The sequence below is a fragment of the Sprattus sprattus genome (genome assembly GCF_963457725.1).
Source record: "Sprattus sprattus genome assembly, chromosome: 4".
Classification (NCBI taxonomy): Eukaryota; Metazoa; Chordata; class Actinopteri; order Clupeiformes; family Clupeidae; genus Sprattus; species Sprattus sprattus.
Window position 1 is genome coordinate 35,796,872 of NC_137923.1, and position 71,206 is coordinate 35,868,077.

At 41.6% G+C, this 71,206-nt stretch overlaps 4 protein-coding genes across 5 annotated transcripts in view; 3 read left to right on the plus strand and 1 right to left on the minus strand.

Annotated features, from left to right (window-relative positions):
• Positions 1 to 25,569: 25,569 nt before the first annotated feature.
• Positions 25,570 to 33,859, minus strand: LOC308363976 (V-type proton ATPase subunit C 1-A-like). 2 transcript variants are annotated; one of them, XM_080836904.1, is made up of 13 exons: positions 33,724 to 33,859; positions 33,117 to 33,276; positions 32,730 to 32,797; positions 31,928 to 32,013; positions 31,485 to 31,579; positions 31,244 to 31,335; positions 30,673 to 30,771; positions 30,419 to 30,487; positions 28,995 to 29,087; positions 28,708 to 28,801; positions 28,394 to 28,491; positions 28,168 to 28,291; positions 25,570 to 26,131 (listed from the first exon to the last, which is right to left on the minus strand). In XM_080836904.1, exons 2-13 carry the CDS (start codon positions 33,246 to 33,248, stop codon positions 26,036 to 26,038), a joined length of 1,146 nt encoding a protein of 381 aa, XP_080693030.1. In that variant the 5' UTR covers positions 33,249 to 33,276; positions 33,724 to 33,859; the 3' UTR covers positions 25,570 to 26,035. The 2 variants fall into 2 exon arrangements, with proteins under 2 accessions (XP_080693030.1, XP_080693031.1); XM_080836905.1 differs by having other exon boundaries at positions 33,117 to 33,271; positions 33,724 to 33,781.
• Positions 33,860 to 39,480: 5,621 nt separating this feature from the next.
• azin1b (antizyme inhibitor 1b) lies at positions 39,481 to 51,032 on the plus strand. Its single transcript, XM_080837473.1, has 12 exons — positions 39,481 to 39,636; positions 41,519 to 41,656; positions 42,204 to 42,373; positions 42,689 to 42,862; positions 43,032 to 43,204; positions 43,462 to 43,590; positions 44,607 to 44,688; positions 46,239 to 46,313; positions 46,442 to 46,607; positions 46,878 to 46,993; positions 49,426 to 49,643; positions 49,798 to 51,032. The coding sequence occupies exons 3-12, from the start codon at positions 42,272 to 42,274 to the stop codon at positions 49,871 to 49,873; spliced, it is 1,311 nt and encodes a 436-aa protein (XP_080693599.1). The 5' UTR covers positions 39,481 to 39,636; positions 41,519 to 41,656; positions 42,204 to 42,271; the 3' UTR covers positions 49,874 to 51,032.
• A 381-nt stretch (positions 51,033 to 51,413) lies between these two features.
• rrm2b (ribonucleotide reductase M2 b) lies at positions 51,414 to 56,058 on the plus strand. The gene is made up of 9 exons (XM_080836565.1): positions 51,414 to 51,537; positions 52,044 to 52,211; positions 52,363 to 52,479; positions 53,132 to 53,265; positions 53,551 to 53,645; positions 54,306 to 54,439; positions 54,541 to 54,645; positions 54,775 to 54,888; positions 55,256 to 56,058. Exons 1-9 carry the CDS (start codon positions 51,487 to 51,489, stop codon positions 55,406 to 55,408), a joined length of 1,071 nt encoding a protein of 356 aa, XP_080692691.1. The 5' UTR covers positions 51,414 to 51,486; the 3' UTR covers positions 55,409 to 56,058.
• Positions 56,059 to 57,727: 1,669 nt separating this feature from the next.
• The window catches only part of mtdha (metadherin a), a gene marked incomplete at its 5' end in the record, with an annotated part of 14,568 nt that continues 1,089 nt past the window's right edge, over positions 57,728 to 71,206 (plus strand). Inside the window, 12 exons of the mRNA XM_080837176.1 lie at positions 57,728 to 58,102; positions 58,885 to 58,983; positions 59,606 to 59,693; positions 60,324 to 60,485; positions 64,780 to 64,827; positions 64,977 to 65,147; positions 65,535 to 65,591; positions 65,679 to 65,756; positions 66,233 to 66,351; positions 68,535 to 68,642; positions 69,152 to 69,239; positions 70,618 to 71,206. The exon at positions 70,618 to 71,206 is cut by the window's right edge and continues 1,089 nt beyond it. Coding sequence (XP_080693302.1) covers positions 57,728 to 58,102; positions 58,885 to 58,983; positions 59,606 to 59,693; positions 60,324 to 60,485; positions 64,780 to 64,827; positions 64,977 to 65,147; positions 65,535 to 65,591; positions 65,679 to 65,756; positions 66,233 to 66,351; positions 68,535 to 68,642; positions 69,152 to 69,239; positions 70,618 to 70,685 — 1,461 coding nt within the window. The 3' untranslated portion in view covers positions 70,686 to 71,206. The remainder of the gene's footprint in view (positions 58,103 to 58,884; positions 58,984 to 59,605; positions 59,694 to 60,323; positions 60,486 to 64,779; positions 64,828 to 64,976; positions 65,148 to 65,534; positions 65,592 to 65,678; positions 65,757 to 66,232; positions 66,352 to 68,534; positions 68,643 to 69,151; positions 69,240 to 70,617) is intronic.

Below are 71,206 nucleotides of genomic sequence, written 5' to 3' on the forward strand. Positions count from 1 at the left end.
GAAGAAAATAAAATAATAATAGATCTCGGAGCCGTCATTTTGCTTACAGGGCACACACACACAAGTTCAAGTATATTACACATTTCATATGATATGCATAGACACACACACAGACACACACGATTACAAACTTGATTGCGGGCATGGGAATTGAACCGTAAACCTTCCTATTACTAAACCAGATCGCTACCTATTGTACTAACACTGTCTGATTACTATTGTGTCACTTTAACACGTTTATCACAGTGTGAGACAGCCAACAAACTTAGTCTTTTTTTCCGAGGGTTTGAGGAAAAGCATATTGTAGCGATCTCAGTCACTACGCATTGAGGGTTTTCCTTAATGATTCCTTTTTTAATTAACATCCATGGCACGTCACGGACGTGCGGGCAGGGAGGCAGAATAACTAGCCAAACTAAGAATGATGAAATAAAATAAATATGAATGCTTCTCTACTGATCTGTGCTATAAATGTAATGTCTGCATGATTCCAATACAACGCATACATAAGAAAGGTCTATCAAGTGTCTATAGCGTTAACATTGAGCTTTCCACAGGCCTTCAAAGATGCTGCAACAGAACGTGAGCTCACTGGTCAAATTGTCTGATTGGAATTTCTTTCAAAATCCCGTCTCGCAAACACAATCTGGATTTGACAACAATACTAATATTTAGGCCTATAAAGCAAACGTGCACTGCCCTTATTATGTTTTAAAGGAACAGGCTAATCTGTCGTTAGAAAGTTATTTAACAACACGCATATGCTGCATTTTAAATAAAGCGCAAACCCTCGGTATACTGTCTATGCCTGTGCGTTAGCGCCGAAGTTGCGTATCCGAGAGCGGTATTGCAGACAGAGATTTGGAAAAATTAGGCTATAGCTCGCACTCGCAGCATATTGAAAATTGGAGCTGTGAACTTAGTTGATGAACAATGAACTGAGCTACTTCATGTAGAAAGCGAACTTTCCAAACACTGAATACCTGAAGCCCTAGATGTTCGAACAGCATCACCAGAGAAAAAGCTGAAATGTCGGGCGTTTATGTCGTTATGGAGTGACAAGTTCTCTTGGCTCAGGTGCGAGGTAATTGATAGCCACAGTACAATTTTCTGTTAGCAATGCGAAAAGGCGACGCAAAGGATTCACAAGAGGGTCGAATAATTTAAGAATCTCTGCTCTCATTAAACAGAGCAATGACCATGTTGCGGCGCTCATTTTAACGCCACAGCAGGTTGCGACTAAAGGCCACTTATTGACGCGCATCAGACATTAATGTTTTTGTTTCCCATTGTAGCCCAAACTTAGGAAAATAAACATGTTGCATTCTAAACTACCTGATTATGTTATTTTTTAAGCTATGCAGGCCGTCAGTTTTCTTCAATAGGCTAATTTAGAAGCAGAAATAGATATTTGGCCGGCTTATCATTAAAATGTCTCGCAAATGAAAAACATTTTTCTCTAGCGGAACCTCTGGTTCAGAGAGGACCATCAGAGGACGTCAAGGGGACGTTTTGGAAGGACCGAATGCGAACGTCACGCAGAGGACCACAGGTAAAGGTTACGGGGACGTTTTTAAAGGATGTCCTGGGGACGTATGCTGAGAGACCAAATAAGAACGTTCCCTAATAGTCCGTTTTAAGGCTCATGCGAACATCACGCAGAGGACCTGCATGTAATGGTAACGGGGACGTTTTTAAAGGATGTCCTGGGGACGTATGCTGAGAGACCAAATAAGAACATTCCCTAATAGTCCGTTTTAAGGCTCATCCGAACGTCACGCAGAGGACCTGCAGGATAAGGTAACAGGGACGTTTTTAAAGGATGTCCTGGGGACGTATGCTGATAGACCAAATAAGAACGTTCCCTAATAGTCCGTTTTAAGGCTCATGCGAACGTCACGCAGATGACCTGCAGGTAAAGGTAACGGGGACATTTTTAAAGGACGTCCTGGGGACGTGTGCTGACCAAATTATAAGGTTCCCTAATAGTCCGTTTTAAGGCTCATGCGAACGTCACGCAGAGGACCTGCAGGTAAAGGTAACGGGGACGTTTTTAAAGGATGTCCTGGGGCTGTATGCTGAGAGACCAAATAAGAACGTTCCCTAATAGTCCGTTTTAAGGCTCATGCGAACGTCACGCAGAGGACCTGCAGGATAAGGTAACAGGGACGTTTTTAAAGGATGTCCTGGGGACGTATGCTGAGAGACCAAATAAGAATGTTCCCTAATAGTCCATTTTAAGGCTCATCCGAACGTCACGCAGAGGACCTGCAGGATAAGGTAACAGGGACGTTTTTAAAGGATGTCCTGGGGACGTATGCTGAGAGACCAAATAAGAATGTTCCCTAATAGTCCATTTTAAGGCTCATCCGAACGTCACGCAGAGGACCTGCAGGATAAGGTAACAGGGACGTTTTTGAAGGACGTCCTGGGGATGTGTGCTGAGAGACCAAATTATAATGTTCCCTAAAAGTCCGATTTAAGACTCATGCGAACGTCACAGAAGGACCAAACGTAGACTTGCTACGAACGTCAAAAACGTTCTGGTAACGTCCTCTAGCGAACGTTGTGCCGGGGACCAATTGGGGACCATTGGGGACCTTGCGAATGTCCTGTTAACGTCCTGGGGACGTTCCCTGTTTGCGGGGAAGTTTCTCTTTCCCGTCACCAGAGGTGTGGACTGCTGGTTGCTGAGGGTGAACTGAGACACAGCTTCCTGTGGTGACAAGAACTTCAGCATCTCTAACGATGCCCTTTGGGTCAGAGGATACAGTGACGACTCGGCCAAGTCTAAATTGCCCCCGCAAGGCGTTCTGATCGCAGAGCCAAACAATGTCACCAACAGAGACATTTCTTTCTGCAGTGTGCCACTTGGACCTGACGAAGCACTTGCCACTGCACTTGTTGATGACTTGTTGAGCCAGTCTCCTGCCTTGCACAACCCAAGCCTTTTGCCGCATTCTGAGTAGAGTGCCAGCAACTCCTTCATGGCCTTCTTGGTGACTTTGGCGTGCCAGCAGAGTCCCCAACCAGGTGTTGAAGGGGATCAATGGAACAGCACGGCCAAGTGTTGGACCCTGCCACCGCACAGCAACAGCCTGCTGGCTTCGTCCCTGTACGCGACCAGCCGGTTTGTTGTGGTGTCAGGGAAGGTAGCTCCTTCTTGTGCCACGAGGCAGAGGTCTCGGAAGGAGTCTTCTCTCTCGGCCACAGTGACTGTACCGGTCACCCTTGTGGTCTAGAGGAGTCAACCTGGCTTTGGCTTCGACCAGTCGTAGGGTCACAGTGTGTGGCATTTCCCACCGTAGGTACAGTACAGCACCATAGGAACGCTCGCTGTCATCGGAGAAGGTGATACCGCAGGGTTTTGCACAAGAGTCAGGTGGTGTCAAGGCTCTGGTGAACTTCAGCTGACTGAGCTCAGCGTAGTCTTCAAGGAGGCAGATGGCGTCTTCCCGAAGGCCCTCGGACAAAGGTGCGTCCCATGTATCCTCAGCTGGACTGTACTTAACTCTTGCCTCCTGGAATGCTCTTCTTACCAGGATGGCTCCCTTCTGCTTGACCGGTGTTGCAAGGCCGAGGGGATCGTACAGCCCAGAGACTTGACTGAGGAGCTCTCGCCGGGTAAGTGGATTTGGTGCCTGGGCCCTGACTTCCTCTTTTGACAGGTTTACTCCCAGCCGCATTTTCTTCTTCTTTTTGGAGAAGTTCACAGCCACCATTAGGTGAAGCTTGTCGTGCTCTGGATCGTACCCAAGACCCAGGGCTTTGTTGTTCTCCTCTGAGAGTTGGTTTGGGAGGACCATCACTGAGGGTTCTTTCTTCTGGGGGTCACCTGGTTCTGACCTCCCACTTTGGCCTGAGTAGACCCATGGCTTCATATAGAATCCACCAGCTTCCAGGATGTGCTCAACGTTTGCCGTGATTTGCTTGAGCTTGTTCAGGTTGTCATTCGAGGCCAAGATGTCATCGACATACGCGTCTTGCTCCAGCACTCAACGCTCTTCTGCGAGATGGTGGAACATGGGCAGATTTGCAGTTTCCCGCATGGCGACTTGTGCGATACAGCCTGCTGGTTTGTCGCCAATGTTGACCCTCGTGATGGCATATTCCTGGATGTCCTCCTCCTCAGAGTCTCTCCACAGGAAGCGGTGGAGGTGCACTTCTTGGTCCTCAAGCCATACAGAATTGTACATTTTTTTTATGTCCCCAAGTGCGGCGAAGACACCTTGCCGGAATCGGATGAGGACAGCACGAATGTCGTTGAGGATGTCTGGACCTTTGAGGAGTAGGTCATTCAGGCTCTGGCCCTTGAATTTCTGACTACTATTCCAGACGAGACGGACTGGTGTAGTCACAGAGTGCGGATTTGGAGCAATCAAGTGGCTGATGTACCACACAGGCCCAGTCCAGCTTGCCGAATCTTCTTTGGACAGTTTGACTGCAGCTCTCCGGTCGACCATCTCATGGACTTGAGCTTTGTAGGCCGCCTTCCATTTTGGCTCCTTTGCCAACTGTTTTTCTGTCCTCAGGAATGTTGCTTCGACAGCTCTCCTGTTGTTCGGCAGTGTTGCTGGGTCTTCCACCCAGGGATATTTGGCATGCCAGTGTGGTTTCTCGCTGTGGCGATCTCCGGTGGTGTATGTCAGTCCACTCTTTATTTGCTCCAGTTCTCGCTCCTCTGAGATTGACATCTCCTTCCCTCCAGGCTGGCAATTTCCACACCTGCAGCCGCCGCACCTGGGCTCGCACGCGGCCCCGATGCTGTCCCACTTCCACCAGTTCATGAAGTCTCGACTGGCAGAAGATGTAGTGGCTTGGGCAAGTTGAGGTGGCTGCACTGGGCCATGGGTGATCTCTCTGTACCCTACAGCCGCTGTGCGCATGGAGCGAGCAAAGTGGGTTCTGGACCCGTGGGCAGTGATTTTGACTTCCTCCAAGAGGTCTGGATGAGAGCCGCCCACTGTTTTCCCTAGGGGGCCATCCCACAGGACAAGGTCACCGATGGAGCGCACCTTTTGAGGGACGAGTTGCCCTTCTTTGTGGCTGATGAGCAGGTCGATCTTGGTGGGATGGACCAGTTCATGGAGAGGGACATCAGGGAATAGTTTCTGCAGAGTCTTGGGTGGCACATGACGATTGACCTTTGCGATGCTGTCCAGCCCGTAGCACACGAGCTGGTGGGATCTCAGGGTTCCTTTTGAAGTTGAGACCCGGATCTTCAGGAGGTAGCGCTTGGTCTCCACTGTCACCTGCATCGCACCGACTCCATGGACTATGAGCATCACATCCTCACTCCTCAAATTCAGCTCACCAGCAGCTTCATGAGTTATGTAATTTGTGTCGGACGCCAAGTCTATTAACGTCCCAATCTTTTGGCCAGCGTTAGCGGTGACTTCCAGGATCATCATGATGACAGGGAACTCCTCAAGGCCATTTTCTGCCAGCAGACTCCTCCCTGGCACTGCAGAACTGAGCGTCTTGGCGACAGAGTTGCAGAACGCGTTCCGACATCGCTGAGTAAGGTCGGGGGCCAGGCTCTTCAGGAACTCTTCTTGGGCCTCTGTGCCCTTTTTCCCTCCACCTTGTGCTGGACTGGGCTTTGGCCGCCGTGGCCCATCGCCTTGGCTTCCAGCTTTGGGACAGAGGTAGAAGTGATGGCCCAGGCCTGGAACACCCTTACACCCCTCGTTCTTGCACAGGAAGGTGGTCTTGCACTCTGCGTAAATGTCGTGGACCTCGAGACACCTCCCACATGCGCCGATCCGCTCAACTGCTTCCTTCTTCTCAGGTACTTTGAGAGTTTTGAATTTTTTGCAGTAGTACAGCTTTTTTCTGTGGCCCCTCTCTCCACAGACAAAGCAGGGTGCTTGGGTGCTTTGGGAGTTGGTGGTCTTTGTGTGCGCATGCCTTTGTGGGACTCGAATGTCTCTCCTGCTGGGTTCATCGTCCTTCAGTTGGTCTAGCTGCTCATAAATCTTCTCCTGACTTCTCAGGAACTTGAGGAGCATGTCAAACCTGTCTTCCGGGGAGGCGTCCTCAGAGTCTTCCTCTTCTGCCACATGGAGCAGCCATTCTTTCTTTAGTCCCTCTGGCAGCTTACTTTCCAGGGATTTCGTGACGAGTGGGTTCTTTAGAGCGCCAGTGTTTCCCAGTGCACTGAGGTCGTACAGGGCCCTTTCCACGATTTGGATTAAGTCCACAATCTTCCTAGGTTGGTGACCTTTTACTGGTGGCAGCGCCTGTAGTTCCTCAATGATTTCCAGTGCAATAGAAGTTTTGTTGCCGAACCGGTTTCCGAGGACCCGGAAGATCTCCTCTGCCGTCCCGTAAGTTGACAGGCGCAGATCTCTTGCCACTTTGTCCTCCAGGCTGCCCAACAGCTGGATCTTCTTCACCTCTTTGGACCCGGTTGGTTCTCCTTGCCTTTGGAGTGCCTCCCATTCCCTCCAGAGGTAGAAGTTGCGCTTGTTGCCAACAAACTGTGGAAGCGCTGTTGGCTTCAGCTTGATGGTGGGTGACTGGTGTGATGTTTTCTCTGAGGACTTGCTGTCCAGCTTTGTCTGCAGCAGGCCAGCCTTATAAGAGGTTAACTCCAACAGTGAGCCCTCCACACTCCGGATGCGCTGCTGGAAGTCAGGTCGCTCATCATCTGGGACCCACCGAGTCCATTTCCGCATGGTGTCTTTTGTCGTCTTCACCAGTCGCTCAAGGTTGCTGAGCATCAGCTCATACACCTCCAGCCTCAGGTCGGACTTTCTTCCTGTCAGCCGCTTGCAGTCTTTTTCAGCTGCCTCCAGTGTGAGAGCGAGTTCAGAGCAGCCAAAACTTTGCCACAGCACCTTTTGGACAAAATCCTCCACCTCTTCCATTTTCTGTTCGCAGTCCTCTGTCGTTCTCTTCACCTCAGCATTGATGTCTGCTTTCGCAGTGGCTTCGAGCTCCGACTCGTCGGTGAAGATTTCCACCTCCTCATTTGCCTCCAACACCTTTTCAGCCTCAAGCTTGACCTTGCTGAAGGCTTCCATCAGTTCTTCCGCCGACATTTTATTGCAGGACTTCAAAAGTGAGTTTGCTTGGCGGGTGAACCTCTGTTTGGCAGTCGTTCTCTCTCTTTTCAGCTGTTGTAGAGACCTTGAATCGGCCATTTTGGGCTTTGGGATGATCGATGGGCCCGGATTTTCAGCGGCAGGCGGGCTGTGCGTGGACTCAGCGGCAGGCGGGCTGGGCGTGGACTCAGCGGCAGGCGGGCTGGGCGTGGACTCAGCGGCAGGCGAGCTGGGCGTGGACTCAGCGGCAGGCGGGCTGGGCGTGGACTCAGCGGCAGGCGAGCTGGGCGTGGACTCAGCGGCAGGCGGGCTGGGCGTGGACTCAGCGGCAGGCGGGCTGGGTGTGGACTCAGCGGCAGGCGGCTGGGTTTGGCGCGGCGCTTAAGCTGGGCTGGGCTGGCTTTGTTGTGGCGCATCAGCTTGGCTGGGCTGGCTTTGTTGTGGTGCTTCAGTCTGGCTGGATCCTCAACCAGCTGGACGTCGGTTTTTTACTGTCAAGTTGTACAGTTTTGTTCTGGTTTTTTACTGAGTTTTGTTTGGTTGGTTTTAAGCACTGTGTTTTTTCCCCAACTCGAAAAGGATGTGACACTGAAGGAGTTCTGAAGGCACTGGGTTTCACTCAAGGATTTGACAGACAACAGTTGTTTCCGTTTTTGGTCTCTTTTTTTTCTTTTTATTTAGAATACAGAGCACAAGTCCATAGGGTTGCAATGGTTAACAGTTAGCACCAGGAACCACTTTCTTTTGTCCTCTTAGTCCTATTAGTTTCTAGGCCCTTAGTCCTTAGGTAAAAAACCTAGATAAACAGACATGAAGATGCAGAGCAGTAGTTAGTTGCCACTTACATAAATGTGCAAAATGCAATAAATGTGCAAAATGCAAATACATGGATGAAATGTGCAAATATGCCTCCAATAAATATTTACCAAATTTGCCATGTTACAACACTAGGAAAAATAAATATTAGCAATATTGCATTTAGGATTTGTAGAAAAATAGCAATCTGTACAAAGTGAGTATACATTAAATTTACCAGAAACTACCAAACTTCAATGAACATGAGCAACTCCACTATAAAATATGAAGCGCCCGTGCCCAACTGGAGATGCGTGGTTAAAAGAGTTACAGCCATTTCGCTAAAACCACAATCAATAGACTGCAAAGCCTCAGATGCAATGCCCAGGCCATTTAGCGTTTAGTTCCGTTTTTAACCAACATTAAACACTACAATGGTGACAATCAGTGCAAACGCCAAGCTCCAAACATGCCGACCGTATGCCACAAATCAAATCAGATCAAACAAGACAAGCGCTTAACGGCAGCCTCTCCAATTTCCAGTGTTACGTATTCACACAGCACTTCTACCAAACTGAGAGCAAGCACAGTTGAATCTTCGTGTTACTCTCACCAGTGTGTCTTACCAACTAAACGCCAACCAGATAATTAAGCACCTGTGAGCTGAATTTGCAGCACAACCAAATCAGAAGAACAGCGGACAGCTGACACTCATTAGTTGACTCGCGCTTCTCTTAATCAACTCGCATTACCGCGGCTAATACACCACCCATTTTTCTTACTTTTTTTATTTTTCTCCCGTGCATTTTTCTGTGAATTTAAAACAAACCGCTCCAGACCTAGTCTGACGCGACACTTAGAGTCTCTCCTGCGTTGGCGTTCCACAGGGGTAACCCGTGCTCTGTCAACCTGCATGGGCTCAGGAGGAGGAGCAGTTGGCAATGGAGGAGGGAGCAGACTCACTCTAGGAAAGGCCTTGGTCTTCCCCCGCCCCCTCAACCTGAGACGGGCATCAATACGGCCTGCCAGGTCCATGAGACTAGTCAGGTCTGGGTGCAGCTCCCTTGAGGCTAACTCATCCTTGATGGGATCAGACAAACCCTTCAAAAATGCATCAAACAGGGCCTCATCATTCCAATTACACAAGGTTGACAATGTACGGAATTCTATGCCGTAATCATGAACTGACCCGTGATCCTTGGCGAAGTTCCATGATCTCTCTTGCTGCCTCTCTGCCAGCAAATGAGCGATCAAAAACAAAATCTGATTCACCTGGCCAATCTCCTGTTGATGAGATCATAGCATTGCTCCCTGCCTCTCCACAGCAGCCTGCAGTCGCTCCACGTCCGCTGAGTTCTCCATGGTCAGATTGTACTGTCAGGGCCGGTGAGGCCAGGTAAAAGAAGTGAACTCAACAGCAGACAAAGGAACGTTAGAGGAGTTTTAATAAGGAGAAGCAGTCAGGCAAGTTGACAACAGAAAAGTCAAAAGGGAACTCAAAAATCCAAACTTCACAGCAGAGGTACAGGTAAGGTTCAGGCAAAATCCAGTCGTCAAAAACCGGCAGAGAGGTTGGTACACAGGTAGGCAAAAACACAGGCAGCGGTACAAAAAGGGACTTGGCTTGACTCACGTGGTAATACAAAAAGAGGTTGGCAACAGATTGGCAGAAGTCTCCAAAACACAAGGCAATAAACAGAGTCCAAAAACAGGCATGGGTCGAGAACAGGCTTGGTTGATAGTAGTGATGTTACAAATGAAACCGAGGCTTCGGAGCTTGTCTCGCGAAAATGAAGCACTTCCTCACCGGAGCGCGTATCGAGGCTTGTATCGTTTTGCCGAGATGACGTCACTGGTGACGTCTGAAGCCTCATTTGAATCAAGTGCTTCACCAAGTGGTTCGTTCGTTCACTTTTCGCGGGACGCTTCGACTATAGGCCTACGACGTCCCAAAACTAATCTTGTATTAGTTTGTGGTAGTTATTGTCCGTGGTTGGAGAATTAGCGATAGTTGGAGATTTAGCGGTAGTTTGAGATTTTAATTGTTTGGTGTTGTTGGTAGTATAGATTATTTGAGATATAATTATGGAGCCAGTTAGGACGAGAAAGACCTTGATCCAGTTGCACAAAGCACTTTCTCCCCCTTTTCAGTGCCCTGCACTGACCAGTTGTCCAAAAGCACTCATTGGTTTTACAAAAGTATTGACCAGTATTCCAAAAGCACTTTCACTCTGTTCCAACGGCATAGAGAGTAAAGATAATTTAAAGGCTTTTTTTTTTATCTAAAGCATTGTTTAAAATTCGCTTTGGTCAGAATTCGAAACTAAACAGACCAATGTTCAAACCGACGTCGCTTACCGTTGTGCCACCATATAATCCTTAATGTGCAGATCAAACTATTATTAGAACAAAGAATACAAAAATAAAGCCTTTATTGTCATTGTATTCGCCTACAATGAAATTTGAATTAATGGAGAAACGTTTTCTTCCACCATACGTTTGTGTGCATGTTATTTTAGCAGGCCTTGCCAGCACAACAAATTTAACAAATTCAAAAATCTTTCTTACACCGTATTTTTATTGACCTGCAGGTGTCACTAGAGAGCGAACAACGCTTCGAGTAGTGAACCTTTTTTCAACACGTCTGGCTGGAAAGCTTCGAGGGTTCATGAAGCTTCATTTTGCCATCACTAGTTGATAGTACTAGTCTAGTAGTAGTCTCTCCAACAAGGCTCAGGAAAACGACGCAACAATCTGACACTGAATGTCAGTCCTGGTGTGCTTTTAAAGCCGTGGCAAACGAGGAGAGTGGAGTCAGGTGTGGTAGAGCAGGCACCAGTGATTGGGTGCCTCACTTGTCAGTCAGGAGACAGGGCAGAGGGAAAACCTGGCACGGGGCACCTGGAACAGCACTGATACTGATGCTCCAGACTACAGAGGGCGTGAACCAGGCCGGGCTGTGACACCATCATGATTAGCTCTTGTATGAGCGCTACGATTCAGCCGACAAGGAATAATTAAAGACCTTCTCGAGTCATTTATTGCAAACACCACAGTCGGACATTGAATGTCTTGCACTTTTTTGCGAGTGGTAGCCTATATTTTTGTAATGTCGGCGATGCGGAGAACAAAGCACTCATAATTATATGACAGTGTTATTATAGGTAGACTGAGTACAGTTGAGACATGGGTACAGTTGATACACCCGAAATAATCCTGAGACGTGATTTTTTTGTTTGCACATGCATACTAACGCACATAACCCATCTCCCTTACGGAGATATTGGCAAAAGTTGTTTTACCTACTTAAGCTCTTGATTTTATCATGTCCCTTCTACAACGATGTAATTGTTAAACCAAATGAACACGACGTTCATATAACTTTAGTGACTTTATTCACGTTCAGAACAGGACAACACCGTAGCTACCATTCTCATTGCGCACGGTCATGTATACATTCAAAAACACGGCACATGCGTAGATGCGTTCCCAGGGTCAAAAGGTAAAACACAATGAGGGAATATACAAGTTAACAATCTCCCTATCCTTTTTATGTGAGACAATAAAACAATAAACAATAATAAAACAATAAAACAATGTACAAGTAATACTTGACACAAAATTTCAAATAAACATACAAAGTCATCCAATGACTATAAACAAAAAAAGTGACATCCTGGTACATTTAATTTTTGATAGAAGATGAACTTATTTAGCCTGACGATGTCATACTCATAATTCTAGTCAGAATATGAGTCTGAGACCGGACTATTGGGCTGTGATTATGGGGCGTGTTTCAACAAACCAGGAAAGAAAATTCCTCTTCGCTGAATTGGATACCTAGAACCAATCAGAGCAACGTAGTATTTCCATCTGATAGATTAAACTTTTACCTGATCCCGTAGGAAGGACGGCAAAAACATCTTTTCAATCGACAAATGCCTTGATCGCGTTTCTCTGTTCCTCTTTCAAAATTAATTAAATGAATCACGTTACTTAATTAGCACTCAAGGCTAGAAGCTACCATTCGTTTGAATGTTTTTTTTTTCTACGCGTTAGCATAACCTATCAATAATGCTCTAGAGTGCTTCAGTTAAGACCTATAATCCTGGGCAACACTCGTTTTGCGTATACACAACTAACCGAGTCAATGTAGACATATAAAAGTCGTGTAGATAGCTTAAATCATATAAAATATGTCCCACTAAGCTTCCGAGACGGCGCCATCTTTGTTCGATGTATACCGGTATTCTATCTATATCTGTCCATCAACGTATAAAGCCCGCCCTTACAATTTGAATGGTCAGATCACTTTTCGGGGCCGTTTAAACCCTCCCAACTAACTCGACTCCAGACTGAATCTCCCAGAACAAAAATTTTGTGGGCGGAGTTCAGGCTGGTATCCAGGCTAGAACTTATTACCAATGGAAACAAAGTTTTCAGTGCTTTGAATTGTCTTTGCAATAAACTTTTCACCACAGATTCCACAGTCCTTCACTTAGAGCTTTCAAAAGCACCAGAGCAGAAGCTCCCTTTTTGGTGAGACAGTCAGCGAGTTGGCCTTTTATTTTATTTATTTTCTCGCTTTGTATGAGCTCCTTAATGCCGCTTATGTCCAATCTGAGTCTCTTTTCTGTGACCTGTTTAGTTGACTTAAGGGAATGGAACAGGGAGCGATTGTCAGTCACACAGACCAGTGAAGGAGCATTAAGGTCAGCATTACCAGTGGTTAGCTCAGAAAAAAGAGTTGCAAGAAAAATAGCATTGTCTATACCATCTGACATAGCAAGTGTTTCTCCTGCAAGAGTGCTTCGTACAACACGTCTGATTCTCTTGGATTGCCAACATAGAGGAGAAAACTTCCCTCTTTCCCCCATAAGAACAATCAATGTCCCCCCTTGTGTACCTCCATCTGGAAGATTACCAAAAGAAGCATCACTGAAAACCACCAAGTGGAGAGCATCTTTGTTTCCCAAATGCTGAAACTTGAGGGTCACCTTGTCTGACTTAAGCTTACGGATGATTTTATTTACCTCATGCATAGACTGCATTGTAGCATTTTTGATATTAGATGCTAAACTACATGAGTCAAACATAACATCTGGTCTGGTCTGCTTGGCAACCCATAGGACCTGTCCTATTTTTGACCTAAGCTGCTTTTTTTCAGTGTCATTAAGGGGTGCATCCCTCAGTATAGCACGTGCTAGTTGCATGTGAAGAGGTTGTAGATTCTCAATGTAAGTGTGCTGATGTACCTGAACTACACCATCAACAGTAGCAAAATCCATCCCTACATAGCTGAAATGCTCATGCTCCTCACGCCCTACATGGAACGCAGACTTCAGAAGGGGAATCACATATGTTGAAAAATCTTGTGAGCCTGCCCAAAGAAAATCATCAACATGGCATGCAAGTACTCCAGTAACCTTAAACTGCTTGTCCAACCAATAAAAGACTGCTGGATCCACCTGTGACATTTTGCCTCCTGTGCCCAGCTAGCCTGGATACCAGCCTGAACTCCGCCCACAAAATTTTTGTTCTGGGAGATTCAGTCTGGAATCGAGTTAGTTGGGAGAGATTTAACGTTTCAAAAAGGTTGAAACGCAATCTAAACCAATCAAATTGTAAGGGCAGGCTTTATACGTTGATGGACAGATATAGATAGAATATACCGGAATATACATCGAACAAAGATGGCGCCGTCTCGGGAGCTTAGTGGGACATATTTTATATGATTTAAGCTATCTACACGACTTTTTTATGTCTACATTGACTCGGTTAGTTGTGTATACGCAAAACGAGTGTTGCCGAGGATTTTAGGTCCTAACTAAAGCACTCTAGACCATTATTGATCGGTTATGCTAACGCGTTGGCCAAAATAATCGTTGAAACTAATGGTAGCTTCTAGCCTTGAGTGCTAATTAAGTAACGTGAGCAGGCATATCTCAGCAGATATTGACAGCGCATTCATTTTGAAAGAGGAACAGAGAAACGCGATCAAGGCATTTGTCGATTGAAAAGATGTTTTTGCCGTCCTTCCTACGGGAGCAGGTAAAAGTTTAATCTGTCAGATGGTAATACTACGTTGCGCTGATTGGTTCTAGGTATCCAATTCAGCGAAGAGGAATTTTCTTTCCTGGTTCGTTGAAACACGCCCCATAATCACAGCCCAATTGTCCGATCTCAGACTCATATTCTGACTAGAATTATGAGTATGACATCGTCAGGCTAGTGCCCAGCATGATTTCTTTGACTTTGTTATACCAATATAGAGATGCATCAGAAAGACCATATACACATTTCTTGAGTTTCCATATAACATTTGCACTGCCTGCCTCAGGAGGGGGTTGTATATAAATATCCCTAGACAGCTCCATGCCTTGCAAAAATGCAGATTTGATGTCCATAGAATGGATTTGCCACTGGTTTCGACAGATTACTGATAACAATAGCCTAAGAGATTCTGAGGCACAAGTTGGAGAATCTTTCTGTAACTCTTGCACATTAAACTCTTCAAAACCTCTGGCTACAAGTCGTGCTTTAGGCACAATACCCTTGGGAGTGTCTTTGAGACTACAGACCCATCTGGTGGAGACACATTTTTGGCCTGCATTTTCAACCTCCTCAAACACATCATTATTGTGCCAATTCTTAAGTTCTTCTTGTTTAGCTGCATCAAATGAAATGTCTTTCGCTATGAGTACATCAGCCTCCCTGTCACCTGACTCAACGTTAAGACTACCAACAGAAGACATATCAACTGACTCCTTTTGTCCCTCACTGCCATCAGGTTCTAGATGTTGCAAGTTATACCAGTTTTTAAGCTGTCCTGTGACTTTTCCTGCTCTGCCTAAAACTCTGGCTGTATGTTGAATGCCATCATCTCTGCTCACAAATGTTACTGTCTGACCTGTTCTTAACTTTACACCTGCCAAAGGTGCAGAATTACCACAAGCCCTGTATTCTGTGTCAGTTTGTTTCACATTAGTTTGTGTGAGGGGTGGGTGCAACACTTCTCCTGTATTCACCTCCATGTCACTGGTGTTCTCCTGTTCGTTGTCAGTATTGTGGTCGCTATCTGAGCTATCGACTGTAGTGTTTGTCACACCTTCCTCACTTTCTGCTTGTCTGTGAGCATCATCTTGTGCCGTCTGCTTGTCCTGGTCCTCTGTGTTCACCTTACAAAGCCTGGAATGATGCTCTCTAACAAGAATACCACCATGTCTTACAAATACAACAGCCCCATCCTGACCAATAACCACCCCTGGTCCCTTCCACTCAGTGCAGTTTGCTCGTTTGTAATATACTCTGTCTCCTGTCACATATTTGTCATCTGTAGGTCTGAGCTGCTTGCGAAGAGCCCTCCTAATTCTCTCTGAGCATTCAGCTTCAGTGAATGCTTTCCTGGAAGCATGTAAAGCTGATATGTGTTGTCCTACCCTAGTACTTACAGTGGTACCCTCTAAGGCAGGTAGCTTATCAACTAATACAGAGGGGAGGTTAGGATTCTGTCCAAATACTAGTTGGTGTTGGCTGTAACCATGAACACTGAGCATACTGTTCTTGGCCATAAGGGCCCAGTCAAGAGCAGTGTGCAAGTCGCATCCATTTTCCCGTTTCACTTTCTGGATGATTTTGGTGAGTGTCTGATTATGTCTCTCCAGTAGGCCGTTGCTCCAGGGACTGTATCCTGCTGTTGTTCTTGTCTCAATATTGAAGTTTTCTGCCATGTCTCTGATTTCCTGATTGTTGAATTCTCCACCGTTGTCACTGTATAGTCTCCTGGGTGGGCCATGTACACTTATCCAAGTGTGAATGAAGGAGTTGACGATTTCACAGGATTTCTTTGTTTTCACAATGTTTCCAGCACTGAAACGCGTGAAGTGGTCGATGATATGGAGGTACCATATACCTGGTTCCAACTCGTGCAGGTCCACTGCTACGTCTCATTATACTCTGAGGCCAAGGGCAAACCTGCAGCTGGCTTCGGTTTGGTCTTGCTGTACCTCTTGCATATGTCACAGTCATGTACTATTTGTTGCAAGATAGTAGTGCAGTCTTTGTCCTTATTTCCTGCGCTATGAATGAGCCTTTGTAGTCGATCTGCTGAGGCATGGCCAAACTGTTTGTGAAGCTTCAGAAGAACTTTATGTTTCTCATCAGTGGACATGTTTTCTGTCACAGTCAGGACTTCATCTTCAATCTCACTCTTCTCAGTATCTTTGTCTCTGATGTCTACACAGTAGTGGCCAGAGCTAGTGAATTCAAGAGGCACAGGTTGTCTGAACATCACAGCTCGGTCGTTTTCCATGTCCAAAATGGTTCCTGCTTTCTTCAAAGATGTTTTGCTCAGCAGCAATGGGATATCAGCTTTGACCACTTCAGCTTCAACATGACATTTTGTCTGTCCTATCTTAGCAGGTAGTTTGACTTTCCTGGTGGAATACACCAAGTTTCCATCTCCAAATCGAAATGGCCTGCTACTGGGGATTTCTGTTTGCAGCACCTGGTTCACTTGGTTTGGGCTGAGGTCTTTCACATAGCTTTCCAGCCATTTCTCCCCACATACAGTACGAGTGCAAGCAGTGTCAATAATAGCTGACCCCAGGGATTCAGCCAGGAAGATTTCTGAGTCAGACATACAGGCTTTTGTAAACAGTGTGATGTTACATTCCTCAACATTTTCTTCTTCAGTTAGTTTGACATGTTCACTCTTCTTATGAGGACAATCTTTAGCCCAATGAAACGTGCTCTGACAGATGGCACATCTTGATCTCTTACCGAATTTATCCAGTGGATTTGTACCCTGTAAAGGCTGCCTCTGTTGTCCAGTCTGTACCGTGTATCGTCGTCCTCGTCCTTGCGGTCTTTGCTCTGTAAAGAACGCAACGTCCTGCTGGTTCACTTGTATTCTGTTTGATGTGCCCGGCGTTTTTCCTCCGAAAATTCACTGAAGTGCCGATTTCATGTCGGCGAACTTTAAGTCCGTGCACACAGTCAGTGCAAGTTGTCTGCTTTTCACGTCCAGACAAGCCGTGTCCAGGAGCTTAAATGCTAACACAGCATCGGGTAGCGTCATATTGTACTTTTTCATCCGGTTATATCTTTGTTCAAAGTTTATATAGTCCGACATTGACAGAGAACTGTCTTTTGTAATGCTGTCAAAATGGGAATACGCTTCATATGCGCGGTCTTTTTCCTCCTTTAGGAACACACTATCCAATTTTGCTAACAAAGTATCCATACCGTTATCACTGTCCAGGTCAGCTGCAGGTATTTCCATGGCTGTTTCCCGGGCTCTCCCTTGGAGCCCCAAGGCGACAGCGAGTACATGTTTCTTTGCGTCTAGGTCTGTAACCCGCGTCCAGACGTTAATTTAATTTTTCCAACTCTCGTACGGCCTGGTCTCGTCAAACTTCGGCGGAACTTTGTAACTAGCAGCCATCCTCTGCTACCAATGTTAAACCAAATGAACACGACGTTCATATAACTTTAGTGACTTTATTCACGTTCAGAACAGGACAACACCGTAGCTACCATTCTCATTCTTCTTCTTCTTCTTCTTCTTTGGTATTTTGTTGGCAGTTTGCAGACTTATGCATTACCGCCATCTGCTGGACTGAGGTGTGATCCTAGTAGGTTTAATTGACTACCATTCTAAGTAAACGTAAATAAACAAATAAATAAAACAAAACAAAACAAAAAGAGAAATAAAATGAGAAAATAATACAGTAAATAAAAACAAATTCAAACCAAAATTAAATCCTGTTAGCTAAATGGGTGTTCTTTAAATAACTGATGAGAGCGGTTTCTGTATTTTTGCATATGGGCTGAGTTAACATATTCAATGTTACTTCTTTCTTTATCTTCTGTTTCATTTCTTCTCTTTCCCTGGAGTATTTCCTGCAACTTATCAGAACATGTTCCACGCTCTCTACCTCTCCACAACGCGAGCACTCTCCAGAAGGATGTTTCCCTACTGTATATAGACCCTTATTTAAACCTGTATGTCCTATCCTTAATCTGGTGATCCATGTCTCCTCCTGTCTCCTCATTTCGCTCTTTTTAACCCTGATTTCCTTCTGTATGTTATACAGATGTCTTCCTTTCTCTTCTTGATGCCATCTCTCCTGCCATATATTATTTACTTTGTTTTTGATAATTGCTTTGATTTCTGTTTTGCTTAATGAGATATGACACTCAACCTCCTCTGCTGTGACCCCTCTTCTTTAGCTAATTCGTCCGCCTTCTCATTACCCTCTATACCTTTATGGGCTGGAACCCATATATATTCCACTGAAAGATTTAGTTGTTTGAAACAAAAAAAAAATCTGATTTATGTTATGAAAAATATCCTGCCTGCTTGAAGATTTGCCACTCTGTATACTACACAGTGCTGACATAGAGTCAGTACATATTACCATTCTCATTGCGCACGGTCAACAACTGTATACGTTCAAAAACACGGCGCATGCGTAGATGCGTTCCCAGGGTCAAAAGGTAAAACACAATGAGGGAATATACAAGTTAACAGTTATTAACCATACGTCATCAACAAATGCAACTTACATTATTGCAAATGTCTAGCTTTGTTTTTGTGCAGTATAAATTACTTTGGCAAACCTTTGTCAAGCACTACAATATGTAGTTACATCCACAAATGCCAGTTAAAACATTACTGTGCCAAAGGGAAGCCTTGACTTCTCTGGCCTCAGAGGCAACTTGGATGGACCATCACACTGTGCAAACGTGTATTATTGTCAGACGGATCAGTATTTCAGGTCTTTTTTGGAAGAAATGGACGCTGTGTGGTCCAGACCAAAGAAGAAAAGGACCATCCAGACTGTTACCAGCAACAAGTCCAAAAGCCAGGGTCTGTCATGGTATGGGATTTGTGTCTGATAGGTGAAAATTCACCCAAGTTACCTCAGGACTGGAGCTGCATATAAGTACATTTATTAGACAAACAACAATTGCAATTGGGCTCACTCCCAGCACAAGGCTGAAAGGGAAGCAATGATGTTCAGTAGGGAAATTAGCTCCATCAGTGTCAGTGCCCTTTTTTATTTTGAATAATGTACTTATATCGTACAAGGTTTATATAGAGCGTTCAGTAGGGATAACCACATGGTGGATTTCTGATGTCCAAGACAAGGATGGAAGTTTTGCACAAGGTCAGAAATTGACAGTTTCAACCCTTCTTAACACCTCTGGTCTAAACATGCTCTTGTACATAAGCAGACTAAGTTGGCACCTAATAATCTAAGTTCCATACACCCACAGAAACACAGAAAAGCCATGTTCCTGCTTTCATAAGCACATGATTCATATAAGATAGTTAATAATACAAGGCACTTGATTATTATATTCTTAAGTCATTAACAGTGTTTGGAAATTAGCTCCATCAGTGTAAGTGCCCTTTTTATTTTTTGAATTGATGCAATGTCAATACAGCAACAAAGAGAAAAGCATACATTATGTGGTCAGCAGTAAATTCAAACATACACAGAGAAACAACAATGAAAACAGAGATAAACAAATTATAATAATTACAAAACAAAGAGGAACGAATGATTCATCCTTTCCCAACTGTGTGGAAGAGACATAAAAGTCTATAATTTTTTGGATTATTTTTGATGAAATGAAGAAAAGTGAGAAGCAAGTCCATTTCTAGCTTAAAGACATGGAAAGATGGCTGTACTTGTGGCCATTTTTGTAAAAAGGTTTACTACAAATTCCAAGGAGTAGTTCACAGGGTTCTCATAATAAAAGAGAAAATCGTTTGCAGTAAGGGAATACGACAATTCAAAAGATTATTATTAAATATTGAGAAACATTTTTGTCTTCTCACACTCAAAAAAGAGATATAACATTGGGCCTCATTTATAAAACGTACTTGCACAGAACTGATCTTAGACTGTGCGTGCGATCAAATCCACGTCTAAGTACAGATTTATAAAAACCGTCTAAGTATCTCTACGTCTGGTTTCAGTTCATGTAAGTACATTTCCTTGCGGCAATACTGGAGTACTGCAGGAATTCAGGACTCTCCGAGCGCCGACAGCCGACACACAGTTTCATCATCATCATCGTCAGCACCACCGTCACCATTTGGGCTAATGGTGAAAGGCCAAATTAATGTTTCGCTCAAAAAAATAAAATAAACTATTAGAATAATTTACACATGAATGAGATTCACATCTTATAGGTATTCCGTTTTAATTTCACAAGTGTAAAACATTTCGCCCAAACTTATAGCCTATAAAAAGACTAATAGTGGCTTAGTTTTCAGTAGGAGATATGGCTGCATTGGCGTTGTTAGAGGACTAACTGCGCAATAAGGAGAGAGAGGTTTTTTTTGTGATCACGCAGACTTTTTGACACAGGATGATGTATGTCTGATAAGCAGGTACAGCTTGCCGAGAGCGTTGTGCCCAAATGGCCTCTCGTCTAGAGAGGCGCACCAGAGGCAACTAGGCCATACACGTTCAGGTATTGTCCGTTCTTGGATTCCTGGCTACAGGAACGTTCCGATGAGAAATTGGAGACCAGTCGAGCAATCCCCGTCATCATTAAGCAGAATTTTGCCCGATGTTCTTCGCACTTTACTATCCCATATGCCTGCAATTTATTAGATTTCCATACAGTGCCCAGCAAAATGTGAAAGAGGATTTCCTGCGTAAAACAGGGTTCCCAATGTATTCTCATCCAGATTTTGCACACTCAGAAAGCCTAGGAAGCCCAATTCAATACAGCACAGGTCGGTAGTGGAGCGCACCAAAGCCTTGGTGCTGCTGCCGCAGATGCGGCTTCTGGTGCTGCTCGTGCCGCATACTGGTGCTTTGGAGACGTGTCTACTACATGTCAAATACTTTGCTTTTGCCATTACGCCACTAGACAGGCTTTCTAACGATGTTTTGGCCCGCATCTGCTGTTCCATCAGCAGAACGTCGATGTCAGCCTCACTTTAATTCTTCTGTTTACATGTTTCTTTCTTGCTTGCCACTGTCACAGAGAGTTTGTGCATTGAGGATGCACTCTGTTTGTGCATTGATAATATGCTGATTAGATTTAATAGGGGCGTTTTGAGGGCGGAGATTCAGTTGCGCACAATTTCACGACCATTTGTGATTTATAACTGAAGGATTGGCGTACACTTGTTTTTTGTGTGTTCGTCTGTTTTCTGTGGATCTCACTTACGCTCATTTCAGGAAATGTCTTAAGGCTGATTTATGCTCGGAGACGTAAGCGTAAGCGCAAGCGCGACTTTTCACGTCTTGCGTGCGTCGGCCCCTTTTTCTAGACTTGCGCAATTTTTTACGTAAGCTTTTACACGAGCCTCGCAGCCTGCATTCTATCAACGAATGTTACGAGATGAGGTTACTAAAATATTCTGCTCAGTTTTACAGTGCTTCCCAAGTAAAGGTTTGAAAAGAACTTCAAGCTTCAGACTTTCTGTTAGGGAACCTGTTATCTATCTGCAGAGCAAATGTCAGGCTCATACAAAAACATTGACATGAATTAATTGATGCTAATACCTAGCGCGGTGTCTATAGGATTTCCCATATACGTTAGCATTAAGCTAACGTATTTACTACCACAGTAAAACATGCAATACTATGTGATTGTTTTTAGAAACGAATGTTACGTGATGAGATTACTAAAATGTAATCTGCATGTCTGCTCAGTTTAACAGTGCTACCCAAGCAAAGGTTTGAAAAGAACTTCGAGCTTCAGACTTTCTGTTAGGGAAACAGCTTTCTATCTGCCAAGCACATGGCAGGCTCATGACAACACGCGCAACCTTTGGGAGCATGAACTGCTATGAGTACATTTTGCGCAACAATTAACACCAACGCAGAACCAAGCAAGCCCCTTTAGACAAAATGTAGGATGGTTTCTACACAACGTTTTATAAATGAGGCCCATTGTCTCATCTGTGTTGTCACAGAAGGAACAAGCAGAACTTATGTCAGTATATTTTGCTATATTGATATTCACTGCTATATCTTATGTACAATTTTGAAGTGAACCTCCTTTACCTTATTGTTGATTTGGTATTTACTGGGTAACAGCCAAGCTTTTTGGCAGTTAATGTCCTGAATCAAAGATCCCCAGTAGAATGTTCCTCTAGGTGTAATCATTTTTCTGAAGTGAAAGATTTGGCGAATATGTTCATTATCAAACTTTCTGTCTATCACATCAATCCCATTCAACAGTAGTTTATGTTGTGTTGCATTGTCCATACCAAAATAAAGGTGATTTTTGATCAATTGGATTAACCCCTTAGGGTTTAGTGAGTGGGAGGGCATGACGACACATTGTGCAAAGGTGGGATCTCACACTTGAAAATAATCAGCTGAAGACATGAGGCACTGGAGAATTGCTCAACCAAAGTTAAAGCACATGACAGCTGATCTTTGTCTTACATTACACAAAATGGTGTTATCTGCCAGTTGTGCCATTTTAATTTCTCTGTCAAAAATATGTATACCTTTAAATTCAAGATCATGAACTACACTTAATGCTAGCAGTTCTGTGACCAGGAGAAACCTGTGACCTGGGCATCCCTGCCTTATTCCAAGTTTTATCTCAAATCTATTGGTCTTATTTCAGTTAATTATCACAGAACTATTCATATCCTTATGAAACATTTCAATAATAATAATTTAATAATCGCCAAAACCAAATAACTCAAGTGTATTCAAAATAAATGCATTTTCAATAGTGTCAAAGGCCTTGTAGAAGTAAGCCTGTGAATGCATCATCATAGTCTACTCTAGCAGATCAAGCACCAGTCTTATATTGTTTGTTATATGATATTTTTCTTAAAGCCAGTGTTTCTGATATGATATCACCAAGGCCAATTTTAAGTATATTTGCAAACTAAACTAAGGCTAATATTTTATAATCAATCGTTAACAATGAAATTGCATGCCAGTTGTCAGATCATTGTGCGTCTTTAACCGGTTTAGGAATGAGTGAAATAATTCCTTGTTTCATAGTTGTGTCAGTGCCCATGGCAAAGGTAACTTACACTTCTGTGATGGCACCATTACGGCCGAAAGGTGAGATTTTGGAGCAACATAAGCTGCCTTCAAAACGACATCCTTTCCATGGACGCCAATGCATATTTCAACAAGACAATTCAAAAGCACATTCTACACACATTTCAAAGGCATGGCTGAGGAAGAGAGTGTGCGGCTGCTGGACTTGCCTGCCTGCAGTCCTGACTTGTCCTCAATATAATCAAACATTATCTCTGTTAGTCCAGTTCATTTGCTTACTTCCATGGCGCTTGCACACTGTGTTCATGTTCTTATCTGGCAACCCAGGATGTCAAAATAGTACTGGACAGTTGGAATCACACAGACCGAAACACAAAGACGTTCCCCTTCAGAAGGGAAATTCTAAAAGAGAATATACTGGCAGTAGCATTGATGTCAGAGAAGCCAATATTTCAGTTTAGCATGTTTCCTTAATCTACAATGACATATCATGTTCATTCTATGATTTAGTACAATACATTTAGTACATACTGTATTGGTCCTTTAACAACAGCCCTTTTCCAAGCTATTACCATGGTCTTGCTTCGGTTTAACATAATCTTAGCTTTACAACACTACCCAACTTGTCTGGGAATTCCCTGCCCCTTCACTGCATTCCATTTGTTCAGTTGGTCTGGCCAACTCTCAACGGCGCTCCACTTCAGCCACCTGATTGGACAGTCCTTTAACCAATCAGACCAACGATACTATACAACGATCGGTAATAAAGCAAACACATATTTTTTCTGTATGAATTGTTCCAGGGCAAGTTTCTGTTCTGTTTTCAAAGAAAACTTGCCTCATCGAAGTTTTGCGGTGCTTCGGTGGCCACCATGTCCAATGTTTAAAAACTCTCCGTGCAGTAGATTTTGTAACGTAGCCGTGGTAAGTTTAAATCCGCCAATGGCGCGCCAGGTAGCCAAAAGCCAGTTTGTGATTGCCTCCAAGGATTCTGGAAACCTTGAAATGAACGGGTATGCAAACTTGGCCAGACCCAGTTCTGAGGCTAAATCAATTTGGCCGGAAGAAGTGGGGCGGGACTTCCCAGACTACTACCCAACTCCTATGGGCTCAGATACACATACGCGTTGTCACATTCAACAGCGCAACATATCCCCTAGCGTTTTGAACTTTCTGTGAGTTGTGACCGTATGTTATGACCGTAATGTGTTTTGCATCAGACACAAATATGGCGGTGCTTAAAAGACAGTGACGTCACATAATATCCATGAATTCTGAAGCGCTCAAAAGGCGCTGAAGGCTGCGCTTTTTTCTTTAAAAAGTGTGAACGCCACAGATACACATTCAACATACGCGTCTTTTTTCAGGCAGAAACGCTTCAGTAACGCCTTGGCAAAGTGCGGCGGCCAAAACAGAAGCGGTGCGCTTCCCTGCCTTGCGCTGGAAAGTTGAGAATAGTTCAACTTTTAAGCGCACCTAAAAAAACGCTTCAAAGACGCAACGCGTGGTGGAGAAGGGGCGCACGCTTTAAACGCGCCGTACCATAGGAATCAATGCATTTGCTCGCGTCCCGTTTTTACAAAAACGCGTATGTGTATCTGAGCCCTATTGCAGTACACCTTGAACAGCCTTTGCAAAGGCTTTTTTTGCATCTCTCATTTCTGTCTTGTTATCTCAAGTGTAGAAGCCAACATTCTTTTTTTTACATTTCCATCTATTTTCTCTTCCTTCTGAAGTCAGCCTTGAGATCCCCAACGCTGGTTTTGTGTTGTGCAATAAACAAAGTCACTTAATCTCTGAACGAATCATTATTGCCATGTCCCACCTGCTCTGGTTTGTGGTCTTAGCCAATAGCCTCGGGCCTTTATTATATACTCATTCACATCACATTCCTACAACAGCACAACTTACAGGCTCATACATTCATAACAGATCAACCAAAATCATCACTTTCAATTTGGGATGCATAGGCAAGCACTCACCAGAGGAAAGCTGCTTCAGCTGATGCCTGTGCCAGTTCCCAAAAACATACCAAGAGTTATTTGCTTTTCAGTTTTTCATGAACTGGCACATGGGCACAGTGATAACGCATGTGGGTGATGTATGCCACACTGTATTCAGGGGCCCCTTTATCTGCACAGCTAAAGATCACTCTTTAGAAATGCAGGAACAGCTTGCTGTGTGGAGCTGATGAGTGATGGCAGGTTGAACCACCTCTCTGCCATTTGCTTCCTTTCAACCTTCTGGGAAGCATAGATGCAAGACTTGACTACCCCCAGCAGCTGTGGCCTTTAATCTTCTCCTCTCTTTAGCGGCGTCATACTTGTGCGAGGCAGGCTTTTACTAACTGACGGCACTCTACATACCGCAATTGTGATCAGATTGGGGGCTTCAAGGACTGTCGAACAGTTTAAAACTGGCTTAAAAAAAGTTTGCGAAATAGTCTGCTGTGGGGATGTTGTAAATATATAATCACAAATCTATCTTTGTTGGGAAGAAATATTGTGAGCAGAAAAAAGTTCCATTGTCCTTTTAAATATACATTTATTTGTTTACTTACTTGTTGGGTTGTTTTGTTTTCCCAACCAATCGTGTCACAGTAGTGTTTACTGTGACACTCAAAATATATAACACAAGAATGCTCAATATACACATGAAAACATATTGCTTTTTGATATCACAATCTGAGCTAATCACTAAAACTAAATGCACCACATAATGTTAGCCTGCGGTGAGGGAGTTAAGAAATACCTGACGCCACAGTTATAATGGGCCACCAACTCACATAGTTTCACTTAAACACATACTTTTCGACACAAGTAAAGGAATGGTTTTAAATTCATCCGTCATTGCACAGGAAATATCTTGGACCCCAAAGAGATCAGTATTTTCACACAGTGTACATGTACGTACGTTGACTGACACCCTTTGTAATACCGACAGGAATAACATAATACAAAATAAAAAGAGCTCTGCAGCTTCGGTGAGAATGCAGTATGGCCTTGTGAGTGCGCGCAGCTCCAATGTACACAGAAGCAGGGACATACAGCTGGGAGAGGAGAGATGGAGAGCCAGACAATACTGGAAATCAAATATATCTTCAGGTGACATAAGAAAAGAAATGAAAGCTTTAGGAATCTGTCATGAAGCTTTCTCATTGACATGAAGAGGTTTAGTGAAATCTTATTTGAAATTCAACAGGTCACAGTCGATCTTGTAGTAAACATAAGGGTAGTACTCTTGCTGGCTCAGGTTCAGACCAGGAATATCCATGGCGGCCTGAAAGACAACAGGACTAATCAGAACCAAAGAATTGAGAAGATTTACAACAGTTAGATAGAGGACATTTTGGACAAAACAAAAAACTTTCATCAACCATCATATGGAAAGTCCATTTGATCCAATTCATCATTATCTAACCCAAAATGGCCCAAATTTTGTATGATTAAAAAAAAAATATATATATATTATGTAAGCAATGGTTACACACATTAAATGTTTGTATGCGGAACAATTATATCAGAACTATTTTATCCAATGTGACCTCTGCAATATGTGTACAACGGTTAGATCCGGTCGAATGATTATTATTTTGTAATTGGACAAGAAGCCTTCCACTAGTAAGTATAATCTGGAAAAACCTCAATAGGACTGTTCACCGCAATCAATCACTCTGCGTTTGATATACTTTAACCATTGTAGATGACATCAATATTCCATCATTCAAAGCAAGAGAGCAAAATGGCAGGCAGTGATTTCTATAACGTTACATAGCACCTGCTTGGCAACGCTTTATGCAGAGAACTCAGGTTGGAACTAGAGAATGAATAAACCAAACCACCAACTGCTGAATCAGAGCCATGGGGGTATCCTTTACCAAACCCACTCTCACTCGTGTCATATTGCTTAAGTATATGGGCCATTCTACCGAATTCGTGTAATATGCAGTCCCTCAACAATAAAAACTATTTACAAAACAATTAGGTATCTAGGCATAGATATTTAATTAGAACATGTTATGGTCTATATAAACCCAATGCATTACATGAGATAGTGATAAGCTAAATATATACAAAATCATCATTTATAGGGTACTTTCTATTGGGAAGTAGCTGTCCCCAACCCTGACATCTAAATTTCAATGCCTTTAAATAACACTTTTAAATTTTTTTAGATTTTTTTCAATGATTTAATTTCAAAGATCTTTATGATTGGGTTGAAACAGAACTTGGAATATTTAGATTTATTGTGGGTTTAATTTTTAAATCAATTTACTATACTCAAAAAATCATGTCCCTAGTTTTCATGTCACTACCGAAACACAAGAGTTTTAGTCCATTGGCTGAGCCTGTGTTTTAGCCACGACTCTGCATTTTTGACCATGCAGTGACACTGCATCTCTGTCCCTCATGGTTGAATGGTAAGTAGCTAAATCCCATAGTTTTTATATAAATGTGTTCCAAAGTCTGAAAATCGACGTGTAACCTTAAGAATTGTCACTACCGAAACGCATGTTTTCTTCAATTAAGTAAACCTTTTGGGGTTTCATGGAAAATCTTATTTTTGTATGTATGTTCACCTCTTCAAAGATGTGTTTGAAAGCCGTGTGCTTGCTAGAATTCTTTATTTATGCTTAAAGTTAGCTAAAATTGTCACTACCGAAACAGTCACTACCGAAACATATGGTAGTGACCAGATGATTTGGGTAGTGACAAAATGAAATGGTAAGTAGTTCAATCCCATAATTTTTAAATAAATGTGTTGTGTGGACTAAAGGGCGGCCCAGAGCACCTTTTGGATGATTTTGGGAGAAAAATGAACATCCATCCAACAGTGCAGTCACTACCGAAACAGTGCAGTCACTACCGAAACAGATAAATTGAACTTGAAAATTTGGTAAAAAATTCATTTCTATGGATTTCATTGTGAAAACCTTCAAGAAATATTTGTAAAAATACACTTTAGAAAAGGGAAGGAAACTCAATCTGAACAGGTCAATAATAATACTTTTTTACTATAGTAAATGTGATGTTTCGGTAGTGACAATTTTTGGAAGAGGAAAAACATTCCGACACATTCTGAAAATACAGTATAAAACTTGACTGTTCTTTTACTAGATATGTGTACTTTAGATATGGTACAATATACATACGGACAAAGTTTTGGGAATAAACCATAAAAAAATTCAAAATATATCCGACATGACTTTGCATCAATTCGGTAGAATGGCCCATATACTTTAACAGTATTTCAGCTAAGTGCTTCTTTTTCTAGCATCTTAGTTGTTGGCATTACACCAGTTGGCATCCACTCACATCTATAACGGCCGCACTGCTGTCTAGGTGTTTGTAGAGATCATTAAGGACCTCCCTGAGCTTCTTGATGTTCTTCTTATTGGGCTGAAGGAGCATGGCCTGGAAGTTGACTGGCAGCCCATACCTGTCGATCAAATACATTACCATCGTTAACAGGTGATCAAAAACAGTCTTGAAACCTGCAGCATCTGAAACAATGTCAAAGATTAGATGAGCTTTTCCTTACCTCAAGACAGACTCCACAAACACCCGCAGAGCCTTGATGTGGATCCAGGCTATAAATGCCTCACTGAAGTTCACCTTGAGCCACCGAACCAGCGGGCCCTGTTGAAGTGGATTGATCAATTAGTCAATCAGTCACGGCTTCACTGCAAAAATAACAACGTATCTTACATGAAAAGCCAAAATACTAATATAAATTGTGGTACCCTGAAGCACATTTAATTGTTATGTCCAAAATTCCATTTCTATGCCATCACACATTCTGCCAGTTTACCCAGTATAGGCGAGACGTTTGAAAAAGTGAGTGAGAACACATACAAACTGCTTCTTCTTGTCAGTGGAGAGGCGAGTCATCTCCTCTTTATCTGCCTTCATCTCCTCCTCGTTGTACTGGAAGTCACGAACACCAAACCTAAAACAAGAGGGCACAAAATTCAAGAAACCAAGCCAGTATCTTTTCTTTGGTTTTTAGATTTCCAGAGAAATACAGCGTTTTTATAAAATGGTCAAGTTACTCTACTTCACACATCCCACTACACAGTAATGACCTCTTAAAGGGAGAGAAGGCAAGGATAACAGACGCAAATATAAGAGGAGACATTTACTTATTTTCCCGGGCCTTGTGCCTGAAGTCATCTACCGCCTTTCTGAAGAGGGTCACACTGAACAGGCCGCTCTCTCCATCTTCAAACAACAGACTGCAAAAAAACAAGACAACACATTTTTATAAAACAGTTAATCACCTGACAATAATACCTTTTTTATGGTAAAGTGAGCCAGTCATGTCAAAACATTACTATCAAATGATGACTAGTCAGATTTGTTACTTTTATTCCAGGCAACACAAAAGATTCATGAAGGGCTGTCAAGAAAATATTTTTGTAGGAAACCAGAAATCGCAGAAATTCAAAACTCCTGTTTTTGGGTCTCCATAGATACTTATAAAGACATACAAGTATTCAAGACCAGAAATATTGTTGCAAAAACACAGCAACTCCAGCTTTAAACATCAAACCATAATATCTGACTCTGGCTGGCACTTTCTATGTCTATCTGGGACAGCAGGGGGTTGGCTGGTTTCCATAGATACTGATTTGTTCATCTAGACCAGGCGACCCTTTCTATTCTCTCCTAAAAGGGACACATGTCCCTGTATGAAAGAAATAAAGTACTCAGGCAACTGTTCTCTAGCCTGGATACCAGCCTGAACTCCGCCCACAAAATTTTTGGTCTGGAGATTCAGTCTGGAGTCGAGTTAGTTGGGAGGGTTTAAACGGCCCCGAAAAGTGATCTGACCATTCAAATTGTAAGGGCGGGCTTTATACGTTGATGGACAGATATAGAGAGAATACCGGTATACATCGAACAAAGATGGCGCCGTCTCGGAAGCTTAGTGGGACATATTTTATATGATTTAAGCTATCTACACGACTTTTATATGTCTACATTGACTCGGTTAGTTGTGTATACGCAAAACGAGTGTTGCCCAGGATTATGGGTCTTAACTGAAGCACTCTAGAGCATTATTGATAGGTTATGCTAACGCGTAGAAAAAAAAAACATTCAAACGAATGGTAGCTTCTAGCCTTGAGTGCTAATTAAGTAACATCAACAGATATGACAGCGCATTCATTTTGAAAGAGGAACAGAGAAACGCGATCAAGGCATTTGTCGATTGAAAAGATGTTTTTGCCGTCCTTCCTACGGGATCAGGTAAAAGTTTAATCTATCAGATGGAAATACTACGTTGCTCTGATTGGTTCTAGGTATCCAATTCAGCGAAGAGGAATTTTCTTTCCTGGTTCGTTGAAACACGCCCCATAATCACAGCCCAATAGTCCGGTCTCAGACTCATATTCTGACTAGAATTATGAGTATGACATCGTCAGGCTAACTGTTCTCAGCAGGTCCTCTTCCGAGAGTGCTACAAAATGTTCCAGACTGAACATAACAGCTCACCAAGACCACATTAAAAAAGAACATTTGTACATTTCTTTATAAATTCAGAGTGCATTCTGTGGATACTGACTTTGTTGAGCGAGGAACCACCATTTCAGCCAGGGTTTCATATGTTTTCTGCCAGTCAGCATAGTTTATCCTATGCAATCAAACAAGAAAATAATGAATATTGAACACACTAAACAGTTTTCACACAAAGGCATTCAGTGTCCCTAAAGTCTGCAAACACTTAACCGGCAACACATCCTGCCAAACTATGGTCATATAGTGAATAGAAACATTTCACAATTCAATTACAAAAGGTGATTAAAAAGTTGCTCTTACTTTGGAACCACAACCAACATGGTAATAAGATATTCTGAGTCAAGTATAAAGTCCTCTTTCTTCACAATGTCAGCCAAACTCCTGGTCAGCAAGCTTCCCCTGATGAAGTGAAACACAAATGGACCTTTATTAATGCAGCAGGTATTATAAACAGACAATACCATGGTCAAATCTTTTACAGACAATAATGATAACAAATAATTCACTTTATCTTCTGTCGTTCAAAAGAGACGAGTAAAGCTGTCTGTAAGTTGTCTTTAAGTCTTTAACTGCTCTTATCTGCACTGTCAGTGTTACTGACTTTTTTTTTTAATTGCTTTACATTTCTGTTGCTACAAGCACGTGCATGCCACTGGTATCTGGTGTTACTGCTATTGTCGTAGCCTTCATCATTTTACTGAATATGGTCTTCAGCTTTTCCTGAGTCATCACAATGGCTGACACAAATGTAGCCACAGAAGACTTGTGAAACACTGTAATCAGTGCCTTGTCACATGGTGTAGCCCAGTCCTGACCACTCTCTTCTTCCCTCCACTGGGCACCACGGACTATGGCTCACTACGTTACTCACGCATTCTTCCGCTCCAGGTTCTGGAGGTTGCCTTTCAGGTTGTTATAGGCAGATGCTCTGGCCTTCAAGTCATTATCAATCTGAGTCACTTGCTGTATAGATGAGAATGAAAGAGAAGTTGGAGTAAGGGGGAAGAGAGACAGAGTGAGAGAAAATCATTGGAAAAGAAACCAAAAGTGCGGATGGGAGTTTAGGTAAGATATCTTTCAATGGACACACACAGAGATGTTTCTTTAGTTACCTTGGTGACGATCTCGGAGATATTCTTCAAAGACTGTTTGATTGGGTATTTGGCCATGTCCCATTGGAACCTTGTTATGTAGGTAATCAAATCAACTGTGCAGAGGAAATCACAATATAATACAAATCATAAATTCTGCATGGTACAACTTTTGAATAATATTAATGTGGCAGTACAATGGCTTGTGATTGAAATATTTTTGGGGGGATTCTAACATAAACATGTTATAAATAGATGTAAACAGAAAAGCGGTTACTAGGGAAACTAAGGTTTATGCAAAGGTAAACTGCACAAATAATTCAACTATACTCTACACTGAACCCCATAAGTGCAAAACTTCATCCCCAAAACTCCTAACAATTAAAATACATCAACACTATATGCAAATCCCTAGCGATATGATCTAAGGTAAGGTTCATGTTTTGATTAGGTGAGATATGGACCTCCATTGGCCAGCAGGTTCTCTTGGACTTTGTCTCGGCTGTCCTCCAGCACATCTGCCATGTACTGCGACACCTTCTTCACAACACTGCAGAGAAAGGATAATCACACACACACACACACACACACACACACACATGCACAGCATTGCAAAACAAGTCAAGGGATTAGAAGATTACACTGCTAATGGAGTGCATTACAGAGTGATAGTAGTCTTGGTCTTGTACTCAAAATGTACTCAAATTGCAAATCCAAACATTTATTAAATCAACATTATTTAGGTTTTTACCAATCCTTGTAGGTAGCATATCATCAATTTCATTTTGAAGCAGTGGAAATATAAAGATATGGTAAACTTGTTCCTTCTAGCCACTGAGGTACAAAACCTAGTAAAGTTTTTACAACAGGACATTTCCAATTATATCACCGAAATACATCAGTTAGCAAGCCAGCTGGCTTTTCACAGGTGGTGGTGGTTGGTGCTGGAGTCCAGACCGATTGCTGTTAGCTAAAATAGTAGACAATGAAGAAGGAGATTGGGGAATATTCAGGGCCATCATGTCTTTAAACAGACAGATATGTGTGAAGATACAGGGATTTCTTCAAATTAAAGCAATACATGCAATATTGCAATACTGTGAACCTGGGCTTCATGTCACAGTCAGCTGTAAAGATGTTCATTGGAGATTGAATAGAGAAAGAATCCCACAAATTCCTCATGTTGATGTGACACTGAGACATAACATGACTGCTTAAGACTTTGGAGTTAAGCACAGGCAGAAGGTTAAATTCCAAACAACATACCTTTCCACAAAAGAGTCGATTTTAGCCAGCTCATCAGACAGACCCACAAGAACATCCAGGGTTCCAACCTGTTGCACACATCATAAGAATACAGTGAATCACTACACATACAAACAGTGCTATGCACTGTAGCATGCCTTGGAAATGCACAGTACTACAAGAGTCCATCCATAAAGACTTTCAAAATTGACAAATGTATTCAAGTGAAGAGGTTATTGAACTATTCTTCTCTTTTTTTATGATGGCGAAATGACAAACTCCTAGGTCCTAGAATGGGCCAGAACATAAATACAGCACACACACACACACACACATACACACACACAAACACACACACACACACACACACACACACACACACACACACACACACACACACACACACACCTTAAGATCAGGGATAGTGAACTTGTGGTTGGTGGAAATGTTGTTGGTGCGTGTGGTGGCCATGTTCATATTGTCCCATGTCTGCTGGCAGGTTTTATCGCCGGGGGCCGAAATCAACCAGAACTCTGTCATGGCTGTATGTGTCCTCTGTTCTCCTGAGCTACCAGAAGATGAAATTCAAAACCTGGTAACTGAGTTAAACATTATTAACACAACATATCACAGTTCTGTACATCGATGTTGTCAGCCTGTACATAATGATTCAGGCCGTCCCAAAATGCCACGTCTTCTTCAACTACAGCCTATTTCACTTTTGTTCCATTTCCTCATTTTACATGTCTGGAATATCCAGTGTCACGAGTCTTCTTATCGTTTACAAAAATCTGCCACTTATTGCAGCCTATGTCATTTGCTTCACCAGGTGAAACATGCTTACAACCATTCAACTCACGGCAATACAGTGTAACGGTAGAGTAATGTTTGCCTAAGTCGTGAAAGATAACTGACTCTTGCTACAAGTCTTGTCAGCAGGTTTTGGAGCGCAAAGCTGGCTGGTTGGCTGTCACGACAATAACATTCTGATAAATAGATAAGAGAGAGACCTTACCTATACGGTGGATGGATTTGATACAATCGTACACTGTATGATTAAATGAAGCACTTATAGTAATTCTCAACGCATAATAGTAAAATTATAAGTATGTCGTTTCAGAGGACCTTCAGTAACATCACATTCACAGTCAGCTGATCGGATGAACAACATTACGTCTGCGCGAAAAGACCTGCGCAGTGGTTCCAATCTTCTTCGCTGTAAATGTATGAGGCGGCAGCCACCTATGTATAGAAACATTACTGCCATCGTCTGGCCTAAAAGGTTTTGTCAGCAATCTACTGTTTAAATTCGGAAATAATGTGAAGAGAAGTAGCAACCCAAAGCCCATAGGAAATGTGCAGTGTCTATACAAATGTATATCCCCCACCAGGATTTAGTAGAAACAGCTGTGTTTTATCACCTTTATATAGTAAGAAGCACAAGATGGACTTGGGGACATATAATGTAGCTACTTATTATTTTTCTCAGAACATAAATAACTAAATAACATAATTACCTGCCTTGTCAAACGTGAGCAATTTCCCGACCTCTGGGCCATCAAAGATTCTTCGCATTCTCAGACAGTTCATTAGAAGGGTCAGGAACTCACGCTTAGGACCAAAACCATGATTGTGTGTTTTTGATTTGCATCGTGTTTGTTGTTAACTTGCCACAGCTGCCAACCAAATCCTCCATACACCTAAAACTATAAGTATAAATGCAACCAACTAGAAAAACACACTGAAAGACAAGTTTATTGTCCATGTTCTGTGGATACAAGCGACAAAACAAATCAAAACCGTGTTCTGCAGTTGTCAGTGATGGCAGCTTGTGATCTACAGTTATTGAGGGGAGGTGTATGGTGTGGAAATCAGGGAATTAGATTATTAATATGGGGTAGAGGCAAGAGATAGGGAGATGCTCAAGATTCTAGTCAGTTGTGGAGAAAGATTGATTGCAGTTAGGCAAAACTTCCTTAGCATGTCCCTGAGGTTTTGATGGTTTGGGGAGAGTAGTAATACTTCCTTACACCCTGCTGAATAGGTTGTTCCCCTGATAGGCAATACACTGTCAACTATTGCAAGGAAGAAAAGTCTAACATCAATACAATTCACATATATTCAATATTCTACCAACTCTATCAGCAATAAGGCATATGTAATATGAATTACAGGTCAAATAGTGCAATATAAGTTTTTGTTTGGATCTGTTGCCCTAACATCATTGTAAAACTGTAATTTCACATGCCAACGTGCAGGGAGGTGTGTAGCAATACACAAAAGCACCTTAGGGAAACTCGTAGAGATATGCCTCTTTGGCTGAGTTGCCTTTGCCGGTCCATATCCTTCAGCTTGTCAACAAATACACCACTGTCCATTAGGGGGTCTCAAAGCATGATTTGTATTTACAACAGTGGTGTAAAAGTGAACTACGCTCCACAACTCAGTGCTCTGTGACAAAAAATACCAATTCTCGCATAATGAGCTTTGAAGGTGTGGCATTTGGCCACGATCACCACTGGTGGGTGGATCTATTCTGTTTTGGGATTTTCTAGCAGCCACTCCCACAGGATACATCAGAGAGGAATTGGTTCTTCTAAACACCAAATCATGCAATCAGTGTCGAAATTGAAGCCTACAAGATGTTGGTGTGTACAACAGAATAGTGATTCGAAGTATATCTTAAATTACACCACAAAGTACTTCAAGAAAAGGAAACAGTAGCTTGGAATGTCCTACACTCCCCAAACTTAAAAGCATGATTGAAAATCTGAAGGGGAAATCTTAAAAATTATGTGCATGCATGTATCTCAGTAATTTTTTCCATTGTTTAAAGTTTCTTTGCTGCAGGGGTACTATTGACTTTTTTATTTTTTCGTTTTCTTTTCGTTTAAAAAAATCAAGATCAAGTCATTTCCACAGGGGTACCCAAACATTTGCATACAACTGTATTCACTGGAATCTTTCTGAACCCTTTTGTTTTGCTTTGGCCAAAATAATATTAGGAGAACCAATACAGCCATGTAATCGGTAAGGAAAGACAAACCACTGTCTTAAGTGTGTGTGTACCTGGGTTTGTGTGTGTGTGTGTGTGTGTGTGTGTGTGTGTGTGTGTGTGTGTGTTACAGAGCTGTTTATTCATTTAGTGGTAGCCTACTCCCTCTTTAATAAGCTTAAAGGTTTGTTAAAATATTCACATTCTTTGGCTGAACAATAAGGCTGGTACAAGATTCCACAGGTTAAAGTCCATATTCAGTTCTAAAGTTGTTTTTCTAGTCATGGAAGTAAACATAGCTTTCCACCCATGTTTAGGTTTATTAAATCAAGATTTATTTAGTTCATTATGACTGATGCCCCTGTCTAGAAACCCTTTTACAGCCAAAGAGTAATAACATCGTCAGCATATGAAAATGTTCCTGCAATAACAATAAGCTTATTCTTTTAATTTCCTGGAAATGTTTCCAGTGCATTACTCTGTTTGGGTCTCTGGCTGCATGTGATCCATTAAGAGTGTTTTTGTTTTTAGTTCTGTAAGGCTCACAGCCTGTTGACCCTCAAATATGTACAACCCATCACTCTCACACATCTTAAACAGAGGACTTCTTTCTTCAAACCAAGATTAGCACAAGGACATGCCACTGACAAAATGACTAATGATTCTTATAACAGTGGCAAGTACACAACAGCAAATACATTAATTGAAAAAAGTAAAACAATACATAAACACTCTGTTTCATAAAGATTACAAGCCAGCACTGTGCAACTAAATCAGCATGTTCAATGTATGCTTGGCTGAACATTGATAGTCCACATATAGGCTTATAACAATATTGGTGTGTCAATGCTGTCTTTTTTAGATACAGTTGCAATCAAGATTATTCAACCCCCATTGCCCTTTTAGGTTTATTGGCAAAATATACAATTTCTCAGTTGTTTGCAATAAAAAAATTGCACAAGAAATGTTTAAGTAGTTTAATGAAACTAAAATGAAAAGGGTTTTATCCAAATTCAACACAAAATGCTACTTTTAATGAATTTACTGCAGTGTCAAAATTATTCAACCCCTTGATGACAAGCATCTTCAGTACTTAGTAGAGCACCCTTTTGCTGTTATGACCTGCTGCAAACGTGTTGCATAGCCAGACATCAGCTTGTGACAGCGTTCCTGAGGATCTTAGCCCATTCCTCATGGGCAATGGCCTCCAGTTCAGTAATATTCTTTGGTGTGCGTATTGCAACCGCCTCTTTCAAATCCCACCAGAGATTTTCGATGGGGTTAAGGTCAGGCGACTGTGACGGCCACTCTAGAATCTTCCAGTACTTCTTCTGAAACCATGCCTTGGTGGACTTTAAGGTATGGTTGGGATTATTGTCCTGTTGGAAGGTCCAATGACGCCCAAGCTTCAGCTTCATCACAGATGTTTTTTCCTTAGATTTCCTGATACTTGACTGAATCCATCGTTCCCTCCACACGTTGCAGGTTTCCAGTGCCAGAGGCAGCAAAGCAGTCCCAGAGCATCACTGAGCCACTGCCATGTTTCACTGTAGGCGGGGTGTTCTTTTCTGCATATGCGTCATTGTTCTTCCTCCAGTCATACCGCTGATCCATAGGCCCGAAAAGTTCCAGTTTTGTCTCATCGCTCCACAGAACAGATTTCCCAAACTTTGGTGGCTTATTTATATGGTTTTCAGCATATTGGACCCGACTTTTCTTGTGCTTTTGGGTCTGTAGTGGTGTGCGTCTTGGAGTCCAGGCATGGAACCCTTCAGTGTTTATTATGCGCCTTACTGTGCAAACTAAAACCTCAGTGCCTGCTGCCACCAAGTCTTGCTGCAGGTGTTTTGCAGTCACTCGAGGGTTTTTGACCACTTGCCTCCTCAGGAATCTGGTGGAAGATTCCAGAGTCTTTGTTGTTGTTGTTGTTGTTGTTGTTGCTTAGTATTGTTAGGTATAGGTATGATGGTTTTAGTGCACCCTGTTGTGTTATGATTCCTAGGCTAAGTAAGTGGGGCTACTTTGGGCTGGCAACCCATGGCAGCCGCATCTGTGGCGAAGCCAGGTAGATGCACCTAACTACAGAGCTACAGAGGAATAAACTATCAGATTGCCAGGAGAGTCAGATAAAGAAGGGGTGGAAGATGACTCGCAGGAAGACCCCATGGCTTTGGACTTTGGCATGGCTTTGATGAACATGGACACGGCCAGTTTGGGTGGAGTTTATATGGATCACAGGATGACGCTTACAACAACTGGTCCATGTATTTGGCTGTTGACAATCTGAAATGGGTAAGAATGAAAGTTAAACTAAGCAAATGTAGAAGAATATCTATCAGTAAGGGAAACTAGTGCAAGTTTTCAGACTTTTACGAGTTTATATATTGATGGTGAGGTGATTCCTTCTGTTGTAGAGACACCAGTGAAGAGTTTAGGAAGATGGTACGATTCCACATTCAGTGATCAAGGACAGGTGGAAGAGCTTAGAAAATGAATTGTTAAGATAATCAACACCATTGATAATACCTTGCCTGGTAAATTAAAATTGTAGTGCCTGCAGTTTGGGGTTTTGCCATGCATAAGGTGTATAAAGTTGTTATTTCTGAGGTTGAGAAATTTGAGACCATCTTGGAGAAGGCAGTTAGGAAATGGCTTGGGGTGCCACCTTGTCTAAACACTGAAGCATTCTATGGATAGGGAATTTTAGATTTACCAGTGACAAGCTTGGTGGAGGAGTTCAAATATGCTCATTGCTCAGACCAACCTAGAGATGACTTTGCCACAGTCTAGGGATCCAGTAGTCAAGAAGACTGCTCCAATGGTTAAAACGGGGAAGAAGTTAAATCCAAAAGAAGTGGTTCAACATGTCCAAGGATATCATTGGGCAGGTACAGAGGGGAAGAGCGGTGTTTGGGTTATGTGACATTTGGAAAGCATGGGGTATATGGCTACATTGCCGGAGACGAGTCAGATGGTAACCAGCTTTGTTCACGAGCAAGAGGAAAGCTTGTGTGAAAGTGTGTTTATGAATTAGCGAGTTGAGGTGAACTCTTTGCCAGTTGACGACTGGGATAGTAAACATTTATTTTGTGCGAGAGGGCAAGAGAAGTGGACACCAGGCACATACAAACAGTACTTTCAAATGGGGCAAAGCGCTGAATTGGAGATTGCTGGCTGATGTCGGAAGGCAACTTCAAGTTCAACAGTTGTTGTGACTGCTATGAGATCAGACATCATGTTGTATTCTGAGTGTGAGCATGAGGTTGTTGTATAATTACTTGCATCATGTGACAGTGAGAGGTTCAGCCACTGTGGGAAATCCCAAACAAATAGCACAATGAATTTAACATATTTTCATTTGTATAACTAAAATATGAGAAACGGTATGTTTCTCTGTCAGTAGCACTTGAAACATAATTATGCTAGCCTACCACAGTTTAGTGAGTTGAGTGATGTTTAATTCTTGATATTTTGAAAGACTATAGCCTAGGCCTGAACTAAACCTGAAAATTAACAAAAATGAAACAGACTTTTTGTTCGCCAGATCTTCCTGACAACTGAATCACAAAAATTGGAATATATATTATTTATAAATAGCCTACATCATATTTTCACAATCATTATTGTTTAAACAGTTCATCAAACACAGCAGATGGTAAACATAGCACGACGGAAATACATATTTGGTAAACCTGGGTGCATCCTGTTGAACGGCTTTACTGGAAGGTTACGCCTCCTTTACTCGTGGTCTAGCTCATTCTTCTTTCGACGCCGCTACTGACAGCTTGTCCGTACATTTCCTACGTTGTTGGCATCAAGCCTTATGGCACTAATGGCCCATTTTCTTTCATATAGCTGTGGTCCCACTACTCTTTAAAAATTCCGCCGAAAAAGAGAAGACGATTTTCCAGAACATTGTGGCCGTTATCTCACGTAAGTACCGTTCAAGGATCTCATCTTGAGTTTCGTCCATGTAAGTGGAGGTTGCTGGAGGGAAGGTTCTTACAACATGGCGGACAGAATTACATGAGTTAGCTTAAGGTTGTGATGGCAAGCGTTGGAGGTGCTACGACAGGCTACGATTTGTTTGTATATCATTTATTGCATAATATTGAAATTATGAATCAAAATGATACCGTTACGTTGTTTGAATAGTTTGACCATTATTATTTAACTTATATCTTTTGTTATAAACAGTCTTGATGATTTAGCGAGCAAGCTGTTAGCAGGAGTAGCTTAGCCTATGAATGGGCCTCCGAATCGGATTTCTCGTCGATTCAGTGTGGCAAATCCTGGTTACTTGCGTTGAGTTAATGGGAAACGACTTGAAAATGCAGGTTGCGGCTAATCTTGGGTTCTTATTGATTTTGGTATTCTGAAGAAACATCGCCTATTCGGAATGATCATAACAGTCGTCCATTCATTGTAACTCATTTGCAATGGCGATCTGACATTAACTATCTGGAGTTGTAAATGCACCATGAGGGTATTTGTTCTACCGCCGAAATGCTCTAATGAGCATGTGTTAACCTATTTGTCAAAATTGTGACATGGCGTTAGTGTTGATAAAGAAATTAATTTTGAAAACATCTGGATTCTCTAGCGGTCTTGATTTATTAGGCCAGTATGTGAATGTTTGTAGCACGTGAATGTCCTTGGGTTGTATTGAATTGTCTCTTATTGTTTTAAAGTTAAAAGTAACATAGTTCTAAATGTGTGACTCAGCTTCTGACACTGAATGATCAGGACTCTCTGACTATTAATCTTTAAACCGCTGTACACAAAGTTACTGAACTTATTGATTTGTGGCGCAGTACATTTTGAACAGATGCCTTGGTTCATAATGGGCACACGGTGTGTATAATGTAGTAACGAGCCATTCACAGTTTTTCTCAGAATTAAGAATCTCAAAACAAATGCTTTTGCGCAATCATTCAAAAGACTATGTACACTGGTCGGTTGGTTTAGTCTTACCAATCAAAACATCTAGGTATCTATTCATTGTGTAAGTCAAAATTATATCTGCTTAAACCTATTTACATGTCAACCATGCTTCATCGGTTTTCAGTGAAATGGTATTTTTGGAATGTTTGCTAAGCTACATATCATTCAAACCTTGATTGTTTACATGTAAATGATGAGAATGGATTCAGTTTGTTCAGAGGCAAAAAAGCCAGGAGGTGTCTGTCCCACTCTTTCTCGACAAGTTGTATTTGTTGCCACTGTCCAGTCCAAGTCATTTTCTGCATCCTGCATTCTTCACCAATGACGTGGAGTTTTTGTCAGTGACATGAATAGAGTTTGACTTACTAGAAAATAACTTTCAAACAGTTGGAGACATGCTATAATCTGGTATGTTGCTAAATTACTGTGAGTGAGAACACATTCATTCAAATGTAAATGTGGAAATAAGGATTACACTTTCATGACTACGTGTTTTGACTGTCTTATGCACTGACTTGACATAATTATTTACTTTTAAACATTGACGTAATTATTTAATTTGAGGGAGTTACCGGCTTTTGCAGATAATCCATTGTGTAGTGCTGTTTTTAAGAATTGTTCGAGAAATGCGTTCACTGTACCAAAGTGTCTGAGACCAACTGTCTTTAGTGAAGCAGTGTTCCACATTACAACCACTGGTCATCACAGTATTTCAAACATGACCAGGACACTTTGTATGCACAGCCTTCTTCTTCTCTCTGTCCCAGATGATCGTTTTAATGACTCCAGTGTGGATAGAGGGGCTGCAAATAGCTCCTTGGTTTACACATTGCTTGGCCAAAGTGCTGAAATTGTGTTTTCCTTTCAACAGGGCTCCATACACTCTGTGTATAGGCGCTACCCAGAAGGCCTAGGGGAGGTCCTCTACCGCGAGCAGTTCGACTTCAACGCCGAGCCACCTTGGGATCCTAGCTGATAGCGGGAGAGGGCCATCTCCCAACTTGTCCATGTATGTGGCCTTCTCTAATCCTTTCATTTCCATACATTGAAAAAGAGTCAATGAAGCCTATAGATCACTGTGGTGTACTTGCTTAAAGTGCACCACATAAAGTGACAGGCTGCCCCGGGTGTACAAGAGCATAATGCAAGCTAATTCCATCAATCACTCTTTTGTGAGCTGCTACCATTGGGATTAATTCTGATTGGGGCAAAATAAACAGGCCCGCCTCCAAGCGGTGCCCCCAAAGCCCATGTTTTGATAGGGGCCTTAGAGAGGTGAGGGTTGTCATCATAGTGGGCATGTGATCTCCAGTCCAAGTCCGTAACTCCAGGCATTTTCTATGCAGCTCTGTCTTGGTCAGCTTTGCCTTGAGACGCCAGGTCTCAGTCTTAGATGCATCTGTTTGAAAGCGTGCTGTGAAATGAGAAATTGAGTTGTTCTCTAATAATATATGATGGATTACCTTTTTAATCAAACAACATGTAATCTTATGTCATGTAAGGCTAGATTTGTGAGATCTCAGTTGTAACATTGTTTTTCCCCTTTTCTGGCGCAGTTTGTTGCATACCCAGCAGGCTCGGTAAACTCCCTTTATGATTGTTGGATTTGCGGAATACGGTTGAGATGAAAGATTTTACAGATGAACCAAACTACACCGTTGAACTACTGGAGGGAAGAACAACCCTTGAGGATGTCATCGATAACCACATTTATGAACAAGCTTTGGTGAGTGGCCAACACGTACACATGCAGAAGCATTATGTAGAACTAATCCTTTAGACCTCAGCACAGTACAGTATCTGATTTTAGTTTATCATGCTGTCTTACTGGGTACATGGAACATTCCTCTAGATTGGGTTTTTTTAGTCAGTTGAGTTCACTGCTTTCACTGACCTGGCAGAACATCCAGTGCCAAAGTCACATGCAGTGCTTAAACGTACTTTCAGTTCATTTGAATCAGCTTCGTATGAAAATCGCTGGTCTGAAGAGCACAGGCAAAAACTAACTGTCCTCCTCGTGTGATGCTGGTGTGGCCTGCAGGTTGAAAAGAATGCATTTGTTGTGGCCGACCTTGGGGCCCTGATGCGGCAGCACGTGCTCTGGCGGAACAGTATGCCCCAAGTCCGGCCCTTCTACCCGGTCAGATGCAACAGTAGCCCTGCTATCATCGAGGTCCTGGCTGCACTTGGTGTCGGCTTTGTCTGTGCAAACAAGGTGAGCTTCACACATTCAATTAGCTGCCCCACCCAGAATGGACTGGACACATTGCCAAGGGGTGAAGCGTTTAGGTTCATTGTCAGCCTGTAGCTTTTAGTTGGCCCTGTATGAAGTGAAAGGGCTTGCGCTTGTGTTACTGAGATGTGTGCTTTTGCTCTCCCCTCAGGCTGAGGCCACACAAGTGCTAAACAGTGATGTCGCCCCTGAGAACATCATCCTCTCCGGCGCGTGCAAACAACTTGCTCACCTCAAATACGCCGCCAAGAACGGAATCAGTTACCTAGTGTGTGACAACGAGACTGAATTGTGCAAGATAACCCGCGCTCACCCCAATGCCAAGTACGTCTGACCAGTTCCTGCCAGAGTGTTTACAACTAGAACAGTGCTTTTGTCTTGTTTAAAACCTATTCACTTTCAGTGCTTCATTGAAAACATATTTGGAAAGCAAGAACAATATCTTCAGTACATCTGTGATTTAGTTATGTCTGCTCACTGCAAAAAAAAAAAAAAGCGTGTCTGCCAGATGGAATGTAAAAATGATTTGTGGTTGAACTGGTTGTTGCAGTTGGATAACAGGGCTTGTGTTCTGTATTCAGGCTGCTACTGCAGGTCTCCACGGAGCCCCATGCTGAAGAGGCCAGCATGTCCTTCGGCTGCTCTTTGAAGAGCTGCAGACACCTGCTAGAGATGGCCAAAGAGCTGGGCGTGCAGGTGGTAGGAGTCACGTAAGTCAAATCTAGTTATCTGGTTTAGTAATGTCCTCATTTTGCTCTTCAGTGGCTTGTGCCGATTACAGTTAAGTGCCCTTAGTCACTCCAAAATGCTATATATGTATTTTGACAAGAAAGACACAGAGGGCTTATAGATTTTGCGCTTTGCTGATTTATAAGTCTAGTATGCATTTGAGAAGGTCAGCTGTACTTGTATGCCAGTCATGTTAGGGCTCAGATACACATACGCGTTTTTGTAAAAACGGGACGCGAGCAAATGCATTGATTCCTATGGTACGGCGCGTTTAAAGCGTGCGCCCCTTCTCCACCACGCGTTGCGTCTTTGAAGCGTTTTTTAGGTGCGCTTAAAAGTTGAACTATTCTCAACTTTCCAGCGCAAGGCAGGGAAGCGCACCGCTCATCAATGTCACACTCGGCCCAGGCAGCCAATCAGATCAAGCAACAGGCGGGCTTAACTACTTTATCACTTATTTCCTGTTTTGATGCTGGAAGATGTCGTATGATTAAGCGATATAGCACGAGTGGGAGTGGGATTATCCCTTACCTACCCCACTCCCACGAGTATTGCTTTTATAAAACAATTCTACAGTCAACAAATTAACATTTTAATACGAAAAATAGTTCCATTTTCAACGTCAGAATTTTGAATGAACGGTTTTCATCAATGCGCTTTCATCGCGGAGTGATTATTATTAGCTGTGAAAAGTCTGTTTTGGCCTCCGCACTTTGCCAAGGCGTTACTGTAGCGTCTGCGCCTGAAAAAAGACGCGTATGTGTATCTGAGCCCTTAGGGTGTTGCATAATACCTGTGGCTGCCTCGTTAAATTAGCACTCTTTCGGTAGAAACCAAACTACCCTGGGTTGACAGAGTATGATTGATGATCAGTGAACTCTTATTCCCACAGAATTTAGAGATTTAGACTCCCATAACGTGTCCTCTTTTGAGCTGTAGTAATAACTGTAACCAAATAATAATCAAAGTGTCTCTTTCTTCCTTTTTTTCCTTGCAGATTTCAGGTACCAGCCTCTTGCAAGGACCCCGAGGCATACACCCATGCCCTATCGGATGCCCGCTGTGTGTTTGACATGGGGGTGAGTGTACACATAGAAAGGAACCTATAGTGAGTCTTCATTGAGCATCTTGTGCCAATGTGTTAGAGTTGTAGCGTTGTAACCCTTTTTTTGACCTCTGACCAATCACAAGCAAAGAAGTATGACTTGTTGTTTCCTGTAATAGCCACTAGAAAATGTGGAGAACTATATGACATGGCCATTAAAATGTATCACCCATATTCATTTGTTGAGTAGAACTGGGTACTGTTTAGCGACGCTCGGTAAGCGGTTTAGCAAGCTAGATTCCAGGCTGAAAAAAGAGAACGCCCCTTTATCGGGTTCGGCGAAGCAACTTCTGATAAATTACCATAGTAACATATCTCTTAGCACTAACCTGCTCCAGGGCAGGCTAAAATAAGAGTACCTGGATTAAGTTTGCCACACCCCCCGGCAAAAGGAGGGATCCCACAGTTCTTGTATGAGCGGTACCGATTCAGCCGACAAGGAATAATTAATTTACAAGACCTTCTCGAGTCATTCATTGCAAACAACACAGACGAACATTGAATGTTTTGCGCTTTTTTGCGAGTGGATGCATAACGTCTTTGATCCCAGGACATTTGAGCACATAACCCATCTCCCTTGCGGAGATATCGGCGAAAGTTTCAAGTTACTCTCTACTACACCATAGCATATCATTTTTGTAGAAAGGATGGTGTAGTATGAAGTAGGTGGATGCATGATAAGAAGAGAGAAATACACACAATATATTTTCATTGCTTCAATTTATTGAATTTCTTATTAATACATTTACATTTAGTCATTTAGCAGACGGTTTTATTCAAAGCGATTAAATGTAAAACTACAATTAGTAAGGTGGAGGCGAGGGGGTTGAACCGGTGATCTGTTGCATGCAAACCATGAGCTCTAACCGCTGCACCAAATTCACATATTCGACCAAGGAAAAAATATCACGTCTTAGACAGCCTATAGACAGTTTCTAATATTGCTGTCGTAGCGGCGGCAGTGTTGGATTTTGACATGATTATGGTCTTGAATTCTTCATAACGCGTTTATGGTCATATCCTGCCTTAGTGGAGAAAAAAATGAGTCTTTTTCTTTGAGTTTAGACTAATGTACCGTAAAAATAATCATGGTTTTGGTGATCGACCTTTCCTGCCTTTTGAAGCAGGACGTGCACGCACAATTTAGCTGACGAGTTTAGCCTGGGACAACTTAACTTGGCGATTAAATATCTTAGCACCCGTCGCCAGACCGGTGTAGCCTGTTCTCATTTAGCGAGCTAGATTATCTCAACTACCGAGCTAGACTGATTATCTTAGCTTCAGTTCTACGCCGAACAGGGCCCTGGATGGGTCGTGAGTTTCTGTTTAGTGTTTGTGTTTATTGAGGTGGCTAATAAAACTAGCCTATTACCTAATGTGAACTTGAGATTAGCATTAGTTGTCACGGTGATGAAATCAACTACATTTCAGAACAGGATTTGTTTTTACATTATGAAGCGTCATTTCATTTGAGTAAATGTTCTGTGTGAACACAGCCTTACTCTTTATTGTGTTGTCTTGCAGGAGGAGCTTGGCTTCAACATGAGTATTCTAGATGTAGGTGGTGGGTTCAGTGGGTCTGAAACCCAGCTGACACAGGTAATTAACACTTCCACCACATCATCCAAGACACAATATTAAGCACATGGCTGCGCCATGGAAAAGTCCCCACAGGTCTTTGCAGTTCATTCACAGCTCTTCCTCCTACTTCCTTTGTCTCCATCCAGGTCCATGCTGCTATGAAACCCTTGCTTGAGGCTTATTTCCCCCTCATGTCTGGAGTGAGTGTCATCGCAGAACCTGGAAGCTTCTATGTGTCCTCCACGTTCACCCTGGCTGTCAATGTCATTGGCAAAGAAGTGGTGGCAAGAGACCGCCAAGACCAGCTCCAGGGTGAGTGCAGCCAACCGTCTGGTAAAAATATTGCATTTTAAGGCAGTAGATTTTATGGCTGAGATTACTACTGGAAGAGAAATGTAAGTGGACAGTTGTCAGATGTGTTCTTGGTTGTCTCAAAAGCCTAAGGTTACCAGGTTACCAAAGGTCCTCTACCTGTAAGACTGCCAACCCCAGGGGTGGAGATTTTCACAACCCTTTTGTTGCCATTGCAATTCCCTTTCATGTTCTGCATAATAACATATTGTTCTGATCCTTTTTCCACAGACAAGTTGACCCCCAATGATGAGCCGGAATTCCTGTACTACATGAGCGACGGCGTTTATGGATCATTCGTGGGCAAGTTGCTGGGAGGCACTGTCCCGCTTCCCTCAGTGCACAAGGTGAGGTCCGCTCAGTGGAAAACGCCAAGATGTGGAAAAGCACTGAAGGCAGCCGTAGCCGTTATGTTGCCTCAGAGTGAATGGATAATTCGTTCTGTAGTTAATCTTTATCCATATCTGAGACCAATTGAAGGGTTCAGAAAACGTCTTCATTTATCTGCATCTGCTGATGAAGACACATGACTAGTGCAGCATGAAGCTTAGTAACAGTAGCACATGACTATGGTGCTGCATGTAGCTTAGTTACAGTAGTATATGACTTTGGTGCTGCATTAAGCTTAGTTACAGTAGTATAGGACTATGGTGCTGCATTAAGCTTAGTTACAGTAGTATAGGACTATGGTGCTGCATGAAGCTTAGTAACAGTAGCACATGACTATGGTACTGCATGAAGCTTAGTTACAGAAGTATATGACTGGTGCAGCTTGAAGCTTAGTTACAGTAGTATATGACTATGGTGCTGCATGTAGCTTAGTAACAGAAGCACATGACTATGGTACTGCATGAAGCTTAGTTACAGAAGTATATGACTGGTGCAGCATGAAGCTTAGTGACAGTAGTATATGACTATGGTGCTGCATGTAGCCTAGTAACAGAAGCACATGACTATGGTACTGCATGAAGCTTAGTTACAGTAGCACATGTTTAGTGCCCTCTAGAATTATTGGCACCCTTCAGTAAAAATAAGGAAAACCGAGATGAGAAAAAAAAGCTTTTTCAATTTTTTATCCTCATGATCTTTCATTCAAAAGTTTCACAAAAATCGAACTCTTAATTGAAGAAACATTACAATTCTTATCATGAAACAAATATTATTCTCAAAAATATGTGTGCCACAATTATTGGCATCCCTTTATTTAATATTTTATGCAGCCTCCCTTTGCCAAGATAAGTTTTGAGTCTTCTCCTATAATGTGTGATGAGGTTGGTGAACACATGGAACAGGATCTGACGCAATACCTCCATATAGTATCTCTCCAGATCCTTCGGATTTTGAGGTTGACGCTTGTGCACTCTCCTCTTCAGTTCATCCCACAGATTTTCTATGGGGTTTAGGTCGGGGACTATGATGGCCATGACGACCTTTATACGGTGAACCATTTTTGTGTAGATTTAGAGGTGTGCTTTTGTTTGGCTATCTTTCTGTCGCCAAACCCACCTTTGATGTTTGTTGCCAAAGAGCTCTACTCTGGTCTTATCTGACCATATAACCTGGTCCCATTGAAAGTCCAAGTAATATTTGTCAAACTGTAGGCGTTTTAGTTTGTTGTTGATTGACAGCAGAGGCTTTTTTCTGGCAACCCTCCCAAACAACTTGTGGTGATGTAGGTGGCGTCTGATGGTAGTTTTGGAGACTTTCTGACCCCAAGACTCAACTTACCTCTGCAATTCTCCAGCTGTGATCCTTGGAGATTCTTTTGCCAGTCAAATCATCCTCCTCACGGTGCGTGGGGTCAATGTACACACACGTCCTCTTCCAGGCTGATTCTTAACATCTCCTGTCACTCTTAATCATTGCCATGATAGTAAAACATGACTGGAAATATACTTCAGTTAGATTTATTTAATGTCAACATTCTTTTTTTTCAACAATTTTACTTCAATGAAAAGGTAAGATTTTTGTGAATATTTTGAGTGAAAGACCAAGAGGATAAACAGCAAATAAATGTATTCTTTGCCTGTTTTGCTCATATTTACTTAGGGTGCCATTAATAAAAGGCACTGTAGACACATGACTATGGTGCTGCATGAAGCTTGGTTCCAGTAGCATGTGAATATATGCTGTAGATACACCTTTGAACTTCTGGATGTATGTTAGGGTGTCAGTTGTACACTAAATTGGAGGTGGACTATAGAAGTATTTTAGTTGCTCTTCACAAGTTCAAGTACCACTCTTAGTGAGTCAGTCAGTCAGCTTGTGCATAGTCATTGCAGGTGTTGAGCTTGCCTTGGGACATCTGAGGTGACGGCTTATTGAGTTGTTGTCTGTTTGTGCAGTCTTGTGTTTCCTGTATATGTTGCCATATATACCCTAACCCTAGAGTTGCGTGGTTAGTCAAAAGAGCTCTTCATAATTTATAACAACCGCTTTTGCTAATGCTATATCATGTGGGACAATTGATGTTAGTTCTATCTTAGCCTGCTATGTTATTTCCAAAGATATTGATATTGCTAAAACTGTAACCTGTATTCCTAAGCACGTACAGAGTAGGCTTATCAAACATGTCCGGACAGGATTGAAATAATCAAACAATACAAATGGGGAGTCTTAAAAGCCAACATATTACAGAAATCACAACTTGCAACATTTGTTTTCTGTGGCATTGCCATGTTTTTGACCATGCATGTTGTGCATGATGCATGTAGTCTATATGTACATTATGTCCGCTGCTACTCTGGGTCCTGACTCAAATTCTTCTGTCATTGTGTAGACATCCATGGCATCTGAGGAGCTGCTGTTCTCCAGCAGCCTGTGGGGGCCGACGTGTGACATGCTGGACCAGGTGGTGGAGTGCTGCCTGCTGCCTGAGCTGCAGGTGGGGGATTGGCTCATCTTCAGCAACATGGCCTCCCTCAGCTATGGGGAACCCACGACACTCAGCAACCCTGACAAGCCCAATGTATACTACACAATCGCTACAGCAGACTGGTATGTGTGTGTTTGGATGGACCAGGCAACAAGCTGTGATCTCGTTTTTATATATATATATATATATATATATATATATATATATATCATTTTTTTGTTTTGTGGCTGTGCAGTGCTTTTGTTAATGAAAATCTTTTTTATACATTTGTGGCAGGTACGACATGCAGGAGGCCGGCATCCCCATCGAATCCACCATGAAGAATTTCTCATTGGTCCAATATGACATGTAACTGCCCAGGCAAAGCCACCCGAATTTAAACGTGACATTTGTAATGTCCTCCTACCCATGAGTGGCCAAAAGATTGGTCTTTCAACATTCCAACTGTGGGTGGACCTAAATCAAAGTGGTGTCACTGGGAACAGAAATTATTTGGTGTGCATACCTCAATTCTCAATGTTCAAACGATGTTCTGACTTTTTTTGCCCCTGCAAAAAAGGAAGGAATACTGGAAGCCCCAACATTCTTTGACTACATATGCAACAAAATGGACGACTTTGGAGATGGATTGCTCACTCTTGGGCTTTTTTCCTAATCAAATACAGTTTACATAAATGTTTGATTAATTTAATTTTATTATATATATATTGATTACCTGTTGGCAGTCTTGTAAATCAGTTGTCTGTTCAACACAAGGCAGTTTTATCTGTATTAAGAATCTAATGTGATTTCGAAAGAATTAGAATCATGAATTAACAAGTATGTGCTGTGGCCATGTGTGTCAGGAGAGACCATGAACCATGATTTTATGACCTTGTCTATTGTCGGAAGATCACTTTTCCCTGGGTTTGTAGAATAATGGAGAGGGGAAGGGTGCAGATCAAGGCTTAAACTGCCAAATTCATTCTCAAATGTGTTGTCTACCTGCAGTGTCTCATTCAACAGTATTTCCCAAGGTAGCACTCCTTGGTTTAGTGTGCTGTGATTGCCATGGTGACCTCATAAAGGCTCTTACTACATGAGTGTGTACTCACCACTGATCTCAAAAAGAAAGTTTCTTTTTGAGATCAGTGGTACTCACTAGTTGAAGATGTTCCTACTGGTACAATGTAAACATCAGGCTGTTCCACAAGTCCATTGTGTGGAGGCTTAAGATTGTAATTGTTTGGAGAAATATTGGCTGAAAACACTAATTTATTTGTCTAACCACAGATTTAAGGTACTTCCACCAATCAACAACAGGTTTAACAGTTTCAAGCCTTTATCACTATTAGGTTTGCATCTCTGTTAGTCCTGTGCAGTTCAATGCCTAGTCAACATAACTCCTTCCACTCCATTTTTTTTAAAGCGCACCCATTGGTTGAAAAGGTAATGTAAATTAATTTGAGCACTAATGGACCATAGCCTGTTTTTGACTGTAAAATTGTGCTTGTTAATGTAATGAAAGTGATTAATTTAATACATCTCCAAGACTGAACAACTTCCTGTGTCTTTTTTTTATTTTTATATTTATATAACTTAATGTACAGTAATGTTCGAGATCTAGACTGATATGCTAAGACGTAAGACTTTAAGATGTCATACCATGACTAGGTTTCACTTTAAAGGAACGGTAGGATTGACATTCAAAGCAGTGATTTAATTTCTAAAACTGATTAGAACATTTGAAAAATCTCATGAAGATCATGATATTGTAAGAAAAAAGTTCTAAGACTGAATGATTTCTGTATGAGTCGTTAAACCGGTCCCAAAGGCCAATCATGCTGTTCTCCCGAATGCGCACCGCTAACTCTTGCCGAAGGAGGGCGCTCCTCGTTGGATGTGTTTGTGTAATCATGGCTAACCGCAGTGAGAGTAGCGTCGCAAAGAAGAAGCTTTAGCTAGCCTAGGTGGTGCAAGCGCACCATGGAATACACGAATATTATGAGCGACCAGACGGATATTCAACAATATAAGGTAACGTTTGATATTTTCCACGGGACTGGAGGCTCGGTGCGACTCCACATTTCGGTTAACGCCCAGTGAGTTGGCTTGTGTAACCCCAACTTGACAAAGAAACCAATGTTACCGGATAGATAATAGATAATAACCTCCATGGTTCCTTTTGATGTTGTTCAGGAAGCTGGGAGCAATTTGCTTTATGACAGGTTAGAAAGTAACCCTGAATAAATACAGTAGGCCTACTACTAACGACAGATGGTCGAAAAAGAGACGACTTTGCATAATACGACGCTATAACAGCGAGGGGTGCAATGTGCCAATGAATCGTGCATTCCCTCAGTTTAATACCTGACTAGTATTGATTACTATTGACATTGGTCTTGGAGATTACCTTGTCAGACCTTATTGACCCTTGTTTTGGTCGTATACAGAAACGTCACCAAGTGGCTGCGGCTCGTATCTTGTTGAGTTACTGGCTCACTAAATGGAAATAATGTCCTGTTTGTTTGTGTTGTTATCAGAACGGCCACTCAGTCCAGGATATGAATAAAATGCCTCAGAATACAGACACCGAAGATGAACCACTTTTGAAAGAAAATCCAAGACGGTTTGTCATTTTCCCTATCCAGTACCCTGACATCTGGAAGATGTACAAGCAGGCACAGGCATCATTCTGGACAGTGGAGGAAGTAAGAGTTCAGTCAGTCTGTCACCCACAGCACAGCCCACTGTATGAGTGAGCTAAAAAAGTGGTGTTTTTAAAAATGATGTCATTCCTTCATAATTTGATATATTGCATGTCTTGCTGGTGTGATGATATGTTATGTCATGTGTTTGCAGGTAGATTTATCCAAGGATCTGTCACATTGGGATAAACTGAAGCCAGATGAGAAGCACTTCATATCTCATGTGTTGGCTTTCTTTGCTGCAAGCGATGGCATCGTCAATGAGAACCTTGTGAGCCTTTTTTCTGAATTTCTCTTGTTTCATTACTGTTGGACGTCCCTTTGTGTTTGCTGACAGGTTTCGTTCACTGTCTAATGAGATTGGCATAGTATACAACTTAAAAGCTCACCAATAGTGCTGTATAACCATTTCCTGTGGTTTAACAGTGATGGCCAACTTTAGCTCTCCTGCCTTTAATGAATGGTAAATTGACTGCATTTATAGAGCACTCAAAGAGCTTTACAGGTTAATGCCTCACACATCTATCCATTCACACACCAGGGTGCTAACCTGCACTTCAGGAGCAGTTGGGGGTTCAGTGTCGTGCTCAAGGTCATTTTGACTCAAGGCCAGGAGGAGGCAGGACCAAAATAGCAACCTACCCATTTCAGAAGGATTCCTCTACCTCCTGAGCCACTGCCCCAATGACTTCTCTGAAGTGGCATATGACTGTCCTTTCTCTCACTTCTGTAGTCCTACTATGGGTGACTCCAATGTATTACACTGTGCATTGAGAAACACATCACTTCCTCACTCTCCTCTGTCCTACAAACTAGAGTGTGTCCTTAGATACTTATAATAAATTCTTAGATAATTCTTGCATACATTAGTAATAGAAAGCTGGACAAGGGCAATAAGCATGTCTTCTTCATCTGTCTGACAGGTACAGAGGTTCAGTCAAGAGGTGCAGATCCCTGAGGCCCGCTCTTTCTACGGTTTCCAGATCCTCATTGAGAATGTGCACTCAGAGATGTATAGCATGCTCATCAACACATACATCCAGGATCTGAAGGAGAGGTAAGAGGACACTAAACACTTAATCTGAGCTCTTAAAACAAAAATGACATCATTATAATGTACTTGTAAACATACTTTCAGCCTTAGTGTTGGGACATACCAGACAACTAAATCTTACTGAAAAATTCTGCATCTCATTCTCATAAAGGGTCTTTTTAACAGGTGTCAGGTGTTAGTAGTTTCAGTTAGTGTTGAAAACCACAGAGGAAAAGCTTGACATTTTTTTGGCATGATCTCTCATATCTGCCAGAATTTCAGAATCTTAATGCGCTTCTTTCGTTGCAGGGACCACTTATTCAACGCTGTCCAGACCATGCCTTGTGTGAGAAAGAAAGCAGATTGGGCTCTACAGTGGATTTCAGATATTAGGTCAACCTTCGGTGTGTAGTAAAAGTCACAAGAAATACTATCAGGTCTGCTGTAATGCAATCCATGAACATCATCCTTATTCATGATTTAAATTGAAACCCTAGAAGTTTCACATTTTCTTTCTTTGTGTGTGCCATCTGGATTTACCAAGAAGTACAAATCAGTTACTATCGGGTTGACCTATTATATAATAAAAGCTGACCTAGTAGGGGGCATAACTGTAAAACTTTAATTAAAAAACTAAAAAACATTTTCACAACATATCAACCCCAAGAGACATTGTCTGTGTCCAGCTTTTGTCCATAGTTCTGGGAGATGACGGTAACCTTTCACAGGGGTCATCATCATCAAATGCTGGCTGTGTACAACCCCTGTTGCTTCCTTTCCCCTTCTGCCACACAACCCTCCCCCTTCCCACCTTCCTATCTCCACCCGGCCGACCTCAAGCAGATGGGTCCCCCCTTATGTGCCGTGGTTCTGCTTAAGGTTTCTTCCTGCCTAACAGGGAGTTTTTTCTTGCCCCTGTTGCCATTGTGCATGCACTAAGGGCGTCTAGGCTCTGGGCTCTGTTAAGCGCCTAGAGGCAATTGTATTGTTATGGCGCTATACAAATACAATTGAATTGAATTGAATTGAATTGAATCATGTAGAGCCCTTCTTTCTTTTGGCAGGGGAGAGACTTGTGGCATTTGCAGCAGTGGAGGGCATCTTTTTCTCCGGGTCCTTTGCTGCCATCTACTGGCTGAAGAAGAGAGGTCTGATGCCTGGACTCTCCTATTCCAATGAGCTCATCAGTAGAGATGAAGTAAGGAGGATACATGTTGGAGAAAACTTTGTATTTGTAAAGAACTTGTTATTGATAACAGGGAACCTGTCACTAATTTCCAAGGACCTGTTATTTCCCAGGGCTTGCACTGCAATTTTGCCTGCCTCCTTTTCAGCCATCTGGTGAAGAAACCTTCAGAGGACAGAGTCAGAGACATCATTACCAAAGCTGTCAGCATAGAACAGGTGTGTGCGTGTGCGTGTGCGTGTGCGTGTGCGTCTGTTTTGGCAATGCTCAAGAAAGCAGTAGAAGTAAATGAAAAGTAAACCTAAAAGTAAATGGTTCAAAAACTGAAATATGCTTCACATATGTAGGAGTTCTTGACAGAGGCTTTGCCTGTGGATCTCATCGGAATGAACGGTAATCTGATGAAGCAGTACATTGAGTTTGTGGCTGACCGACTGCTTGTAGACCTGGGAATTTGCAAAGTGAGTACAATTTTTTTTGTTATATTTATATGACTTCTTAGCATGTTTGCATTGTCATGCGTATTATTTATAACGTCAGGTTTGCATAGTTCATCTCAGATTGAATTGATGGTTAGTAGTATGATTCTGCAAACATGAGTGACGCACATGTCAATTTCAGAGGAGCGCAAGTGAAAAGCACTTTTGGCCTGGACTGTCTTTAACACAATGTAAATTTATAAAGTTATAATGTTAATGTTTGAAATATTGCATTTAGGACATCTTGAGGGCTCACCTAAGTTCGCATACATATTGGAAGCACAATAAAGACAAAAAAATCATCAAATGGGTTATGGCATTTGGTTAATGTATGTTCTCTGTACTCAAGGTATATCGGGCAGAAAATCCTTTTGACTTCATGGAATCAATCTCGTTGGAGGGGAAAACCAACTTCTTTGAGAAGCGGGTTGCTGAATACCAGAGATTTGGTGTGATGTCAAATGCAATGGACTGTGAGTTCACCCTAGATGCTGATTTTTAATGGTACAGATGCTTATTTATTCTGTTATTATTTTCTGTGTTTATGATGGCATGTGTCATTATTTAAAGGTCAAAAAAACGAAAAGGTCATCAAAAACCAGGAGGTCAAGGAATGTTTGCCATAAATAAACTATACTGCGTGTGTGTGTGAGGGGTGAAATTGGGTTTATTTATGCGTGTTTTATATTAAACCTTACAGTTCTTACCACTTCGTCAATTTTTCATTGTAGTACTTATTTTCTAATTAGAGAATAAGAGGTTTATTCTCTCCTGTTACAGTAAACACTATATTCATACATATCAGCCATCATGTTCTCCAAATGTAGGTTTACAATGTGCTTGACAAATTGCAGGCATGCCTAAAATCCTGGCTGACGGTTCAATTCTCCCTATCTAAAATGTGTGTCAACTGTACCAGTTTACAGGTGTGTCATCCTAAACATGTCAAACAACCGCTAATTTCACCACTTTTTAGGCAACTAGTTTTTAGTATCATCTTCAAATACATTGTGATGGTACATTGACATGTGGAAGAGAGACTGGTCGTTTCCTTTAGCTGCTCAGATGATCCGTTATGTAGTTCAGATGTCAGGGTCGGGCCACCCTGCAGAAATGGAAGAAAAGCTTTCACAGCACCATTTCTTACCGTATCGCAAAAAGGCACTAGTAAGCTTACTAGCAAGCTTTTATCTGCACCCGCTGTTCTGCTGTTGGTGTTTGCAGGCTTTCGCATGCCTTTAGGTAGTTACCTCACCAGTTTTAGACCAAACGCAGCAGTAAGGAGGTTTTGATACAGAGTAAAATCAAACAACAGATCTGTCTTGTCTTGTCATTCACACTACCATATTAAAAAGTGTGTTTATATCTTGACTGTCCTGCGCTAAGGTGCTTATGAATCCCACTAAAGATTTTACATTTGATTGGTTATGATCTTCTGAAGGTTATCCAATGTGAACCATTGTTTTAGTTAGTTAATAATATATGTCAGTTATATTTTAATATATGATGAATAAACTTAACATGTTGTAAACCAGAAGCATTCCTGTAAATGTATAGTACAATATATTTTGGAGAGTGAAATTTGGCAGTTTTACTATTATGTTAGGGCAACAGATCCCAACTAAAATGTATATTACAATTTTTTGACTTTTAGCTGTATACAGTAATTTGATATCATACAGTATGCAGTATAGCGCTAGAAGTGGTAGAGTATTGAATATGCTGTATATGAATTGTAGTGTTGTTAGACTTTCCCCAAAAATGAAAACATGGGAGGCCTCAGGTACAGTGCAATAGTTGACAGTGTATTGCCAATCAGGGGAACAACCTAATCAGCAGGGTATGAGGAGATATTACCAGTCCCCAAACCAGATAAACCTCAGGGACTTGCTAAGGCTGTGGAAGTTGTGTCTAACTGTATTCATCAGTGGCTCTCAAAAATATCTCTTCACAACTCACTTGTGAGCATGTTCATATCTCTCACACCACTTCTCTCTACCCCATATTAAATGAGCTATTTAATTTCCTGATTATTTTAAACACAGCTTCCGATGGTTTGGAGCAGTAGGAGGACCTATTTTTGAATTTCAGTCCACTACATTTTGCTTGCTCTCATGAGTTTAACCTGACGCAAAATGGCTTCCAGTACTAACTTTCAATCTATGTGCAATTACCTCCTTCTTCGAAGCGGCAACCATATTCAACAAACAACAAGTGCTTAAGACGTAGCAATGTTTGCATACAAGTTTGAATGTAGGTCGAACACGCTATTGGATGCGCTCACGCTTTTTATTTAATGATGCTTAGAACAAGAACGAAAACCTTTTCATCCTTTAGTCTGTTTTTCGACTTGTTTGTAGTTTAGACATACCGTTCGCAATTGCATCTAGAATGATTGTTTTAAGTGTATGTGGGGATTTGGGATTGGATAATCTGCCCTTTCTCATACACAACTTCAGAATTAAAACACTAACGAAAATACTGATGCCTCTTCTACATAAGCCTACAAACTGAAACGTAAAAATTGTGATCCTGCCCAAATATATTGTACAATTTCATCCATTCATGAAATTGTATATCATGGGAACATTGTTAATTGACATGGGTGGATGCATATTTATGTGTAGGCTATTGCAGCCTGTTGTCATATAATGTTAATTAATTGGAAAGTTTATGTAGGCATATTCTGTACAGATGTTTTGTTTGAGATTAAATTATATTAAGTCAACAAATTCACATGCTTTAAAAAATCTGGCATTGTTTTTGATGAAACTGTCACATGAAACCCCGCCCCCTTCTTACTCAGTTGTTGTCCTGCTGAATGCTGTTTGCCTGCCTGATTGTTGGAAAGATGGCAACGGACTGGCAAGGCCTAGCGTTGCAGCAAGCTGAACTCATTTCGAGTCGTGTACGGACAGTCTTATCCTTAGGTCTGAAGTTCCTCAAAACCGAGCTTGGAGTAGAACTAGACCTAAAGCCTGAGCTTTACCCGTCATGGATCATTCTCTCGACTGTATTCATCGGTCTGTTTGTGGTAGTCGCTCTTTCGTGGATAGCGGCCTGCAGCGGATTCTTCGTTGGAAGAAAGCGGAGACCTATCATGAGGGAGAATAGCGATGTTGTGAAGGCCTCATTAACTACAATTATCAAAACCGAGGAACCCAAAAAGAAGATCAAGAAAAAAATCATTGAGAAGGTATGCACTGAAATGTGGACACCCCTTGCCTCATTCTACAGGCAAACGTGATAACTGAATTATTTTATTTGTAAATAATAAACAGTGTAAGTAACTTGAGTTAGCATAGATGGTTGTCCATACGTAAACGCTCCAGCATTCGTTATTAAAATGCATGCAATTCGAATGGGCCGCTAGTCTGACAGTTACTCAGTCATTGTTAGCATGTAGCTAACAGCTGGTTAGCATACAGGTTCATCATCGTGTTTACTTAGCAAGCTAGATCACATAGAACATTGGTAGGCTCTACAAAGTAACCTTATTTTCAAATACCGGTAGCTAACTGTATAAGAAAGGGCTTACCACCTTTCCAAAGACATAGCAAGTTACTGGGTTTTCAGAAGTTTGCATGTTAACTGGCGGCCAAAAAAAATCGTAATGTTGTATTGGAACAATACATTTGTTGGCTAGCTGGTATTTCGAGAAGAAAGGTTTGTCAGCCCAGCCAATCACGCTCGAGTTGTAATGATAGCTAGATAGATAGATGGATACTTTATTAATCCCGAGGGAAATTAAGGTACAGGTAATATGACAGTATGTATTGATAATGCATTGACTGTATTTTGACAGAATATATTAATGGAAGATGTCGATTACATATGTGAACGACGTTGGATCCATAAATTGATCGGACTTTCTTTGTTTTTTAACTGTAATGTAGATACTAGTGAGCTGATGCTGCACACGCGCCTTTAAATGGAATGTAAACTTAATTGACCTTTACTCAATTTCGTCAATATCAGAAACCTCAGGCGAACGGTCGGACTGCATCAGATCCACCCGAGGGACTCAAAGTCGCAGAAGACATCCCCAATCTGCAAACTGAGTGTAAACTTGACAAGGTGAGTTACTTTCCATGGGAAATAATATCACTAAAGATGTTGCAACGAAGCTCTATTAAAACGATAACTCTGTGTTGTGAGACTGTTTTACCAAACATGACAGAAGAACACAGTTGACATTTTGAAAGGAATTTTGTGAGTTAACACTTCATTTTCTGTTAGGCTTACACATTGGTTGAATATATGACTGGACACTGTTGGCAAATGGCTGGACACGGTTGGCAAAGTGAAAGGAAAGTGATCAGGGAGAGCCAGGTGGCAGTTTCAGGTTGTCATCTGAATATGCTGATGAAGCATCTCAGTGGAGAACTTCCAAAAGTAGATCAGAAGCCCTTTGACTTTTAGCTCTGGATCATCAGGGTAGCTGACGGGGTCATGGAGCTTAAGTAAAACATCCAATAGATACACTCTGACTAGTTTTTGTGCAAATTGTGCCTTTGTTGTTGTTGTTGTTGTTGTTGTGTGTGTGTGTGAGAGAGAGAGTGTGAATGTGTGTGTGAGAGTGAGAGTGAGAGAGAGAGAGAGAGAGAAAGAGAGAAAGAGAGAGAGAAACATGTAAAGAAAATATATACGTGACCCTCTGATTTGACACTTTATATTCATGCCTCCCTGTGACATTTAGGTTAAGAAAAACAAAAAGAAAGCTAAACTTGTAGTGAAACTGACCCAGGCCCCTGTACCATCCCTGGAAGGCAAAGAGCGAGATGAAGGTGAGATATCAGCGCACATTTTGATTAAATCACTTTCCTTCAAATACACTATATGGAACAGCAAATGTATGTCACCTCTGGAGAATTGTTTGTTTTGATTACTTCCTTGGCAATTATTTCTGTACCTTCTGAGTTACGTAAGATAGGTACAGTGAGGGCTTTTGGACGTATTTGGGTCAATGACATAAGGATTTAAAAAAAATCTGAATTTCTAGTGTTCAAACATTAAGATGTTCTTGTATAACATTTTTTAAATAAGTCATTTTAGTGTTTTTTCATGTAGATGAATCATGTGGTTCAACTGTTAATCATCTTAAAATGTATTAATTAGCTTAACATGCTTCACATTTTAAGTAGAAGTAAAAACAAAACAAAAAAAGGTATCTTGAAAAGATAATCGATGCATGCACAGAGAGAGAGGGGAGAGAAAAGCAAAGCTGTGTGTAGAAGGTGAAAGATGCACATACAGAAATAAAGACAGATAAGGATAGTAGACAGATGAAGGGAAGGGAGGTTCCACAAACAAAAAGTCACTATAAAAAAACACAGAAGAACTTCAAACCAATAATTAATTTGATAGAAGGGAATAACTGTAACCCTAATTCAGTCTTGTCTATCCTTGTCTATTAGGTGACTGGGAGAAAATGGTCAGTAACAAGGAGAGACGACAGCAGCGCAAGAAAGAGAAAGGTCCAAACGATGAGAGTCCAGTAGGAGGGGACCGGAGGGTCCACCAGGGGGAGCCATCTACATCTGCTCTTCAAGCCTCCTCAGGCTCCAGGAAGAACAGAGGTACACTACTGGGTGCATTCCAGGCAGTCTGTAGCCTTACCTGTCATCTGGCAATAGGGCACTGTTCAGTAGGTGTTGATTCTGTTGGCTTGTTTGTTTCTTTTTCCTTCCACCTATTTATGAAACACTTTTTTTTGTTCCCTCTGGCTTAGCCTCTCTTATCAGTGTCCATTGATGATGTGCACATGACTGCTTCATGACACATGACGTTAATTTCATAGAATCAGTGTCCATACCTCAATTATGTGTATATTCTAATACATGGGAGTGGAAATTTGGGTGTCTTGAAACAACCAAAAATGTTAAAACTAGTGCTGTCAAACGATGTAAATATTTAATCGCGATTAATCGCATTTATGTCGTAGTTAACTCAAAATGAATCGCAATTAATCGCAAATTGTTATCTATTCTAAAATGTTTTCCATAATTTTCCAATATTTATTTGTATTTAAAAAAAAAAAAGTTAATCTCGCAATAAAAAAATGTTACGGCGTTAAAATGGGCTTGCGTTAACGCTGTTAATAACGCGTTTAACTGACAGCACTAGTTAAAACACAAAATGTACAAATCAAGGCGAGACACGGCAGGTGAAATATCAATTTTTTTCATGCCCTGGTCAAATCTTTCATACTACCATAAAGAAAACGTCAAAATTACACATTTATGTGTCTGTTTCACTGCATTCCTAGTTCAGCCGCGGCATCCATTTACTCCTAAATTTACCAAGAATTCTTCCTTCGAACCGCGTTCAGCGTTTCGTCTTTTTACACGACATCTTTCATGTCTGGTATGATTTTAAAGCTGAGCCTTGATCAGAAGGCTGTGTAATCCAAATATGGGCATTTCCTTTATTTTCAGCAACCAATCCTGACATTCTGAAGGGGGCTTTATGGATCTAAAGTCGATTAATTGGCTGACGGCGCTTTTCTGCTAACATGATTCGCTCAGTGCCTCTTTAAATGCTGTTTTCTCAAAATGAGTGTTTTTTCATTGTTAGGTGCACATTTCTCAGCCTATGTAGAACCTAGGTACACCACACTTCCCAGTTTCACACATAGCATTGTTATGAAGACATCTACACATGGATTTATTTATAAATTGTTCCTGGCCAGATTTATGGGTCATTTTACCTGAAAATCATGGCGAAAATAGGGTTTTTAAGGCCATGGATAGTATATTTTGATTTCCCAGGTCATAAAAGCAGATATCCTAAAATCCATGTGAGGATGTTTTGTCATTTGATATACAAACAAAATAAAAAAATAATTTTGGTCCTGGCTTTATCACAGTTTAAGATTCATGCACCGGAAATATTTGCAAAAACTTGCATATTTAATGAGATCCAAATTCAAAAACTTGTAATACATTTTGTTTCTTATAATGATGTATGTAATCAACTGGTAAAGTTTCATGGTGATCCCTTGTATTTAAAAATGTTACCCTATTCACCTGCCATGTCTCGCCTTAAGGCGAGACACTCAGGGGCGGTTCTAGCAAATTGGAGGCCCTGGGCAAAGTCCAACTGTGGAACTGACATTTATTGTGAGTATATGACTTTAACAATTAAACAGTTGTAAATTATTTGAATTATGAGGTTTTGAGTGTAGTGTTTTAGTAGGGTAACTTTTGTATTACTTAATCAAAACAATGTTACTTGTTACATTTGGTTAATGCTTTATAGTTCTGTTTCTGAATGTTTTCATCTGAAACTTCCAAATGTGTAGGCCTACAGGTCCTGCTTTAACCATTTCAATTCTCTCTCTATCTGTTAATAATTTCACTAATCACTGTATCACCACCATTGATGTTACTCACATTGTTAACATCACTGCTGTCGTTATCAGCCAGCTGTGCTTGAGCTATGTTCATGACCATGGCAGTATCATGCGTGTCGTCAGTGGGGGTGTGACAGTGTCTTGGATATGGGCAGCTGTGGTACATGATGGCTCACCGTTTGTAGAAGCAAAGCAGGCAGAGCTGGTTGGTGTCACTACAAGCTGTTTGTCTGCTGCTGCTGCTGCTAGCAATCGCTAAACTTGGCTTAGCCGCACTTATCAGATGAATTCGCCACATTATCAGATATTTCTTCCACTTCAACGGACGAATTCCTTGATTGGAAATTGTGTGTTACCTTAGGTAATTTCTCCCTGAACTTCTCATCCTGCCCTTTCCTCTTTCTTCTCTCGCTGCCACTTAAAAAAACGTTTCACGCTTAACTTTGCAGCAACACACGAAAAATTGTCAGTGACAGAAAAGTCGCGTGACCTGGAATAATTTGTTCCATGATGGAATTAAGATACATTTTAAGCTGATACTGAAAAGAAAATAATCGTTTTTCATGCTTATTATGAATTGTCATTATTTTGCAATGACAAGTGATTAATTTTAATTAGCAAAAAAAAAAAAACAGAAATACGACGAGGCCCCCCTGGTGGCTGAGGCCCTGGGCAACTGCCCGGTTTGCCCGTTCGTCCGGTCCGCCCCTGGAGACACTACAGGTGAATAGGGTAAAAATCTTAAATAATAGGTATTACCATGAAACTTTCTCAGTTGATTAGTCATGTTTAGATGAGAAAAAAATGTATTACAAGTTTTTTGTATTTTGATGTTTGAATATGCAAATTATGCATTATCTCATTAAATTAAATAATGTTTAAAAGATCATGTCTGATCATGGGATAAAGCCAGGTTAAAAAATCCTTTTCCCTTTTGTTGGCATATTAGATGGGAAAAAAATTATAGATGGATTTATGGATATCTACTTTTGTTTTCCTGTTAATCAGAAAAGACTGTCAATAGCCTTGTTTTTGGGGATATAATGTTATATAATTCAGGCTAGGAATAATATATTTACAAATCCCTCTGTAAATGTCTTCTTAATATAGTTGGGTACAAGACTGGAAAGTTTGGTGTATATAGGTTGAACTGAAGGAGTTTTTATCCTTGGAGTATGACAAAAAACTAATTTTGAGAAAATCGCATTTTAAGATTCAGGAAGTGTCAAGCCATACCACGTGATGCGTCTGAACGAATCACGTTATCAGAAACCACCGCAAACCAATGAAATTGCGTCCTTAGGTTTAAAGCCCCGTTTTTGCTAACATCATTGGTTACTGCTGGAAAGGAAATGTCCTTATATGGATTAGATAGCGTTGTGTGAGAGATATAGCGCTTTTCAACGGCACCAAACATGTCAGGCATCAGAAAGCCGATATACTGCACGTTACGTTAGAATGCTAACTTTGCTGGAAACCTAGGAGAATGCTGACGCCGCGAACAGACAAAATGTGAATAAATATACACATTAATGTATAATTAGGATATTTTTTTTATGCTAGTATGAAAGATTACATGTTTAGGGAGTGAACTAGCTCAAAATCTCAAAATTGACCACTGCTGGAAAAAAACGATGTTTTTGCCTGCCGTGAATTTAGCATATTTATGCTAATTAGACTGGATCTCATTAAATATGCAAGTTTTTGCATATATTTCCGGTGCATGAATCTTAAACTGTGATAAAGCCAGGACCAACATTCTTTTTTTTATTTTGTTTATATATCAAATGACAAAAAATCCTCACATGGATTTTAGGATATCTGCTTTTATGACCTGGGAAATCAAAATATACTATCCATGGCCTTAAAAACCCTATTTTCGCCATGATTTCCAGGTAAAATGACCCATAAATCTGGCCAGGAACAATTTATAAATAAATCCATGTGTAGATGTCTTCATAACAATGCTATGTGTGAAACTGGGAAGTGTGGTGTACCTAGGTTCTACATAGGCTGAGAAATGTGCACCTAACAATGAAAAAACACTAATTTTGTAGTAAAACTTGAAAAGACTCAAGATTCTCAAACTTTAAGAGCTATTATAGACTTTTGGTGTAAAACTGAACCAAGTTGCTCACTGCCAACAGATTTGCCTTGAAAACCCAGACACAGTCGGCACTGATAAAAGCTAACTAGCCTGCCAACTGATATATTTTTGTGATATGTTTTGAGAACATGTACAGATGGACCATTAGCACCCGTTACAAAGGGTATCATCTGCAGGGTATTTATCCTGAATAATGGAGACAGCCTCCATGACCCTTATTACGCATAACAATGAATCAAAAGAATCAAGACCAGCAATGTTGGACCACTTGCTGTCTTTAAGCATTATTGTAAGACGACACAAGTCCATTATTTGTGCTTCAATACATTTAGGCAAGCAAAGGAATGAAGGAGAAGACATATTGATGCCATCTCTCCAACAGGTTCATCATAGTGTTCCCTTCTCATTGTAGATTCCACACATGCTAAGGCTGCTAAAGCGGACTCTGCTGTGGCCCAAGGTACAGTTGACACATTTGTTAACGTAGAGTGTCTTAGACAGATTAAGATTGGAAATGTTCCTGGCAAACTTTGTTAACTAACATCATGGATGCATGTCCAGAGCATCTTTCTGAATGTATATGTCAGTTAACTGGGTGTCCTGCCACAGCTCCCAGCACCTGGACTGAGGCGCCGCCGGTGAACTGCGGAGGATGGACAGACCCCACCTTGAATCCTAGATCATCAGTGAACCCGGCCGACAGTGAGAAATGGTCATCCATGAGGAAGCCGTCTGGCCACAGAAACACTGAACCAGTGGGTTGGGCTCAGGAGACTGAAGGTAGGAAAATAACTTCACTTCACACACAATGGAAAAATACTGATATAGGCTTCCCCTTCTCAACTTAGGTGTTCAATTTCAACAAATGTACACAACACCTGGTATGCCGTGGTAGACTCTGGTATACAACATCTCAGATCCAACTACATTTCTTCATTTGTCCCCCTAACTAAACCAGTAATCAATAATCTCCAAAAGCACAGATACACACGCTACACTGCATTATTCATTTCATCATGAATGCATTATCACTAGAATGTAATGCACTGATATTACGTGAAGGTCATATTGCGCCATTTTACAGTGCAGTTATGATTATGAGTAGATCTGTCTTAAGTGGCTGGGCTATTAGAGAGTGTCTAAAAGGAATGGTCCTTCATGCAACAGGGTCTTGGATGAAGAGTGAACTCAACCCTGTAAACTTTGCGTCAGGACTGAACCCTGGTAAGCAGCTGCTGTCATATTCATATCACGTTGCTCTGATGACAGCTGTGAAAGGGGAAACCGTAAGACATTTCATATTGGCTGCAGGTGGTGAACCAGTGGCCCAGCCAGCAGCAGACCTTCAGTGGGACAGTTCAGCCAGTGCTGACGAGTGGTCCGGCTTCAGTGAGTCCAACAACTTCCTAAACATCCCATCGCACGTTGTTGCTTTCCAGTCAGTTGACCAGTGAATGGAATGTTTGAACCTACTGCATAATCATTTCATTTTCACTGAAATGAATATAGCTGCTATGAAAAGGACTATCATTTCCTCTTGTGTTGCTTTGAGCTCACATGCCCACAGTGGCCCAAGTGTCTTAGGTTGCTGGCCCTTGCTATGTTGTATTCAGTTAATGAAGCAGCAGCGTGTGGAGATAGCTATAACATCTTATGTTCTGCATGTGTACCAGGGTGACTAGCAGACTATGTATGAAACTGTGTTTGTGTGTGCTGTGGCAAATGGCTCTTAAACTGTGTTTGTGTGTGCTGTGCCAGATTGCTTTAAACTGTGTTTGTGTGTGCTGTGGTAGATTGCTCTTAAACTGTGTTTGTGCGTGCTGTGGTAGATGGCTCTTAAACTGTGTTTGTGTGTGATGTGGTAGATGGCTTGGCTGCTGTGGATCCCAGCTCAGACTGGAACGCCCCGACAGAGTTGTGGGGAAATTATGAGGAGCCAGCAGTGGACACTCCTGCCCCTGCAGCAGCCCCTGTCAGCCAGCAGGTGAGAACCACCCGCGCCTCACAGCGTGTAGACATATTACTGTAGATTAGAACCACCTGCACCTCACAGCGTGTAGACATATTACTGTAGATAAGAACCACCTGCACCTCACAGTGTGTAGACATATTACTGTAGATTAGAACCACCTGCACCTCACAGTGTGTAGACATATTACTGTAGATTAGAACCACCTGCACCTCACAGCGTGTAGACATATTACTGTAGATAAGAACCACCTGCACCTCACAGAGTGTAGACATATTGCTGTACATTAGAACCACCTGCACCTCACAGTGTGTAGACATATTTCTGTAGATTAGAACCACCTGCACCTCACAGTGTGTAGACATATTACTGTAGATAAGAACCACCTGCACCTCACAGTGTGTAGACATATTACTGTAGATTAGAACCACCTGCACCTCACAGTGTGTAGATATATTACTGTAGATAAGAACCACCTGCACCTCACAGTGTGTAGACATATTACTGGTTCTATGTGTGTAGACATATTACTGTAGATTAGAACCACCTGCACCTCACAGTGTGTAGATATATTACTGTAGATTAGAACCACCTGCACCTCACAGCGTGTAGATATATTACTGTAGATTAGAACCACCTGCACCTCACAGTGTGTAGACATATTACTGTAGATAAGAACCACCTGCACCTCACAGTGTGTAGACATATTACTGTAGATTAGAACCACCTGCACCTCACAGTGTGTAGACATATTACTGTAGATTAGAACCACCTGCACCTCACAGCGTGTAGACATATTACTGTAGATAAGAACCACCTGCACCTCACAGTGTGTAGACATATTACTGTAGATTAGAACCACCTGCACCTCACAGTGTGTAGACATATTACTGTAGATAAGAACAACCTGCACCTCACAGTGTGTAGACATATTACTGGTTCTATGTGGTTCTATGTGTGTAGACATATTACTGTAGATTAGAACCACCTGCACCTCACAGTGTGTAGACATATTACTGTAGATAAGAACCACCTGCACCTCACAGTGTGTAGACATATTACTGTAGATTAGAACCACCTGCACCTCACAGTGTGTAGATATATTACTGTAGATTAGAACCACCTGCACCTCACAGTGTGTAGATATATTACTGTAGATTAGAACCACCTGCACCTCACAGCGTGTAGACATATTACTGTAGATTAGAACCACCTGCACCTCACAGTGTGTAGACATATTACTGTAGATTAGAACCACCTGCACCTCACAGTGTGTAGACATATTACTGTAGATAAGAACCACCTGCACCTCACAGCGTGTAGATATATTACTGTAGATTAGAACCACCTGCACCTCACAGCGTGTAGACATATTACTGTAGATTAGAACCACCTGCACCTCACAGCGTGTAGACATATTACTGTAGATTAGAACCACCTGCACCTCACAGTGTGTAGACATATTACTGTAGATAAGAACAACCTGCACCTCACAGTGTGTAGACATATTACTGGTTCTATGTGGTTCTATGTGTGTAGACATATTACTGTAGATTAGAACCACCTGCACCTCACAGTGTGTAGACATATTACTGTAGATAAGAACCACCTGCACCTCACAGTGTGTAGACATATTACTGTAGATTAGAACCACCTGCACCTCACAGTGTGTAGATATATTACTGTAGATTAGAACCACCTGCACCTCACAGCGTGTAGACATATTACTGTAGATTAGAACCACCTGCACCTCACAGCGTGTAGACATATTACTGTAGATTAGAACCACCTGCACCTCACAGCGTGTAGACATATTACTGTAGATTATAACCACCTGCACCTCACAGCGTGTAGACATATTACTGTAGATTAGAACCACCTGCACCTCACAGCGTGTAGACATATTACTGTAGATTAGAACCACCTGCACCTCACAGTGTGTAGACATATTACTGCAGATTAGAACCACCTGCACCTCACAGTGTGTAGACATATTACTGTAGCAGTGAGAACCACCTGCACCTCACAGCGTGTAGACATATAACTGTAGCACAGCAGTGTTTTCTGGTCTCTTCATAGTGTAATCTATGTTGTTGTGACCCACCGGAATATTCTAACATACACTGTTGAAGTAATGCGTTAATATATTGCTGTTAAGGTGTTCAGTAATGTATATATTTTTTTTTTTTTTTCTTTAGTCAATAGACTCAGATGATGACAAAGAGAAAAGTGATGCTGCCACACAATCCAAGAAGAAGAAGAAGAAGAAGAAGAAGCATCCAGAGGAGGGGGATACTGCAGAGATGGTAAGAGGAAGCAGCTCATCTACACTGGGAGAACAGAACAGAACTGAACTGAAACAAAGGGGTCGAGTGCACAGTACTGTTGGGGAACAATATTATGTATTTATCTTGCTATCAGTTACATCATCATCAGGTCTAAAAACATTTTCATTTTGTTTCAACAAAATCTACTTAGTACACCTTTAAACTGCAGTGAAATGTATCCTCGAGGTCCACACTGCAGAGTTCTGCATCTCATAGTTGCCTTGAGACATTTGTACAGTGCTGAGAGACAATTTTATTGTTTTAGCGCAATATTCATACAATTGAATTGAATTGAATTGAATTGAATTGAATTTTAAAAAAATTGAATGGAGCTGCGAGCATGGCTTGCAAGAGTGATATCTTCTCACATCTGTCCGGAGCATAATACATTCACATTTGTAATGAGACTGGCTATCTGTGAGCAGCAGTTTGTTTTGATAAACCTCTGTTATTGTTGTGATGTTTGTGCACATCACGTCTGTTTACAGGAGAGTGGATCACCAAAACCACAGACGTACTCAGCCATGGGGGAGTCAGGATCTGCCAAACCGACTACACCTCCCCCAGGATATCAGAGTGAGTGACAACACACACACACACACACAGACACACACACACACACACACACACACACACAGTACACCTCCCCAGGATATCAGAGTGAGTGACAACACATACACTCAGTACGTTTACATGATGGCCTTTATCCGATATTGGCTTAAGTCAGGCCGACCTCATTATCTCACAGTACATCATGGCAGTGGAAAATCCAGATCTTGATCAGATGACATGACTAACAAGTGGTTGAAAAGTAATATGAAAATATTTGTTCAGTGAATTAGCGCGTTCTGTCCAAAACAGTCGCAGTCAACGTTTTTCTAATGTCAACACATTGGTATAGGCTACCAGATAACTATCATCTGAAATATCACGGTATGTCAAAACAAACCTTTGATCTAAACAGAATATTCAGTATGGAATGGGAATAGATCAGAGCAGTATCTTTTATCGCGTTGACACATATGCCCTGATTGCTGTGTGCAGGTGAAGTTTCCTTTGAAAATGGGATAGTATTTCTCCATGAATTCGCGGCCATCTGAACGTCCTTATACGTGTTTTAGGAGGGGTTGTAAAGGTGCTCATATCTATTCGGGCCTCTTGTGTTATGTTTGTTCATAATCAACAAGAATAAGCTTGTGAGACAGTCTGCAGGATATTCATAAAAAACGTGCCATTAGTATGAACAGTTGAGACCAAAGACATAGACATGTCTCTGGTTGAGACAAAACTTTTCTGTTAGCCATTTCTGATATGCAGTTGCTATTTAGATACTAAAGTTAGCTTTGTTTATTGTTTCCATAGTAATGGGAGCCGTCAGAATAATTCGCATTTCTGTTGGCCATTTCTGATATGCAGCACATGAGGGCAAAGAAAATGGTGCATGATCTTGATTATTTAGATTTCGTTTCAGTATTTCAAAGTGAATGAGATGTGGGAGCACAAGAACAGTGAGCGTCTAGCAGTGATTATCATATCATAGACGCATATATGATGCATGTATATATGTCTATGGACGGGATCTCAAGCATGCGTCATCTCCAGTTGTTCTCTGATTTCAAAAGTTACAAGCGCGCGTTCTCCGATAAACAACCAACTCCGATCGAGTTATCTTGGGGTGTAAATCAGACTTCAGTCGGACACAAAAAAATCTAGATTTCTGGAGTTACATGAAATGGATCTTCGATTTAAATCTGATAAAGCCTGAAATCCGGACACATGTAACCGCAGTGAGTGTGACACAACACACACATTTACATAAACACACAAGTACCCACTGCTAATTTGCTTTGAATGAGTTACACTGGTACCATGTTTTTATTGATTTGATTTAGTCATACTGTATATGTTAATACTAAATATAATATTCTGTTTTTGTTTTTGATTTATTTTACAGAAAAAACAGACCAGAATACAGAACCTCTGAAGCATGTGCATAAAAAGAAGGCCAGAAGAGAGACCTGATTGCATGGCCTCACCATCATGCCAATGGCGGCCCTCATGCAATAATCACACAGTGCAGAATTTTATACCACAAACCACTGACTGTGCTCTTCAGAAATCCAAAAAAAAGCACATGGAAAAAAACATGAAAAATGCTGAGTTGGATCAGTACACTAGACAAACGCTGCAAATCTGCTGGTCCAGTGAACTAAATCCTGACTATGTGCACTAGAAGCCATCCTGCAGAGAGGAACGTTTCGAGCTAAATTGTCCTTTTTTCCCCCGCTGTGGGTGACAAGAATACAAATCATTATTTTGGATCTCTATTATAAGTACTTTTGAAAGCTGTGTCTTATAGGTAATTTGAAGCTTTTCCTGGAAACACAAAAGACATTTTAAAAGACACGCATACTTTGAATGTTTCTTTTTCTCTCATCTTTCCTGTGGTATTTTGGTACTGGTGATTTGCACGCAGTAGTGTTGGTACCACAGACGTGTAGTAGTTGATATGATATCCCTCCTGGAGAAGCCTGATACACTGC

Bases quoted from the DNA above. Each gene is read 5' to 3' on its own strand.
- LOC308363976 (XM_080836904.1), bottom strand. From the start codon at position 33,248: ATGACAGAGTTCTGGTTGATTTCGGCCCCCGGCGATAAAACCTGCCAG. The intron at 32,798-33,116 runs GTGTGTGTGTGT...TGTGTGCAACAG, and splicing joins TCACTATCCCTGATCTTAAG to GTTGGAACCCTGGATGTTCT. The intron at 28,292-28,393 runs GTAAGGAAAAGC...TTTGATCGACAG, and splicing joins TTTGTGGAGTCTGTCTTGAG to GTATGGGCTGCCAGTCAACT.
- rrm2b (XM_080836565.1), top strand. From the start codon at position 51,487: ATGGAATACACGAATATTATGAGCGACCAGACGGATATTCAACAATAT. The intron at 53,266-53,550 runs GTAAGAGGACAC...CTTTCGTTGCAG, and splicing joins ATCCAGGATCTGAAGGAGAG to GGACCACTTATTCAACGCTG. The intron at 54,646-54,774 runs GTGTGTGCGTGT...TCACATATGTAG, and splicing joins AAGCTGTCAGCATAGAACAG to GAGTTCTTGACAGAGGCTTT.
- azin1b (XM_080837473.1), top strand. From the start codon at position 42,272: ATGAAAGATTTTACAGATGAACCAAACTACACCGTTGAACTACTGGAG. The intron at 42,863-43,031 runs GTGAGCTTCACA...CTCTCCCCTCAG, and splicing joins GCTTTGTCTGTGCAAACAAG to GCTGAGGCCACACAAGTGCT. The intron at 44,689-46,238 runs GTGAGTGTACAC...GTTGTCTTGCAG, and splicing joins GCTGTGTGTTTGACATGGGG to GAGGAGCTTGGCTTCAACAT.